General features: G+C 37.5%; 1 protein-coding gene across 2 annotated transcripts; it reads right to left on the bottom strand.

The window, feature by feature from the left end:
• Positions 1-37,519: 37,519 nt before the first annotated feature.
• On the bottom strand, positions 37,520-60,349 carry LOC104211317 (DEAD-box ATP-dependent RNA helicase 15-like). Of its 2 annotated transcripts, XM_009760361.2 has the most exons (12): positions 60,070-60,349; positions 59,819-59,967; positions 57,845-57,945; positions 52,044-52,216; positions 51,703-51,934; positions 51,343-51,461; positions 50,766-50,822; positions 50,501-50,685; positions 39,710-39,854; positions 39,531-39,614; positions 38,243-38,306; positions 37,520-37,823 (listed from the first exon to the last, which is right to left on the bottom strand). In XM_009760361.2, exons 2-12 carry the CDS (start codon positions 59,932-59,934, stop codon positions 37,813-37,815), a joined length of 1,287 nt encoding a protein of 428 aa, XP_009758663.1. In that variant the 5' UTR covers positions 59,935-59,967; positions 60,070-60,349; the 3' UTR covers positions 37,520-37,812. The 2 variants fall into 2 exon arrangements, 1 of the variants encoding a protein (XP_009758663.1); XR_011405560.1 differs by lacking the exons at positions 37,520-37,823; positions 38,243-38,306; positions 39,531-39,614 and adding an exon at positions 40,921-41,628 and having other exon boundaries at positions 39,727-39,854; positions 60,070-60,248.
• Between the last annotated feature and the right edge of the window lie 11,740 nt (positions 60,350-72,089).

Raw genomic sequence — 72,089 nt, 5'->3', positions numbered from 1 at the left:
TTTCTTACTTGTTCCGACCAAACAGACTCATAAAGAGGAAGTAAACAAAACAAAAGGGACAGAGTAAAGGATAATGGAAAGAGATGACTCCTAACAAGGAAACTAAAAAATAGAAACCTATCAGATATGGATACCAACTCTAATGACCATGACATGCACCTGAGGCCTATTCTGTTAAGCAAGTCTGATGTTCAACTCTTATTGTATCCTTAAACCGTGAAACTGGACTTCAATGCTTCGATTATCCAATCTGACTCACAATCCGTATTCGACTTGTAGTGCCTGAAGGGTTTTCACCATCAAGCCTCTCTCATTTTGTTCTTTCTCTCAACTTACCGCCACCTCAAGGTGACCGTGAAGGTTTTCACCCATAAGACTCTCTCATTTTAATTTTTCTCAGCTTCCATCGCCTTGCGGTACCCGTGAGGGTTTTCATCAATAAGACCCTCTCATTTTTCATTTCCCTTGTTTGGATCGGAGTGTTTCCCCTGATATGATTCACCTCTACTTGCTCGCCTTGGCATCTCTCTAAGACTGATCGGAAGGTCTTTCTTTGGACCGTAACGTGGGCTTTTGGATGGGGTTAGAAAGAAAGGGTATCAAAAGGCTCAAAACAACTCATTTGGGTTCAAGATTACAACTTTCGGAATCAGATTTCTTACAAGAACCACAACTTCTGCCCCAGTTTCTTGCTTGGGGACTTTTGGATTTTTATTTTTGATGGGACCGAACCGTGAGGCTGCCTACGTATCCTTAAAAGGAACCAGGTCAAACGTGGTTTATGTCATAGGAATTACTTTGTTGTTGTGATTTTTCTTTCCTTTTTCTTCCTCTTTCTCCTCTTTTCTTTTCTTTCTTCTTTTCTCATTTTGTTGTTTTGTTGTTTTTTTCTTTTTCTTTTTCTTCTCTTTTTCTTCTTTTTCTTCCTTTTCTTCTTCTTTTTCTCTTTTTTTCTTCTCTTTTTTTCCTTTACTTATCTTTCACGCTTGCGTTTCTGATCTTTGCTACTGATTCTGAAAGAGGGGTATGAAAGAAAACAAATAAGGCTCAAAGGGGTAACAAAGGATAAAGTGTTTTGATAGCATAACAAAATGCCTTCGTCATTCCAATCTCCAAAATATGCCAAGTGCAAACTGCACAATTAAACAAACTAAGGAAAACATTTGTAACATCTTTTGATTGTACCAGATTTGATAACCATATCCACACATTCGCCTTCTACATCTTTTAACTACAAAGCACCTTTAGACAATACCCTCACTCTCATTACCACAAACGGCCTCTGTCAATTTGGGCAAACTTGCCTTTAGCTTCAACCTGATACAGCATGATGCATTTTAATAAGGTTTCTTTATGTTCTATCTGCCCAGTTTCACACTATTTGGGCTTGAAATGATCTCAAAATGCCTTTACTTATTTCCCTCAAATGTCCCTACATCTTCAACATTGTTTTATTGCTTCATGATTAAACCGACTTTTAAAACCAGGCTGAGAATTACGCGTGCATGTCATGTCACTAGAATCAACAGGAATAGAACTATAAAAAGACCGGAAAACTAAACGAAAATGACTAGAAATCACATAAAACAAAAAATTGCATTAGATAGATGGTGAAGGGGTTTGGACAATAAAACAAACAAACTAAACTGGGGTTACAAACCTAGAACAAACCTAGACACTAAACGGGCTACTATGACTAAACAAACTAGGCAAAATAAAAGGATAGAAGGGTTTGAGTCACAAGACAATATCCGGATTACAACCCTGAAATAACCCGGACAGCAGAAATGACAACAAAATAAACCACCAAAACTCCTCCTTGGCTAACCAAGAAAAGAGTGTCTTTCCAATCATCAAACTCAACTTCTTAGCCACTGACTTCTGCATCAACAATACTAGGACCTACACAAGTCTCCATCACATTGTTCTTAACAGATTGTCTTTGGGTTCCCTTTGCCTGCTCGTTCTTAGGATCAACCTCTGATAGAGCTGAAAGCTTCGTAGCACGTAGACCTCCGAGGATCCCAGAATAATTCTCACATTCCTTTTCAAAATAAATCATACCCACCATATGCGTCTCATTATGCACAGGTGACGGACTTTGGCTAGTGTCTGTTGCATCTAGATTTTGCACGACAATGTCGCCTGTATCAATAAGCTTCTGAATCGCATTCTTCAGATTCCAACAATTCTCTATGTCATGCCCTAGGGCATCTTAGAAATATGCGCACCTTTGAGAAAAATCAAACTTCTTTGGAAGGGGGTTTGGCATTTTTATCTGGATCGGCTTCAACATGTCCAATTTCCTTAGCCTCTAGAACAGACTGGCATATGACTCTCCCAATGGAGTTAAGGTTTTCTTCTTCTGCAACCTCTCGTTCTAAAATGCTTGATTGGGCCGGAAACCTGATCCAGGCGGGTTTCGGTAGGCTCATGGGGGTGGATAGGTATTTTGTGGAGTTGGGTACTAGGAAAGTGATGTACGACTTTGGGAGTTCTGTGGAGAGAAGTAGCATTGGGGAGGGTCATCTGGTACACAAGGATATCCACAGGGACGATGTCGAGGCTGGAAGTGTTGAGCAAGAAGGCCCATCGGATCATCTTTTTTGTTTCTCTTTCTTCCACCCAAGCTTACTGGGATGTTTTGAGTGTTTTTCGAACAACTCCTGATTTTGCCTGACTTGATTCCCTCTTCTACTAGTTCCCCAATTTTTAACACATCATTGAAAGGCTTTCCCAAGGCTGGGATTAAATGATTGAAGTAGGTGGGCTCCTGGGCCTATCGGAAAAGCTCAACCATTTCTTCTTCACCAATCGGGGTACTGACGCGAGCAGCTTGCTACCTCCATCTGAGCCCAAACTCCCTAAAGTTTTCCTCCGGCTTCTTTTCCATTTTAGATAGGGAGGAGTGGTCTGGGGTAATGCCTGATTTGTATTGAAAATATCGAACAAAATCTTGAGCCATGTCACCTAGTGTAGGCCATTTACCGACATCTTGACGATTATGCCATTCCAAAGCTGCCCCAGTCAAGCTCTCACTGAAATACGCCATCAACAAATCATCTTTCTCGCCAACACTTCTCATTTCACTGCAATAATCCCTCAAATGGGCTACCGGATTTCCACACCCATCATACAAGTTAAATTGTGGCACTTTAAATCCCGCGGGCAGGCGAACGTCAGGGGACACAGATAGCTCTTTGCAAGCCATGCTACCCTGGTCTCCCATTCCTTGCTTGTTTCTTATGGACTGTTCTATGCCTTTCAGCCTCGTGAGATTGCCTTTAGGTTCCCTTTGTCTGCTCGTTCTTAGGATCAACCTCTGATAGCACTGAAATCTTCGTAGCACGTGGACCTCCGAGGATCCCAGAAGAATTCTCACATTCCTTTTCAAAATAAATCATACCCACCATATGCGTCTCATTATGCACAGGTGATGGACTTTGGCTAGTGTCTGTTGTATCTGGATTTTACACGACAATGTCGCCTGTATCAATAAGCTTCTGGATCGCGTTCTTCAGATTCCAACACTTCTCTATGTCATGCCCCGGGGCATCTGAGCAATATGCGCACCTTTGAGAATAATCAAACTTCCTTGCAAGAGGGTTTGGCATTTTTATCTGGATCGGCTTCAACATACTGGCATATGAATCTCCCAATGGAGTGAAGGTTTTCTTCTTCCGCAACCTCTCGTTCTTAAATGCTTGATTGGGACGGAAACCTGATCCAGGGGGGTTTCGGTAGGCTCGTGGGGGTGTATAAGCATTTTGTAGAGCTGGGTACTGGGAAAGTGATGTATGACATGGGAGTTCTGTGGAGAGAAGTAGAATTAGGGAGGGTCATCTGGTACACAAGGATATCCACGGGGACGATGTCAAGGCTGGAAATGTTGAGCAGGAAGGCCCATCAGATTATCTTTTCTGTTCCTCTTTCTTCTACCCAAGCGTACTGGTATGTTCTGAATGTCTTCCGAACAACTCATGATTTTGCCTAACTTAATTCCCTTTTCTACTAGTTCCCCTATTTTTAACACATCATTGAAAGGCTTTCCCAAGGCCGGGATTAAATGACTGAAGTAGGTGGGCTCCTGGGCCTGTTGGAAAAGCTCAACCATTTCTTCTTCACTAATCGGGGTACTGACTCGAGCAGCTTGCTCCCTCCATCTAAGCCCAAACTCCCTAAAGCTTTTCTGTGGCTTCTTTTCCATTTTAGATAGGGAGGAGCGGTCTGGGGTAACGCCTGATTTGTATTGAAAGTATCGAACAAAATCTTGAGCCATGTCACCCAATGTAGGCCATTTACCGACATCTTGACGATTATGTCATTCCAAAGCTGCCGCAGTCAAGCTCTCACTGAAATACGCCATCAACAAATCATCTTTCTCGCCAACACTTCTCATTTCACTGCAATAATCCCTCAAATGGGCTACCGTATCTCCACACCCATCATACAAGTTAAATTGTGGCACTTTAAATCCCGCGGGCAGGCGAACATCAGGGGACACAGATAGCTCTTTGCAAGCCATGCTACCCTGGTCTCCCATTCCTTGCTTGTTCCTTATGGACAGTTCTATGTCTTTCAGCCTCCTGGGTATCCCATCTCGCCCTTCTCTTCCTGTGACTTTCTCATGTTCAGCATGAAGCTCATCTCGAGGGCTCTTCTTGTATGAGTCAAGAACCTTGCGGGCAACCTCTACGGGGTAGTATTGGTCATCATGAGCTTTGAGTGGATATTCATTGTTGGGAATAGTGGATATGATAGGAGGGCAATTTTGAGGAGAGGTAATTGGAGGAAGAGTGATGGAGCTACTACGGTGGTTGGGAAAGCTGTGATAAATGGGTGGATCTGGAGAGTATGGGGAATCATCCGGCACTACGATCGGAGTTTGGGTAAAAGCAGCATCTAAGAAGCTAGGTAGTGGCGGGGGTGGTGCCTTCCTAGTAATCCAGGCCTGATACATGTCCGTCATGTGTTGTCTCAACATCCTTACCTCATCATCCAAACCAGTGTCTTGTTCAACTAACTGCTTTCGGGCATCGGTATCAACCAACCCAGTTCTGTTGTTGTCCGCCATTGCCTTTTATGTTGTAGAGAGGAGTTACTACTTCGAGAACCACAAATCAACCACATTTTTGCTATGAAGATATCAAAAGGAACAAAATGGGGTCATCCCGTTAGCGTTAGGGCATTAACAACTAAAATATCACATTGCGTGCAATGCACCTAGTCACAGTTATCGGTTCTAGAATGACTTCGAGGGTCATAAGGTCACTTGGCATCATCCCAATTTGTCCATTTGAATCTTCTCTTTTCTTTTCTTTCCTCGCACTTCTTAGCTCGCTCATTTTCTTTCCCCTTTTTCTTTCTAATTATCGCACTTTTCTTTCACCTCTTTTTTTCCTTTTTTCTCTCTCTTTTTTCCTTTTTTTCTTTTCTTTTTTCTTTTAATAAATAAAAAATGATTCGATCGAACCTTATGTAGGTTGCCTACGTATCATGAAGCTGCATGAATCAGATCTTTGCGTAGTTCTGGAAGATCGAGAGTAAAGCACATAAACTAACGTTTCCTTTTTCATTTTCTTCTTCTTTTTTTTTCCTTTTTTACCTTAGTGACTACTCCGATGAGAAAAGAGAAATAAAAAAAGCAAAATTTTTCTTTTGAATTTCCTAGACTGAATGCTCTATAACCTATTCTAAACTCCAGCTTAACGAGCATGTTTTTTTTCTTTTTTTCTTTTTGAAACAAATACTCTATTAAGGAAAATTCTAGAAGAGAAAAACCCCTTTTTTTTATTCTTTTTTTAGGAATAAAATCTAAAGAATAAACCACAGCAAAGTATTTGAATTTTTATTTGATATCTTGACGCAAGATTTCGAAAAAAGCAATAAACAAAATATAACAAAATGTTTTTGGATTTCAATTTTGATTGCCTAAAGGAAAATTCTAATGATAAACAAAAGACAAAGTATTTTTTTTTATGTACAATATCCTAATGTTCTAATGAAAATAATAAAAAATTTCTATTTTTCACTAATTTCCCAAAGAAACGCCTCAAAAGAAAATCTTTTGGATTTTAAAATTAATACCTTAAAGAAAACTTTTAAAGAGGTACTAAAAGAAAATTCTCTTTTTATCTTTTGAATTTTGGTCCCAATATAGTAAAGGAAATATAAAAATAATTTTTATTTTTATATTAATTGCCTAAAGGAAAAACAATCTCAAAGATATATATTTTTCATTTCTAGAACATTCTAAAGAAAACTTATAACGAAAATATAAAACACAAAATTTCTTTCTTTTTTTGGATTTTTGACTTGTAACGCATTTCCAAATGCAAAAATAAAAGACTAGGCAAACTTAACTAGACAATACAAACTCTAACACGTTCCTACTAGGGATCCGGCATGAGGTTTTGTTATACTAGGTTTAAAAACCTGGGTTTATTTGTTCTAGACCTTGCTTACCCGAGCGGACAGCTCGAGCCGGAGGGGGCAGCATACCGGAAATACAGAAGCTTCACCGACTTTGCAACTTGTCCGAACCTCGTTCTAAAATTTGGGATATGGCTCTAACAGAAGATAAGTCACACGAAGTGCACACTTCTCCATGATTTAGAAGACTCAGAGAGTGGAAGGGTTTCATAGCAGTTTATATACAGTTCACAGAATATCAAAGCGATAAAAGCAATAATTAGCCCATTAGGCCCAAACATGTAACAAAATCAGAAAATAGATAAATCCAACTATAACAATTCATCTAAGCTCGAATTCTTGAACCCTGAACCAGAGATTTTGGGTTCGATCCCTAGCAGAGTCGTCAGAGCTGTCACACCTCCTTTTTCACTACATCCCCAAGTAAGGGGGTATAAGGGAGTTTTTTTACAACTTTAAGTGACAATCGAAACGGGATTATTTTATTTAAAATTCAGAGTCGCCACTTGGGATAATTTATGGTGTCCCAAGTCACCGATTTATATCCCGAATCGAGGAAAAGATTGACTCTGCATTACAGTCCGCGAACAAGAAATCCAGGTAAGGAATTCTGTTAACCGGGAGAAGGTGTTAGGCATTCTCGAGTTTTATGGTTCTAGCACGGTTGCTCAACTGTTATTATTGGCCTATTATCTAATTTTAATACATGTTTTAGCCTATGGTTCATTTTAACTTTAAACTCGCTTTTAATTATTTTAAGGAAGATTTCAACGTCATCTAAAATACGTCTTTGGACCGCGCCACATAAAATGCACCCGCAATCCGAGACATATTCTATTTAACGTTGTCAAGATTGGGATTTGGGTCACATGAAATGCACACCCAAGTTCAAGGAAATTAATTATTCAAATAATGCGCCTACAGCAACTACGCATTTTTAACTTTGCGAGGGCCATGGAAAATTCACTAAATAGCGCGCCTTGAATTCTAAGGATTAAAATACTAATTAAGTGAGGGCCATGCATTTTAAGATTTTATTTGGCACGGTGCACCTCAAATCCAATTTTTAAAGGAAATTCAAAATCAAACTCTTAAGGGCCATAACTATATTTGCTAAGTATGGCACACCTCAACTTATTCGAGGTATTGGGACAAGTGGCTAATCAAGTTGTTTACTTAAGCCCAACTCAATTATTAATAAAGTCCAACTAACAACATTAGGTGAATTGAGAATCTACCCCCTCTTGTTAAATCCCACGTTCAGTACATCTTTACCGAAAGAAACTTTGCATTGAAAATGGAAACAAGTTTAGATATATAAAAAATGAATGGTTCGTGTCAAAATCAAATAATCTGAAAGCTGAAAGCAACAGGCCCAACAACGGGGTTAGCATTGAGCCCAGCCAACAACCAATAAAGCATACAATCATCAAGCCATCAAGCTTGGTCCCGAACGAGCCCAAGTCTTAGTGAAGAATGGAATTTCAGAGGCTCAAGCTCACAAACGAGTAGTGAGAAGGCACACTCTTCATCTGGGCCAGTCTATAGCCCAAGCTTTCAGACCCAATTGAGGACACAAAATCAATACAAATTGCAATCCTATCAAAACTATACAAGACATGACATTATATTACTAAACATACCTTTGCCTTTTTCATTAATTAAATCCCAAATCAGATACTGGGTATTCCTAAACTCAGCTGCCATTTCTACTTTGGAAGAAATTCACACGTTTTCCAAAGGAAAATTAACGCAGGTATTTAACCTTCAAAGCAACATAAGCCAATTCCCCTTCTCTTAGCATGATTTTACACAATCCAGACTCAAAAAGCATTCAACTATTTAATTGTGTGAATCATAGCAACAAGCATATTATAATAACATGAGAAATTAGATCTATGACTTATTACTGATCCCACCATATGTGTTATCCTTCAAACCCCCTTAACCATTCAGAGACAAAATTAAAAATAAGAGCTCAATAATTGAAATGTCACACAGCTACAAAATTTAACAGAACACTACATTCTATGCTAAATATAAATAGAATGCAACTCCTTAGAGGAAGTTGTCAATAGCCAACACCATATGCATTAAAGGTAAATCAGAAAAATAGCAAGCATAAAGGAAAATAAACTTAAGATCATGCTTCAACATTCTATTTCTCATTTGGACTTCACATTGAGATGAGATTAAAGTACATTTACCTGGAAATGGAAAGGGAAAAGAGGTGAAGGAGCCGTAGCTACAGCAGAACAGAAACCAGCAAACAACCAATGTGAAACAGGCAATGAAACAATGACTCCCAGCACCTAACTTGAAACCAGTTCAGCTACTTAAACCATTTCTCTATTTCAGCAAAAAGACTATCAATTTCCAAGAGTTCTTTGCCATAAAGAATCAGAAATACCAAACCAGAAGAAAAAAAATTTAGTTTTTAATAATGCAAAAATTCAGAATTTTTATAAGAAAGCTCAGCCGTTTCAGTTTTTGGGATCAATCTCTCTTGAAAATCTCCTTCTATGCCAAATAAAGGTGCCTTTTAAGGCAAGGCATTAGGGCAGCCTCAAAGTATTCCGTTTTTGCACCTTACCCCTTCTGAAATTCTCATTTCTGTTTAGACCTCCTTAGTGTAAAATTCAGACTTTCATATAAGCCCCCACCCCAGCTTCTAGGAAGCTTCTTTAGGCAGTTACATCAAGATTCCCTAAGTCAATTACCCAGAATACCCCCTTAAACCCCTGCTTTTTACTTTCAAACAACCAAGGTCATGGGTCAATTTGACCCAACGGTTTAAACCACAAATGAACAGGCCAGAATTGAACTTAAGGCCCGAACAAAACTCAGAAACCCATTTAGCTAAATCAATGAGAAGCAGAAAAGAGAAACAATTAAATGACTTCAAACATCAAAATCTAACAAAGCAATTGATTTCTTTTAGAACTAAATACTGAGTCGGAGTTAACCAAATTACCGAATCAACAAAGCCTAAATTAAGCTAATTATCAAAAATGTCATAAATAACAAAACAAGCAAAGAACAGTATTTAAAACCTGAAAAGAAATGACTGAAAATCTAATGGAGCAAGTACGAACACTAAATTATTCAAAAAGGAAAAACTAGGTCTGAACTTCTATCTACTTTCCAAACATCCACAAAAACGGGAAGACAAAGAAGGAAGGAGTAGGAACATGAAACGGCATATAAGGGCAAGAAAAATGAAGAACACTTACCGATTAACATCCGAACCCAATATTGGACCTTCAATTTAACACAATCAGTGTTATCCGCTTGTTCTTCGTTAAGAACAAACGACCAACACTTCTTATGCCAAACTAGACTTCGAAAATCTTGAAAACTCGGATGCTTGTGGTCATGCAGCCATGGAATCAAAGGCAGAACACTTTTGGCTTTTTGGGGCTTCGAACTCTGACTTTAGATTTAAGATTCGACGAGATTGAGGGGGATTCGAGGGGAGCTATGTTGATATTTGGAAAGAGGAAGGTGAGGGGGTTCGATAGTGTTACATTGGGGGTGGTTGGAGGTGGCGCCGCCAGTGGGTGGTGGTGGGATTTAGGGCGGCTCTAGGGTTCCACAGTTGGTCTCTGAGATGAGAATGAGAGAGATGAGAGATGGTGAGTGGGCTTAATTCGGACAGATATGTACCAACCCCAACCCATTTCACATCCATTGGATTAGAAAACATAGACAGCTCAGATCAAATGACTAATCTAAACGGGGTCATTTAATTTAGTGGGGGGACAGACCGGGTCAGGTGTGTTTGGGGCCGGGTGTGGTCGGGTTTTGGGAGGGGAAATTCATTTGGGCTTGGGGATTTTAATTAAAACAAGCCCAAAACTTTATCTCTTCAAATCCTTTTTCTTTTTTCCAAATTAATTCATTTATTTTCAAACTCTCTCTCTCTTTTTCTTTTTTTAATTAATCTTTCCAAAATAAAACTCAAATAAAACCCAAACTAAATCCTAGATTAAATCAATCCTAACACATTAAGTTAATTAACTCTAATTAAAACCAAATTAAGCGGAGAAACCACCAAAATTCAAAGATTAAAAAATAAAAGTGCAAAAATACCATTTTTGTGAATTTCCCAATTCTTATGAAATAAATAATTTACTACTTAATTCAAAAACACCAAGTTAAATCCTAAATGCAAATGCATCATATTTGTTTTGTATTTTTCATTAATTAAATAAAATAAACACGCACAGACAAATGCAAACAATTAACGGAAAATGCCACAAAAATCCACAAAATTGCAAACAACAAGAAAAATTATTTTGTCTTGAATTTATGGGAATAATTCATGTAGGGCAAAAATCACGTGCTCACAGCTGCCCCTCTTTGCTCGAAAACACGAAGAGTTTTCGTGCAAAGATAAAGTGAGCGGATACGAGCGATTTTTTGCCCGTTTGAATACTCCGTGGGAAGCATTTTTTGAAATATTTGACCGCACCCTACTTCCGAGGTTGCCACATATCCTTGGCTAAAAAGGAATCAGGTCAGTGTAGTTCGGGAAGTTTTGGTAGCTGGGACTACCACGAAGCTGTGATTTCACTGTTGTTGCTGCTGCTACTGCTTATTGACGCCCTTATTACACCATTGACAAAATAAAAAGAAGCTAGACTAAACTATGATCTATGAATTACAAAAGCCCTATCTATATCTTCAAACTTGATCTTGTGGCTTTTGTTGCCTTGTTGACTTGTATTCTCCCGGTGAAATCCCTTTGTTGCCGACTTGAATTGTAATCTGAGATGTTTTCCCTTTTCTCTAGGTGGACGCCTGATTGCTGAACTCGAATTGTACTCTGAGATGATTTACCTTGCTCCAGGTGGACGCCTGACTGCTGAACTTGAACTGTATTCCCGTGCTCTCTAGGTGGGCTCTTGACTGCTGAACTTAAATTGTATTCCCGTGCTCTCCAGGTGGGTGCCTGACTGCTGAACTTGAATTGTATTCCCGTGCTCTCCAGGTGGGCGCCTGAATGCTGAACTTGAATTGTATTCCCGTGCTCTCCAGGTGGGCGCCTGACTTCTGAACTTGAATTGTATTCCCGTGCTCTCCAGGTGGGCGCCTGACTGCTGAACTTGAAATGTATTCCCGTGCTCTCCAGGTGGGCGCCTGATTTCTGAACTTGAAATGTATTCCCATGCTCTCCAGGTGGGTGCCTGATTGCCAAACTTGAAATGCTTCTCCCTGTTCTTCAAGTGGGTACCTGATTTCAACAAAAATAGACAAAACAAAGAAATTTTTCTGCCCCGGTTTGGTAGCTGGGCACATATGTGAGTGTTAAACTGAATCATATTACCAAATATTACTAAGAATTTGAAAGCTAGGTCCCATTATCCCGGGAGGTCCTGACAACTCTTAATTAAACGGCAATTTTAAATCTAAGTTATATCTTCTAAAGGTGTGACATCTGCTAAATCTTGTTATATAAGAGGGTCTTAAACTACTCCCCATTATCCAGGAGGGTCCTGAAAATCACAAGTCAAGTTTTATCTTAAGAGTGACAATTTTACGGCTAAATTATATTACCCTACACCAGAACTTACGCTAAATTTTTTTATCCAATGGAAATTTTAAAGTTATGTCCCATTATTCAGGAGGGTCCTGACAACTCTTAATTAAACGACAATTTTAAATATAAGTGATATCTTCTAAAGGTATTAGTTCTGCTATATCTTGTGATCTAACAGCAATCTTAAAGCTAGGTCCCATTATTCAGGAGCGTCCCGAAAACTCCTAATTGAATCCTATCTTAAACATGCAAACTTTGAAACCAACTTATATTCCTTGGGTTACATTTATGCTAGATTTTGCTACTTATGATTGTTTCGATTTTTAAACTAGGTTCCATTTTCCAGGAGGGTCCTGAAAATTTATAGTCAAACCTGTCTGGCGCTTGCCTTTCCTTACGGTGGGTTTCTCCGAAACAAACAAAATTTTCTACCCCTGTTTCAATAAAAGAAAAATCTTATCAGTTTAAAATGTGGTGGTTGGTTTGTGGCCTTGACTTTGAGGGCGATTTCTCCTTCACTTCCCATGATAATTGATTTCCACTTGAGGACCATGCTTGTTTATGGGCTAACCACTTTCTCTGTCGTCCTTATCACAGAAAATACCCCTTCTCCGTTCAGACCCAATTCCCTTCATTTGTTGCATTGCTCATGAACTGACATTTACCAACCTTTGTGTTTCACCGAAAATACCTTTGATATGTCTACCTAACACTCTCCATCTGTTGCATCGTGATCTTGTGTTGACATGTACTACACCTTTGTGTTTCTCATGAATTCCAAAGCACGTTAATTGACATCCACTTAGTGCGCATGTTGTTCTTTCCTGACTTAAATCACTGGCCCTTGAAGTCTATTGTTCCCTCACTTGTCACGATAACTTTGATTTCTGCTTGGAAGACCTTGCTTGTCACTGGTTAACCACTTTCTTTATTGATCTCATCACAGAGAATACCTTTGATCCGTTCACCCAACATCCTCTATCTGTTGCATTATTCACAAATTGAAATATACCAGACCTTTGTATTTCTCATGGACCCCAAAGCATGTTGATCGTTACCAACTCAGTGCGCTTGTTGTTCTTTCCTGACTTATGACACTGTGACGTGCTAGCCAGATCTCATTTTGTGCAATTGGAAAGCTGGTGGCAGATTTGAAAGTCATTTCTTACTTGTTCCGACCAAACAGACTCATGAAGAGGAAGTAAACAAGACAAAAGGGACAGAGTAAAGGATAATGGAAAGAGATGATTCCTAACAAAAAAACTACAAAATAGAAACCTATCAGATGTGGATACCAACTCTAATGACCATGACATGCACCTGAGGCCTATTCTGTTAAGAAAGTCTAATATTCAACTCTTGTTGTATCCTTAAACCGTGAAACTGGGCTTCAATGCTTCGATTATCGAATCTGACTCACAATCCTTATTCAACTTGTAGTGCCTGAAGGGTTTTCACCATCAAGCCTCTTTCATTTTGTTTTTTCTCTCAACTTACCATCACCTCAAGGTGCCCGTGAAAGTTTTCACCCATAAGACTCTCTCATTTTGATTTTTCTTAGTATTCATCGCCTTGCGGTACCCGTGAGGGTTTTCATCAATAAGACTCTCTCGTTTTTCATTTCCCTTGTTTGGATTAGAGTGTTGCCCCTGATATGATTCACCTCTACTTGCTCGCCTTGGCATCTCTCGAATACTGATCGGAAGGTCTTTCTTTGGTCCGTAACGTGGGCTTTTGGATGGGGTTAGAAAGAAAGGGTATCAAAAGGCTCAAAGCAACTCATTTGGATTCAAGATTACAACTTTCAGAATCAGATTCTTACAAGAACCACAACTTTTGCCCCAGTTTCTTGCTTGGGGACTTTTGGATTTTTATTTTTGATGGGACCGAACCGTGAGGCTGCCTACGTATCCTTAAAAGGAACCAGGTCGAACGTGGTTTATGTCATAGGAATTACTTTGTTGTTGTGATTTTTCTTTCCTTTTCCTTCCTCTTTCTCCTCTTTTCTTTTCTTTCTTCTTTTCTCATTTTATTGTTTTGTTGTTTTTTTTCTTTTTCTTTTTCTTTTTCTTCTCTTTTTCTTCTTTTTTTTTCCTTTTCTTCTTCTTTTTCTCTCTTTTTATTCTTTTTCTTCTCTCTTTTTCCTTTACTTATCTTTCACGCTTGCATTTCTGATCTTTGCTACTGATTCCGAAAGAGGGGTATGAAAGAAAATAAATAAGGCTCAAAGGGGTAACGAAGGATAAAGTGTTTAGATAGCAGAACAAAATGCCTTCGTCATTCCAATCTCCAAATCATGTCAAGTGCAATCCATACAATTAAACAAACCAGGGAAAACATTTGTAACATCTTTAGATTGTACCAGATTTGATAACCATATCCACACATTCGTCTTCTGCATCTGTTAACTACAAAGCACCTTTGGACAACACCCTCACTCTCATTACCACGAATGACCTCTGTCAATTTGGGCAAACTTGCCTTTAGCTTTAACCTAATGCGGCATGATGCATTTTAATAAGGTTTCTTTAAGTTTTATCTGCCCCAGTTTCACACTATTTGGGCTTGAAATGATCTCAAAATGTCTTTACTTATTTCCCTCAAATGTCCCTAAATCTTCAACATTATTTCATTGCTTCGTGATTAAACTGACTTTTAAAACCAGGCTGAGAATTACGCGTGCATGTCATGTCACTAGAGTCAACAGGAAAAGAACTATAAAAAGAAAGGAAAACTAAACGAAAATGACTAAAAATCACATAAAACAGAAAATTGCATTAGATAGATGGTGAAAGGGTTTGGACAACAAAACAAACAAACTAAATTGGGGTTACAACCCTAGAACAAACCTAGACAACACTAAATGGGCTACTATGACAAAACAAACTAGGCAAAATAAAAGGACTGAAGGGTTTGAGTCACAAGACAATATCCGGATTACAACCCTGAAATAATCCGGACAGCAGATATGACAACAAAATAGACCACCAAAACTCCTCCCTGTCTAACCAAGAAAAGAGCATCTTTCCAATCATCAAACTCAACATCTTAGCCACTGACTTCTGCATCAATAATACTAGGACCTACACAAGTCTCCATCACATTATTCTTAACAGATTGCCTTAGGGTTCCCTTTGCCTGCTCGTTCTTAGGATCAACCTCTGATAGCGCTGAAAGCTTCGTAGCACGTGGACCTCCAAGGATCCTAGAAGAATTCTCACATTCCTTTCCAAAATAAATCATACCCACCATATGCGTCTCATTATGCACAAGTGACGGACTTTGGCTAGTGTCTGCTGCATCTGGATTTTGCACGATAATGTCACTTGTATCAATAAGATTCTGAATCGTGTTCTTCAGATTCCAACACTTCTCTATGTCATGCCCCGGGGCATATGAGCAATATGCGCACCTTTGAGAAAAATCAAACTTCTTTGGAAGAGGGTTTGGCATTTTTATCTGGATCGGCTTCAACATGTCCAATTTCCTTAGCCTCTGGAACAGACTAGTATATGACTCTCCCAATGGAGTGAAGGTTTTCTTCTTCAGCAACCTCTCGTTCTTAAATGCTTGATTGGGCCGGAAACCTGATCCAGGGGGGTTTCGGTAGGCTCGTGGGGGTGGATAGGCATTTTGTGCAGTTGGGTACTGGGAAAGTGATGTATAACTTTGGGAGTTCTGTGGAGAGAGGTAGCATTGGGGAGGGTCATCTGGTACACAAGGATATCCACGGGGAAGATGTCGAGGCTGGAAATGTTGAGCAGGAAGGCCCATCGGATCATCTTTCCTGTTCCTCTTTCTTCCACCCAAGCTTACTAGGATGTTCTGAATGTCTTTAGAACAACTCATGATTTTGCCTGACTTGATTCCCTATTCTATTAGTTCCCCTATTTTTAACACATCATTGAAAGGCTTTCCCAAGGCCGGGATTAAATGACTGAAGTAGCTGGGCCCCTGGGCCTGTAGGAAAAGCTCAACCATTTCTTCTTCACTAATCGAGGTACTGACTCGAGCAGCTTGCTCCCTCCATCTAAGCCCAAACTCCCTAAAGCTTTCCTTCGTCTTCTTTTCCATTTTAGATAGGGAGGAGCGGTCTGGGGTAACGCCTGGTTTGTATTGAAAGTATCGAACAAAATCTTGAGCCATGTCACCCAATGTAGGCCATTTACCGACATCTTGACGATTATGCCATTCCAAAGCTGCCCCAGTCAAGCTCTCACTGAAATACGCCATCAACAAATCATCTTTCTCGCCAACACTTCTCATTTCACTGCAATAATCCCTCAAATGGGCTACCGGATTTCCACACCCATCATACATGTTAAATTGTGGCACTTTAAATCCCGCGGGCAGGCGAACGTCAGGGGACACAGATAGCTCTTTGCAAGCCATGCTACCCTGGTCTCTCATTCCTTGCTTGTTCCTTATGGGTTGTTCTATGCCTTTCAGCCTCCTGGGTATCCCATCTCGCCCTTCTCTTCCTGTGACTTTCTCATGTTCAGCATGAAGCTCATCTCGAGGGCTCTTCTTGTATGAGTCAGGAACCTTGCGGGCAACCTCTACGGGGTAGTATTGGTCATCATGAGCTTTGAGTAGATATTCATTATTGGAAATAGTGGATATGACAGGAAGGCAATTTTGAGGAGAGGTAATTGGAGGAAGAGTGATGGAGCTACTACGGTGGTTGGGAAAGCTGTGATAAACGGGTGGATCTAGAGAGTATGGGGAATCGTCCGATACTACGACCGGAGTTTGGGTAAAGGAAGCATCTAAGAAGCTAGGTGGTGGCGGGGGTGGTGCCTTCCCAGTCATCCAGGCCTGATACATGTATGTCATGTGTTGTCTCAAAATCCTTACCTCATCAGCCAAACTAGTGTCCTGTTCAACCAACTGCTTTCGGGCACCGGTATCAACCAACCCAGTTCTGTTGTTGTCCGCCATTGCCTTTTATGTTGTAGAGAGGAGTTACTACTTCGAGAACCACAAACCAACCACCTTTCTGCTATGAAGATATCAAAAGGAACAAAATGGGATCATCCTGTTAGCATTAGGGCATTAACATCTAAAATATCATAAGGTCACTTGGCATCATCCCAATTTGTCCATTTGAATCTTCTCTTTTATTTTCTTTCTTGGCACTTCTTAGCTCGCTCATTTTCTTCCACTTTTTCTTTCTGAATATCGCTCTTTTCTTTCACCTTTTTTTTCCTTTTTTCTATCTCTTTTTTTTCCTTTTTTTCCTTTTATTTTTTCTTTTAATAAATAAAAAATGATTCGATCGAACCTTATGTAGGTTTCCTACGTATCATGACGCCGCATGAATCAGATCTTTGCGTAGTTCTGGAAGATCTAGAGTAAAGCACATAAACTAACGTTTCCTTTTTCATTTTCTTCTTTTTTTTTCCTTTTTACCTTAGTGACTACTCCGATGAGAAAAGAGAAATGAAAGAAGCAAAAAAAAATTTGAATTTCCTAGACTGAATGCTCTATAACCTATTCTAAACTCAAGCTTAACGAGCATGTTTTTTTTTTAATTTTTTTTCTTTTTGAAACAAATACTTTATTAAGGAAAATCCTAGAAGAGAAAAATCCCTTTTTTTTTATTCTTTTTTTAGGAACAAAATCTAAAGAATAAATCACAGCAAAGTATTTGAATTTTCATTTGATATTCTGACACAAGATTTCGAAACAAGCAATAAACAAAATAAAACAAAATATTTTTGGATTTCAATTTTGATTGCCTAAAGGAAAATTCTAATGATAAATAAAAGACAAAGTATATTTTTTTTTATGTACAATATCCTAATGTTCTAATGAAAATAAAAAGAAATTTTTTTTTCCTATTTTTCACTAATTTTCCAAAGAAACGCCTCAAAAGAAAATCTTTTGGATTTTAAAATTAATACCTTAAAGAAAACTTTTAAAGAGGTACTAAAAGAAAATTCACTTTTTTTCTTTTGAATTTTAGTCCCAATATAGTAAAGAAAATATAAAAATAATTTTTATTTTGATATTAATTGCCTAAAGGAAAAACAATCTCAAAGGAATTTCTTTTTCCATTTCTAGAATTAGTATTCTAAAGAAAACTTATAACGAAAATATAAAACGCAAAAATTCTTTCTTTTTTTTTTGGATTTTTGACTTGTAACACATTTCCAAATGCAAAAACAAAAGATTAGGCAAACTTAACTAGAAAATACAAACTCTAACATCACCTAAAAGACTGAATACTACTATACAGGACTAGAAAATAAAACAAAAATAATTGACTCAAAAACATAAAATGGCTCCTCAAGCAGCTCCTGAATGCAGTGATCCTGGGGTATTTGTCATGATCAAACTCCGATAAGTAGCTCCACACCTGTATGAGAAAACTTAAACCAACACTATGTGAGACAATAACATTCCCTAAGACACATGCAAGACATGATTGGGGCTATTTTTGCAAAATGGCTTATTTGGCCAAGAGGTAGCTAGAAGTGCAAAATTTGGCTAAGACCTCGCAAAGACAAGAACTTAAGATTTACTAGGAAGACCGGACCCTATGTGGGTTGCCTACGTATCACGCCCCGAAAGATGAGAATCAGGTTTGCGTAGTTCAGGCAAATTGGATACGGACAAGAATGAAAAAACAACTAATTTTAGAGAAAATATTTTTTTGTCTTTATTTTTTTTGAAAAATGATGAAATATGCAAAATCTTTTTGGATTTTCTTTTTCCTTTTTTTTGATTTTTGATTTTTCAGAAATGATGAAAAAGTGCAAAATCTTTTTTTTTTTGAATATTCAAGCTCTTTTTTTTTTCTTAACAAAAATGTGACAGAAAACATAATTAGGTCACACTCGCTTTATCTTCACACTTCACCCTCTATTTTTCTTTTTTTTTTCATTTGCACTCAACTATCATTGGTCCGCCAAATGACCCTTTTACCCTTGAATAAATGCAACATATAGCACATAGGATGCATCAAGATGGTTTGTTATTTTGGGTACACTTGTCCTAGATAGACCCAACCCCTGTGTTGAGTCCCCTAAGTCAAGTGCACGTGATACAAACAAACGTTCCTACTAGGGATCCGGCATGAGGTTTTGTTATACTAGGTTTAAAAACCTGGGTTTATTTGTTCTAGACCTGGCTTACCCGAGCGGACAGCTCGAGCCGAAGGGGGGCAGCGTACCGGGAACACAGAAGCTTCACCGGCTTTGCAACTTTTCCGAACCTCGTTCAAAAATTTGGGATATGACTCTAACAGAAGAGAAGTCACACGAAGTGCACACTTCTCCATGATTTAGAAGACTTAGAGATAGGAAGGGTTTCATAGCAGTTTATATAACATCAAAGCGATAAAAGCAACAATTAGCCCATTAGGCCCAAACATGTAACAAAAGCAGATAATGGATAAATCCAACTATAACAATTCATCTAAGCTCGAATTCTTGAACCTTGAACCAGAGATTCTGGGTTCGATCCCCAGCAGAGTCGCCAGAGCTGTCACACCTCCTTTTTCACTACACCCCCGGGTAAGGGTGTATAAGGGAGTTTTTTTCCAACTTAAAGTGACGATCGAAACGGGATTATTTTATTTAAAATTCAGAGTCGCCACTTGGGATAATTTATGATGTTCCAAGTCACCGGTTTAGATCCCGAATCGAGGAAAAGATTGACTCTGTATTACAGTCCACGAACCAGAAATCCAGGTAAGGAATTTTGTTAACCCGGGAGAAGGTGTTAGACATTCCCGAGTTCCGTGGTTCTAGCACGGTCGCTCAACTATTATTATTGGCCTATTATCTGATTTTAATACATGTTTTAGCCTATGATTCATTTCAACTTTAAAACCGCTTTTAATTATTTTAATGCACACGTAGTCCGAGACATACTCTATTTAACGTTGTCAAGATTGGTATTTGGGTCACATTAAATGCACACCCAAGTTCAATCAAATTAATTATTCAAATAACGCGCCTACAACAACTACGCATTTTTAATTTTGCGAGGGCCATGAAAAATTCGCTAAATGGCGCGCCTCGAATTCTAAGGATTAAAATACTAATTAAGTGAGGTCCATGCATGTTAAGATTTTGTTCAGCACGGCGTACCTCAAATCCAATTTTTAAAGGAAATTCAAAATCAAACTCTTAAGGGCCATAACTATATTTGCTAACTATGGCACACCTCAACTTATTCGAGGTATTGGGACCAGTGGCTAATCAAGTTGTTTACTGAAGCCTAACTCAATTATTAACAAAGTCCAACTAACAACATTAGGTGAATTGAGAATCTGCCACCTCTTGTTTTTATATCCTACGTTCAGTACAGCTTTACCGAAAGAAACATTGCATTGAAAATAGAAACAAGTTTAGATACATAAAAAATGAATGGTTCATGTCAAAATCGAATAATCTGAAGGCTGAAAGGAATAGGCCTAACACAAGAGGCATGCGTCTTTGCTCTAGACAGCCTCCTGGCCCAAATTAATTAAGAGTTAATAAGAGAACAAGGGGGAGACTCGAGTTCGAGTCTCTTGGCATGCATTCCGTATCAGCAATGTTGAAGAACGGGGTTAGCATCGAGCCCAGCCAACTACCAATAAAGCATACAATCATCATGCCTTCAAGCTTAGGCCTGAACGAGCCCAAGTCTTAGTGAAGAATGGAAGTTCAGAGGCTCAAGCTCACAAACGAGTAGTGAGAAGGCACACTCTTCATCTGGGCCAGTCTATAGTCCAAGCTTTCAGACCCAATTGAGGAAAAAAAATCAATACAAACTGCAATCCTATCAAAACTATACAAGACATGACATTACATTACTAAAAATACCTTTGCCTTTTTCATTAATTAAATCCCAAATCAGATACTGGGTATTCCTAAACTCGGCTACCATTTCTACTTTGGAACAAATTCACATGTTTTCCAAAAAAAAATTAATGCAGGTATTTATCCTTCAAAGCAACATAAGCCAATCCCCCTTCTCTTAGCATGATTTTACACAATCCAGACTCAAAAAGCATTCAACTATTTAATTGTGTGAATCATAGCAACAAGCATATTATAATAACATGAGAAATAAGATCTATGACTTATTACTGATCTCACCATATGTGTTATCCTTCAAACCTCCTTAACCATTCAGAGACAAAATTAAAAATAAGAGATCAATAATTGAAATGTCACCCAGCTATAAAATTTAACATAACACTATATTCTATGCTAAATATAAATAGAATGCAACTCCTTAGAGGAAGTTTTCAACAGCCAACACCATATGCATTAAAGGTAAATCAGAAAAATAGCAAGCATAAAGGAAAATAAACGTAAGATCATGCTTCAACATTTTGTTTCTCATTTCATCTTCTCATTTGGACTTCACAATGAGATGAGATTCAAGTACATTTACCTGGAAATGGAACGGGAAAAGAGGTGAAGGAGCCGTAGCTACAGCAGAATAGAAACCAGCAAACAACCAATGTGAAACAGGCAATGAAACAGTGACTCCCAGCACCTAACTTGAAACCAGTTCAGCTACTTAAACCATTTCTCTATTTCAGCAATAAGACTATCAATTTCCAAGAGTTCTTTGCCATAAAGAATCAGAAATACCAAACCAGAAGCAAAATTTTTAGTTTTTAATAATGCAGAAATTAAGAATTTTTATAAGAAAGCTCAACCGTTTTAGTTTTTGGGATCTATCTCTCTTGAAAATCTCCTTCTATGCCAAGTAAAGGTGCCTTTTAAGGAAAGGCATTAGGGCAACCTCAAAGTATTCTGTTTTTGCACCTTACCGCTTTTGAAATTCTCATTTTTGCTTAGACCTCCTTAGTGTAAAATTTAGACTTTCATATAAGCCCCCACCCCAGCTTCTAGGAAGCTTCCTTAGGCAGTTACATCAAGATTTCCTAAGCCAATTACCCAGAATACCCCCTTAAACCCCTACTTTTTACTTTCAAACAACCAAATGGGTCATGGGTCAATTTGACCCAATGGTTTAAACCCCAAATAAACAGGCCAGAATTGAACTTAAGGCCCGAACAAAACTCAAAAACCCATTTAGCTAAATCAATGTGAAGCAAAAAAGAGAAACAATTAAATGACTTCAAACATCAAAATCTAACCAAGCAATTGATTTCTTTTAGAACTAAGTACTGAGTCAGAGTTAACCAAATTACCGAATCAACAAAGCCTAAATTAAGCTAATTATAAAAAATGTCATAAATAACAAAACAAACAAAGAACAGTATTTAAAACTTGAAAAGAAATGACTGAAAATCTAATGGAGCAAGTACGAACACTAAATTATTCAAAAAGGGAAAACTAGGTCTGAACATCTATCAACTTTCCAGACATCCACAGAAATGGGAAGACAAAGAAGAAAGGAGTAGGAAGATGAAACGGCATATAAGGGTAAGAAAAATGAAGAACACTTATCGATTCACATTCGAACCCAATATTGGACCTTCAATTTAACACAATCGGTGTTAACCGCTTGTTCTTTATTAAGAACAAACGACCAACACTGCTTATGCCAAACTAGACTTTGAAAATCTTGAAAACTCGGACGCTTGTGGTCATGCAGCCATGGAATCAAAGGCAGAACAATTTTGGCTTTTTGGGGCTTCGAACTCTGACTTTAGAATTAAGATTCGACGAGATTGAGGGGGATTCGAGGGGAGCTATGTTGATATTTGGAAAGAGGAAGGTGAGGGGGTTCGATGGTGTTACTTTGGGGGTGGTTGGAGGTGGCTCCGCCAGTGGGTGGTGGTGGGATTTAGGGCGGCTCTAGGGTTCCACGGTTGGTCTCTGAGATGAGAATGAGAGAGATGAGAGATAGGGGTTGGGCTTAATTCGGATAGATATATACCAACCCCAACCCACTTCATAGCCGTTGAGAAAACATAGACGCCTCAGATCAAATGACTAATCTAAACGGGGTCATTTAATTTAGTGGGGGGACGGACCGGGTCAGGTGTGTTTGGGGTCGGGTGTGGTCGGGTTTTGGGAGGGGAAATTCATTTGGGCTTGGGGATTTTAATTAAAACAAGCCCAAAACTTTATCTCTTCAAATCCTTTTTCATTTTTCCAAATTAATTCATTTATTTTCAAACTCTCTCTTCTTCTTTTTTAATTAATCTTTCCAAAATAAAACTCAAATAAAACCCAAACTAAATCCTAGATTAAATCTATCTTAACACATTAAGTTAATTAACTCTAATTAAAACCAAATTAAGCGGAGAAACCACCAAAATTCAAAGATTAAAAAATAAAAGTGCAAAAATACCATTTTTGTGATTTTTTCAATTCTTATGAAATAAATAATTTACTACTTAATTCAAAAACATCAAGTTAAATCCAAAATGCAAATGCAACATATATTTTTTGTATTTTTCATTAATTAAATAAAATAAATACGCACAGACAAATGCAAACAATTAACGGAAAATGCCACAAAATCCATAAAATTGCAAACGGTAAAAATTATTTTGTCTTGAATTTATGGGAATAATTCATGTAGGGAAAAAATCAAATGCTCACAATTTGTTTGATCAACTTCAGGGTGCCAAGGTATTTTCGAAGATTGACTTGAGATCTGGCTACCATCAGTTGAGGATTAGGGCATCCTATGTCCCTAAGACAGCTTTCCGCACTCGGTACGGGCATTATGAGTTCTTGGTGATGTCATTTGGGTTGACAAATGCTCCAGCAGCTTTTATGCATTTGATGAACCGAGTGTTCAAGACTTACTTGGATTCATTCATGATAGTCTTCATTGATGATATTTTGATCTATTCCCGCAACCGGGAGGAGCACGAGCAGCATCTTCGAGTCGTTCTTCATGCTCTGAGGGATAGTCAGTTGTATGCCAAGTTTTTGAAGTGTGAGTTTTGGTTGAGTTCGGTTGCATTCTTAGGTCATGTTGTATCAGCAGAGGGTATTCAGGTGGATCCTAAGAAGATTGCAGCAGTCAAGGACTGTCCTAGACCCACATCAGCTACAGAGATCCGGAGTTTCTTAGGTTTAGAGGGTTATTATCGTCGGTTTGTGGAGAGGTTTTCATCTATTGTAGCCCGATGAGTAGGTTGACCCAGAAGGGTTCCCAGTTCAGGTGGTCGGATGAGTGTGAGGCGAGCTTTCAGAAGCTCAAGACAGCTTTGACTACGGCACCAGTGTTGGTTTTGCCCATGGGTTCAGGGCCATATACAATGTATTGTGATGCATCACGTATTGGACTTGGTGCATTGTTGATGTAGAATGGCAAGGTTATTGCATATGCTTTGCGACAGTTGAAGATCCACGAGAAGAATTATCCAGTTCATGACTTGGAGTTAGCAGCCATTGTTCATGCGCTGAAGTTTTGGAGGCATTATTTGTATGGCATGTCATGTGAGGTGTTCACGGATCACAAGAGTTTGCAATACTTGTTCAAGCAGAAGGAGCTAAATTTAAGGCAGGGGAGGTGGTTGGAGCTATTGAAAGACTATGATATCACCATCTTGTATCATCCGGGAAAGGCCAATGTAGTGGCCGATGCATTAAGTAGGAAGTAAGCCAGTATGGGCAGCCTTATGTATATTCTAGTCGGTGAGAGGCTGCTTGATTTGGATGTTCAGGCTTTGGCTAATCAGTTCGTGAGGTTGGATGTTTCTGAGCCCAGTCATGTTCTAGCTTGCACAATCACTCGTTCTTCATTATTTGAGCGTATTCGAGATCGGCAGTGTGATGACCCTCATTTGCTTGTCCTTAGAGACACAGTGCAGCATGGAAGTGGCTAGCAGGTTACAGTTGGAGATGATGGAGTTCTGAGGATGCAAGGTTGTATTTGTGTGCCTAATGTGGATGGACTTCGTGAGTTGATTCTAGAAGAGGCCTATAGTTCCCTTCGAGCGCCGCAAAAATGTATCAGGATTTGTGGCAGAATTATTGGTGGAGAAGGATGAAGAAGGACATTGTTGCCTATGTAGCTCGGTGTTTGAATTGTCAGCAGGTAAAGTACAAGCATCAGAGACCTGGTGGTTTGTTTCAGAGGATTGAGCTTCCTGAGTGGAAGTGGGAGTGTATCACTATGGACTTTGTTGTTGGACTCCCACGGACTGAGAGGAAGTTCAATGCAGTGTGGGTTATTATTGATAAGCTAACTAAGTCAGCGCATTTCATTCCTGTGGCAGTCTCCTATTCTTCCGAGAGGTTGGCTGAGATCTATATCCGGGAGATTGTTCGTCTTCATGGTATGCCCGTGTCTATCATTTCTGATCGAGGTACGCAGTTTACCTTGTATTTCTAGAGGGCAGTGCAGCATGAGTTGGGCACACGGGTCGAGTTGAGCATAACATTTCATCCATAGACGAACGGACAGTCCGAGCATACTATTTAGATTTTGGAGGATATGCTCCGAGCTTGTGTTATGGACTTTGGAGGTTCGTAGGATCAGTTATTGCCTTTAGCAGAGTTTGCCTACAATAACAGCTACTAGTCGAGCATTCAGATGGCTCCCTATAAGGCATTATATGGTAGGCGATGTCGGTCGCCAGTTGGATGGTTTGAGCCGGGAGAGACTCAGTTGTTGGGTACAGATTTAGTCCAGGATGCCTTGGATAAGGTGAAGATTATTCAGGACAGACTTCGTACAGCTCAGTCCAGGTAGAAGAGTTATGCCGACAGTAAGGTTCGTGACATGCCATTTATGGTCGGAGAGCAGGTGTTGCTCCGGGTGTCGCCCATGAAGGGCGTGATGAGATTTGGGAAGAAGGGCAAGCTAAGCCCTAGGTTTATTGGTTCTTTTAAGATTCTTGATCGAGTGGGAGAGGTGGCTTACAGACTTGCGTTGCCGCAGAGTTTATCAGTTGTGCACCCAGTGTTTCATGTGTCCATGCTTCGAAAGTATCACGGTGATCTATCCCACGTGTTATACTTCAGCACTTTCCAATTGGACAAGGACTTGACCTATGAGGAGGAGCCGGTAGCTAGTCTAGACCGGCAGGTTTGTTAGTTGAGATCGAAGAAGTTCCCTACTGTTCGTGTTCGGTGGAGAGGTCAGCCTACCGAGGTAGCTACCTGGGAGTTCGAGTCCGATATGCGGAGCCATTATCCCCATCTTTTCCCTGACTCAGGTACTTCTTTTCTATGTCCGTTCGAGGACGAACGGTTGTTTTTAGAGGTGGAGGATGTGATGATCCAAAAGGTCATCACTTGATTTCCAAGTAAATTCTATATTTCAAGGTCTTAAAAGAATCCTTTTATCTTACCTCGATTTGTGTGCGTAGTCTGGGCGTATATCCGGAACGCTTTTATGTAAAATTTGATGAAAATACTAATTTGGCCTTTAAAATTAAATTTAAGTTGACTTTGGTCAACATTTTGGGTAAACGAACCCGGACCCGTGATTTGACGGCCCCGGAGGGTCAGTAGAAAAATATAGAACTTGGGCGTATGCCCGGAATTGAATTCTAAGTTCCAAGCCTGAGAAATAAATTTTTGAAGAAAATTATTTAACTGAAATTTTAAGAGTTTTTGAAAATTTGAATGTATTTGAAATTGACGGTATCGGGCCCGTATCTTAGTTTTGGAGCCCGTTATAGGTCTTATATGGTATTTAGGTTGAGCCTGTAAAATTTGGTAAGAAACGGACTTGAAATAACGTGAATTAGACCCTCGATTGTTAAATTTTGAACTTAAGAGTTCTTGAGATTTTTCTTTAATTTTAATGCTAAATTCGTTGTTAAAGGTGTTAATTTGGCAATTTGATCGCACGAGTAAGTCCATATGATGTTTTTGAGTTAGTATGCATGTTTGGTTTGGAGTCCCGAGGGCTCGGGTGAGTTTCGGATAGGTTTCGGGATGTTTTTACACTTAAAAAAGTTGCAGGTTTTGTTGTCTCAGGTGCTCAGTGATTTTGTTCTTCGCGTTCGTGTGGCTTCTCTCGCGAACGTGTAAGGCAAGTTCCTCAGGTGTCAGATTTGTTCATCACGAACGCGAAGCTCAGGACGCGAATGCGAAGCTTGGGGGGTTACCCTTCGCGAACGGACCTGTTGTCGCGAACGCGAAAGCCTTTTTGGCCGGGGACTGGGGGAAGGGATTTTTGTTCTACGCGAATGCAACCACTTGACCGCGAATGCGAAGGCCATATGGGCCTAACCCATCACGAATGTGACAGGCCCATCGCGAACGCAATGAAGGCCTGCCAATCATTTTAAAATAGACTCCAATGCGGACAGAACTCATTTTTCTTCATATTTTCGAACTTCCAAGGCATAGAGGCGATTTTCTTCACACAATTTCATTCCCAAAGTGTTGGTAATCAATTCTAATCTTTACTCTTTCAATTACCCAATGTTTTTCATCACTTTTTAATCAAAAATCAAGAGTTTTCATGGTAGAAATTAGGAATGTGGGTAGAGTTAGAGCTTTTTGAATAATTAGGATTTAGACCTCGTTTTGGGGCCGAATTTTGAAACTAATTGCATATTTGGGCTCGTGGGTGATTGGGTGATCGGGTATTGGTCCGAACCTCGAGTTTTGACCAAGTGGACTCGGGGTCGATTTTTGACTTTTGGGGAAAATGATAGAAAATATATAATTTAGCATTGGGTATGAATTTCTTAGCATTTATTGATGTTTTTAAATTAATTTGGACTAGATACAAGTAATTTGGAGGCGAATTCTAAAGGAAAGCGGTGATTGAGGCTTGAGTTGGTCGTGGAAATTCGAGGTAAGTGTTTAGCCTAACCTTAGCTTGAGGGAATAGGTATCGTGCTTTATTTGCTATGTGTTAGTGTAGTGTACGACGTATAGGTGTGGTGACAAGTATCTATACGTCGTTGTCAAGCATGCCCGTGAGTCTTAAAATTGAAATCGTTGTGTTCTTAATAAGTACTACAAAAGCCTAAGTTGTTGATTCTCGGTGTTGGGTAAGAATTATAATTATTCTCGGGGTATTTGTTTATGATTGAGTATTGTGACGACCCGGCCAGTCGTCTTAAGAATTAACGCCCCAATTTCCCTATTAACTGCTTTCCCCGAGTTTATTTCTGCTATTTTGATTTGTCGGGATGTTCGTTTTTAAGTTTCGGAGAGTTTTGGGACACTTAGTCCCTAAATGAGAGCTTAAGTGTTGGAAAGTTGACCTTAGTCGGAACAGTGTGAAGACATCGTCGGAATGGAAATCTGATGGTTCCGTTAGCTCCGTTAGGTGATTTTGAGGTTAGGAGCGTGTTCGGATTGTGTTTTAGAGGTCTGTAGCTAAGGCTTGAAATGCTGAAAGTTGAATTTTGGAAGTTTCCGATTTGATAGCGAGATTTTGATCCGAGGGTCGGAATGGAATTTCGAGAGTTGCAATAGTTCTGTTATCTCATTTGGGATGTGTGTGCAAAATTTAAGGTCATTCAGACGTGTTTTGGTTGGGTTTTTGATCGAAAGCGGAATTCGGAAGATTTTAGAAACTTAGGCTTGAATCCGATGGGTTTTGGTTTTTGGATGTTGTTTGAAGTGTTTTGAAGATTTGTACAAGTTTGAATAAGGTTTTAGGATATGTTGATGCCTTTGGTTGAGGTCCCGGGGGCCTGGGGATGAATTCGGATGGTTGACGGAGGAAATTTTGGAGTGAAACTGCTGCAGCAGCTGTTCTTCTAGTATTTTCGCATCTGCGGTTTGGGGACCGTAGATGCAGAGCCGCAGAAGCGGCATAGAGGACCGCATAAGCGAAATTTGGGATTTTCCTTAGGAACTGCAGATACGGTGAGATGTCCGCAGAAGCGGAACCGCTCCTGCGGTTAGAGTTCCGCAGATGCGAAAGCTGGGTCCTTAAGTGAAAGTCATAGATACGACACTTGTTCCAGAGAAGCAGGATCGTAGATGCGGTCCCAGGGTCGCAAATGCGGAAATCGCTGGGCAGAACATATAAATAGTTGCCTTCGCGAATTTGAGCTACTCTTTCACCATTTTCATCCGGGTTTGAAGCTTTTGAGAGAGATTTTTGAGGAAAACAAAGGGGAATCGCTTAGGTAACGTCCTTGATTTTATAACTCGTTTTTATGTGATTAAAGGCCTAATTAGTGGTAAGAAATTTGGGAAAAATGGGTAATTAGGGCTTGAGTTTAAGAGGCCTTTAAATGAGGATTTGAGGGGTCATTTGGACTCCAATTTCAGTGTTCTTGTTATGTATAGACTCGTGAGAGTACGAGGTTTCTGAAAATGTAAATTTCACCCGATTTCGAGATGTGGGCCCGAGGGGCATTTTTGGTCATTTTACATAATTTCGCGTATTAGCTTCGAATTTAATTATAGAATCAGTTACTTGAAGTGTTATTTATATTATACGATTGAATTGAATAAATTTGGGCCATTTGGAGTCGAGTACTCGTGGCAAGAGCGTGGGTACGGGTTGACTTTGAGCCGGTTCGAGGTAAGTAGCTTGTCTAACCTTGTGTGGGGGACTTTCCCCTTAGGATATGATATATTTGATAATTGAAATGCCTTGTACATGAGGTGACGAGCGCGTACTTGAGCTAATTGTTGAAAATTCGGTTTTTCCTTAAGTATTTCAATTGAGTTCTTTTTCCTATTTTATTCTACTTGTGAATTTAGCCTATTGCTAGTTTAGAAAAGCATGTTTAGTTGACTTAATTGCCTATTTGCTTAAATTGCCTTAATTGCATTACGTGAAGCATGTTAGGCTAGAATAAACTGTTTACTTGGTACGAAATTTAGCTTAATTGGGTATTCTTGTATTGTTGCTGTGTGTTTTTACTTTGGGACTACGGGACGGCATCCCGAGAGATCCCATGTACGTATTTATGATCTAAACTGAGGTACGGGATACCAAGAGATCCATGGCACGTATATTGAAGATACCAAGAGATCCTTAGGATACCAAGAGATCCCTAGCATATATTGAGGATACCAACAGATCCTCGGGGTACCGAGAGATCCCTAGCATATATTGAGGATACCAAGAGATCCTCGGGATACCGAGAGATCCCCGGTTATCATCCTTGTTATGAGTGGTACTTCCTTGTGGTTTGCCTTCATCTCTGTTTCTGTTATTGGACTCTTATTATCCTGTGTATATTCTTACTGTAGACTTTCAATTGTACTGCTTATCTTATCCTGTCATCTTTATATTTATTTAATCTCAGTAGGGCCCTGACATTCCTCGTCACTACCCAACCGAGGTTAGGCTTGGCACTTACTAAGTACCGCTGTGGTGTACTCATGCCTCTTCTGTGCATGTTTTTCATGTGCAAATCTAGGTACTTCTACTCAGGCCTACCATCCTTGAGGGAGGCGACTACTTAGAGACTTCGAGATACATCAGCCGCGTCCGCAGCCCGAGGAGTCCCTTTCTATTCCTGCCTTTTAGTATTTAGCCTTTCTGTACTTTCTGTTCTTATTAGACAAATTCCGGAGTTATAGCTATGTAGTATTTCCTTTTCTTAGCTTGTTATTCGTGGGTTTTCGGATCTTAGATTTGGATATTGGTTTTGAGATTTATATATGGTGTATGCCGAGTGGCACATTTAAACACTGTTATTGCCTTATTTCTATTTTTAAATTGTTTACTTCCGCAAGTTTGGTTATCTTCCGCAAATTTATGCTTACCTAGTCGTAGAGACTAGGTGCCGTCACGATGGTTCACGGAGGGCGAACCGGGGTCGTGACAAGTATTGGTTCTAGTTGAGGTTACTTTTGTGAAGTTAAATGTTGGAACAAGTTTGGTTATAGCTGATTCCCTTGCTGGGACGTATTTACTTCTTACTGTTGATTCCCTTGCCGGGACGTATTTACTTCTTACTGTTGATTCCCTTGCCGGGATATTATTGTTTCCTTATTTTTCCCTTGCTGGGATTCATTTGTGATTGGTGTTGAATTGTATATTGGGATCGGGTTGCATGCCGCAGCAACATTACATGGGATCGGATTGCACGCCACAACATGGAGTAATAAAGGAGGACAAGAGGGGTCGGGTTGCACGCCGCAACAGTCAGGTTGCACGCCGCAACAATGATATATGATTGGCTCGGGTTGCATACCGCAATAATGTTATATGATTGGGATCGGGTTGCGCGCCGCAACAATAAATAATAAAAGTGGATATTGATTTTTATTGCCTACTTATTCTTAATGATGCAAACCTTAAAATGCTCTTTATGTTTTTCTCCTTGAGTTATTGTTGCTACTTGATATTCTCCCGCAGCATGTTCTCCTTCCCATCTTTAACTGCTAGTTTCCGTTATTATTGCTTGTCGTATATGCTTTAACTGCACAGGTTTATTTGGTAGTCTCATCATAGCCTCGTCACTACTTCGCCGAGGTTAGGCTCGACACTTACCAGCACATGGGGTCGGTTGTGTTGATACTACACTCTGCACTGTGTGCAGATCTCGGTACTGGAGCATACGGACCTTAGCTAGGGGTTGCTGCCTTCAGTCCATCAGGAGACTCAAGGTAGACTTGCAGGCTTCCGCAGGCCTTGGCGTCCCCTCCCTATCTAGTTTCTTTCTGTTCTTTTATACTCCAAAGAAAGACATGTACTTTCTTGTTCAGACTTTATTTGTAGTTTTCTTAGATAGTCCGTGAGATTGTGACACCAGTTCTGGGTGGTTTATGTTATAGATTTGTATCGGTATTAGCTTAAAATGTTACATTTCATTCTTCTGCTTTAATATTTCCGCTGTTTATAAAATGTTAAATTACAACTGTTAAGGGATTAAAAATGAAAAGGGTAAAGCAATTGAAATCATTGGTTTGCCTAGCTTTTACTAGTAGACGTCATCACGATTCCCGAGGGTGGGAAATCCGAGTCGTGACAGCAAGTGAATCCTTTATACCTTGTTGTGTTTTTATGTTGAATTTTTAACATGCTACTTTATGCCTTTGTTATTTTTTTATGACTTGAGTGTCAAGATTGATTTACCTATGTTGAATTGATATCTCTTAATTTGTGAAGTTGATGATTTTGCATTTCGTTATATTCTCGTTGCAAGTTATTGTATATATTACACAAGTTCTTTATTTAATGAGTATCACCTGACTTAAACCTCGTCACTACTTTACCGAGGTTAGTCTTGATACTTATTGATCCGAGCATTGGCAACAGCGGACCCAGGGAGCGAGTACTTTTGTTGATTGAGAGGATTCAAGGTAGTGTTGCATGACCGTCACAAACTGTTGAAGTCCCCTTCCCTTATATTATATTGTTATTTTACATTCAAACAGTATTGTACTATTGAGACACATTATATATTCAGTTATAGAGCTCATAACTCTGTACTACCTGATTTAAAGAGTTGGTATTATGTATCACTATTTTGGCTGTTGTTGGAGATTTATTCCACTATTTATGTTATAAGGAATTATTATATCTCGTTTTGTTTTATTGAATCCTTATTGTATGTTGGCTTACCTAACCTTGGGTGTTAGGTGTCATCATGACCCTCAGTGAATTTTGGATCGTGACACTATATTCTATATTGACTAAAAAATTTATATATATTTTAAATTTATATTTTATAAATTCCATTATCTTCTACAAATATTACTAATTATAATTTGGACATTTACTATTTTTTCGTAATTTGATACTAAAAGTACTTTTTAGAAAGATCAGCCAAACACAATTTACTTATCAAATATTGCAAAAAGCACTTCTAAAATGAATTGGTAAAACACAAACAACTATTCTCCAAAAGGTACCTTTTCTGGGAAGTACTTTTGAACAAAAACACTTTTTAAAATAAGTAATTTTTGGTTGTTTGGCTAAACAAGCTCTTAATATTTTTGAAAGCGATAACAATATTATATATCTTTAGCACAAAGGTTGTACTAAATCCAACATTACAATTGACAAAACAACTACATGGATTCTATGATATCTAACAGTGAAACAACATCCTGTACAAAATCTCCTTACACCAAAAGTAAAATAAAAAAAAGGCAGTTCATCTTAATTTTTTGTAAAGAATTGTTGTTCCCTTCAAAACACCTATTGTTTCTTTCCTTCCAAATGATCCACCATATGTATCATGGGATAAGTCTTCCACCACTGTTTATGTCTATTTGCCCCAGCAAAACAGTTCCAGCAAGCAAGCAGCTCCCATGTAGTCCTAGACATGGTCCATGACAATCGTTTCATACTCAAAAATAGTTGCCAGGGAACTCAAGCCACCATGCAATATATAAATAGGTGACTACTATTTTCATCCTCATTCCCACATAGATAATACCTTGAGCACAATGACCTTCCCCTTCTCTTTAAATTGTCTTGAGTTTGCAAGCATCTCTGACAACTAGCCATCCAAAACAAGCTATTTTAGGTGGTATTCTCACTTCAGATACTGCTTTCCAACTCCACAACTGAACTTACTGACCAGGGTGATAAGCAAGGTATATGCTAAATTCACTGAAAATTGGCCCTTACCGTGTCTTTTTCATTTAATTTTATCCTCCTCTTCTGTTATCCCCTTGAAATGACCAAGTGCTCTCAACAATTAAATGAATCTGGGAAATTCCCAGTCATTAAGTTGTCTCCTACAGTTGAAGTTCCATCCTTGCTAGTCCCAACTAGGGATGGGTATAAAATCCGAAAAATTAAAAAACCGGACCGAACCGAACCGAATTAGTTCGGTATTTCGGTATCGATTTTTCGGTTACTACTAATTCAGTATCAATATTTCAATAGTTCGGTACTTCGGTACGATTCTCGGTATTGAACTTTCAATACTTCGATAAACGAAATCCCAAAATATCTCAGTAAGCCAAGCCCAACATTTCCCAACCCAAGTCCAACTGCACATTTCCCAACCCAACTCCAATTCCCATTTGCCGAACGTATGCCGACATATAATCCGTCAATTTAACATTTAACATGCCACTATATTTTTGTCGTTCAGTTATGTCCTATTTGAATGCTAAACTAGAATGCAATACAAATAATTAGAGAGAAAGGAAACCATGAAAATTTTATACTAACTGATTCTTGATGCCTCTTGCAGCTGCATTTCCCTTTATCTCCAAATGATGAAATATTCATCCACACTAGAACTATATATACATATAATATGTAGTTAAATTTTATCAAAAGTTTTAGACATTTGTATATAAACTCTGTCAGCACTCACAAGTATTCAAATCCTGGTATTATTGAACCTACTCAATCTTATTGTAGTGAGGTGTCAACCTGAGAATATAGGCCAAGACAAATTGGGCAGGGTACGTGGATATATTATATCCCATTGATGATTGTAAATTAAAACTGCCACAATAGAGGGCTCGCTGGAAGATATATACTGCTATTGAGAATTACTGCTTAACATATATGTGAAGAAACTATTTTTCTATGAAAATTGTCTAAAGAAAACTAACAGCTATCTCACCTGACCGTGCTGAAACCGTACTGAACCAAATTAAGAAATACCGAACCGAACTACTTTGATACGTTATTTGGTATAAAACATTGATATCCCGAATACTAAAGTACCGAACCGAAGTTCTTCAATACCGTACCAAAATACCAAACGCCCACCCCTAGTACTCCCAACAGTCCTCCACTGTGGTTTCTGGATTCAAACTAAAAACATTCATATTATTGAACAAGTTTTTCACAGATCCATGTCCCAACTAAGTGTCATTCCAGAAGGATGCTTTCCTTCCAATTCCTACTAAGATGTCAATATTTGGGACCAAAAGAGGCCAATAAGCCCTGATAGACCTCCATAACTGACCCCATAAGGTTTAGTAATTGCCGTTGAAACCCATTGTCCCGCAAGACCATACTTTTCAGTGATTACTTCTTTCCATAAGGTTTGCTCCTCCATAATAAATCTCGAAAGCCATTTCATAAGTAGACTTTTATTGGTGGTCTTAAATTTCTTACGCCTAGGGCCCCATATTTCTTGTTGAGTATATGGTTCATCCACTTAATTAAATGGAAAACTTTCTTCCTTGTTAATGAACTTCCTTCAGATGGCATCAATCCCTTTTTTCTATCATAGGTATAGGAAAAAAAGACATCATGTATGTTGGGAGTGCATCCAGGATGCTATTGACCAGTGTCACTCTGCCCCCAAAGATAAATATTGACTTTTTCACCTCACCAGTCTTTTCTCGCATCTTTCTAGTTCGTCACTCCAGATGTTAAGGCTTTATTTTAAAATCAAGTGGCATGCCTAAGTATGTTGTTGGAAGAGCTCCCACTATGTACCGAAGAACACCTGCCAACCTTTGTATATATATTACCTCATTAACTGGGAAAAGAAAACTCTTCCTCCAGCTTACATGAAGACCGGAAGTTGCCTCAAAGAGAGTTAAGATTGCTCTTATGTGTCTTAATGGATCATTTTTTTGCCTCGCAAAACCAAAGTATCATCTGAATATGGCAGATGAGTTATTTCCAGTCCCCCTCCCCTGCTTGCCACCTTAAACCCACACATCCAACCATTGTTATTGACTAACTTCATGTTATTTAAACCTTTCATTGCAATTAAGAACAGAAAAAGGGAGAGAGGGTCTTCCTATCTCAGCCCTCTACGTGAAGGAAAACAACTTTCAGGAGAGCCATTGATCAAAACAGAAAATTTGACTAAGCGAATGCAAATTAGAATCCATTTGATCCTTTTTCTACCAAAACCCATATCCCTCAACATTTTGAGGAAAGAAATTCAGTTCATGTGATCACAAGTTTTCTTTATATCAGACTTGCATAATATCCCAGGTGTCATCCTCTTTAATATGGAGTCAACACATTCATTAGCCACCAGAGCTGCATCCATCATCTGTCTCCCTTTTATGAAGGTCATCTGTTGTTTGTCCACCAACTTGAAAATTACTATTTTTAGTCTCTTGGTCAGTACCTTGGAGATTATATTATACACAGACCCTATTAGGCTAATAGGCCTAAAGTCTCTTAGTACTCTGCCACCAATCTTCTTTGATATAAGAGCTATATATGATGCATTGAAACTCTTCTCAAAATATTCCAGGGTTTGAAAAAATTTCATTGTTCTCATAATGTCATCCTTTACAACATCTCAACAGGAATGAAAGAAAATAGTGTATCCATCAGGGCCAGGTGATTGGTCTAACGCACATAGCTTAATCCCTGTCCACACCAAACGGGCTCTTAATGAACCTTAAAGTTCTAATTATTGGTGCCAAAACGCTCTTGAACCCTTCGAGATCTGAATCACTTACATTTGTAAGTACCAAAATATTAAATGAACTTATAGGAGGTATCAAATCAGAAAAAGTGATGCTAAAACAACGACAGTTGGGCCGTTGCAGTACCAAACCCTGAGTTAAACTCAAATGAATAATTAAGGTGAATAGTTGATATTTGCTCAATCTCCAAGCTAGTTGCCAACTTCCCTCCCAATTCCCAAATAATTGATAGCAAATTGAATAATTCTATACTTAATACTCTTTCCGTTTCAATTTATACGTCTTAGCTATTGGGGAGTTTACAAGGTTCATCTTTGACCACAGTTTTCTTAAATTTTGATAAGTATTTTGAAATTTAAATTATTATGACTTATAATAATTTATATGTAGCTTCTAAATATGTAATTTTATTTTTAAAAAAATAAAAAATCTATGTCTAAAATTCATGGTCAAAGTTAAGAATTTTGATCCTCGTACTCCGAATCAAGCCACATATAATGAAACATATGGAGTAGCAATTTTAGTGAGAGAGAGAGAGATCTTATTAAAATTTGTGTGAAAAATGAAGAAGGAGAATGGGTTAATTTTATAAACTTAGGAGTCGTTTGTTGCTGGTTAGAGTTATGCATGTATTAGTAACGCAGGAATTAGTTATGTTGAGATTAGCTTTGCAGGATTTAGTTATACATGAATCAGTTATACAGAGTTTAGTTATGCATGGATTAGTTATGAAGGGATTAATCATGCAAGAATTAGTGATTCAAGAATTGTAATATAGAGATTATTATTTGTTGAACGTTTAATTTGTTTTTATTATTCAATGTATAATTTTAAATATCCTTGCCTTTTAAAGAAAATAAAATTTATGTAACTATTTACCCTTGACCATCTTAACTTTGTATATTTTACTAAGCATGTAAAAAGAAGGAAGAACCATACTTCTAAAATAGAAGGAAAAATACAAGTTTAATATTGTAGTACACCTTGTTTCCTTAGTATGGGCTGTGAGATTCACAGTATATTTATCGTTTTAGTTTTAGGCTTTTATCTAGTTTGTTTGCCATTACAATGAAGAGGAGCTCCGTAAAATGCTTTATGCTACAAATTAAATATGAGGATTTTTTGGTCTTATCCATGTATTAGTATTGTTATTTAATATTCAACCACAGATAGCTGTATAAACTTATCCATATACTCGTACCAAAAGGGAAAAAGGAACCAAACATAACATAAGTTGTGCTCTTCCACGTGGCAATTCAGCTTCATCTGCTGGGGCAACGATATGAGAAATTTTTTGTATGCCGAATATCTTAGGGAAGCTTGGCATGATTCTCAGCAGAAAATAATTCTCGAAACTTGAACTAAGCAAATAAGGTTCAGGTAATATTAACTACAGTACAGGTTCTAGAAACTGACATGAATTGATCTAGCAACTAGGCAGCAGAAGGGTCACATAAATTACATACTTAAAAAGATAACATACATGACATTTGAAGTTCTCTAACTGACTAGAACAAGTACGGGTTCCATTAGCTACAGCAATCTAAAAGGCATAGAGGCAGCTACCAGTTCTTCAAATGAATTGGTTCAAATTACGACGCTGTTGTTGAACGAAAGCAAGCATAACCACCTCATTGTTAATTCCGTTGTCTTCATGGACATAAACGTGAATATTTTCCAGGAAGGCCTCATCATCTATGATGGCACTGCACACACAAGACAACAGTTTTTGAGCACCCTAAAGCAATCAGAAGCAGTAAAAGATATTGCAAATTGGAGAGAAATAAATCCAGCAAAAGCGAAAGCAATTCAGATGACACTTTAGTTTTGATCTTTCACAACATCAGCCCAAGCAGAGATCTACTTTCATACAACCCAAGCAGTTCGCATAATGGACTATTTTCATCTCTACTTTATAACTCCCAATTTATACTCAACCTCTAAGCAGAGAAAGACTCAAATTTTCACAGGCTTCTTAAATTAATAGCTCCTAAGGCCTATATATACCAAAAGACATTCTGCACTTGCTTCCATAATATAATGAGAGTAAAGCAGCAAACATCCCAAGAAATAAAAGCAAACACTAATGCTATAATGCTTAAGCAAGCATCAAGTAATGTCATACTGTATGTAGAAGTATCAATCTGCTCAGGAAGCTCTTTTATATCCACTTCGAACCTCTCCTGAACCTATAATTCGTAAAACACAAGAACTCAGAATAATAGAAACACAAGAACACAATATCATCATACTATATTACAAGTGGGAAGCTTTAAAGTTGAAGTTGAATTACCAAAATATCCATCAAAAACTGAAAGACGATATTACCTTTTATTCATATAATATTCTTTTAATTTATGATAATAATAATATGCAAATAAACATTGTTAAGTTTTATGGTGGATAAATATTCAATTAATTCTTAAGTTACAAAATGTAAGATAGAAAGACACCCGTTTCCAACAGTTTTCAGGATCTTCAATATTAAAAAAAAAAAAAACTGTTCACTTTAATTCCTACGGGTTAGTAATAAATATAATGTAAAACTCTTTCTCAATTCCTTATTTTGGTCGACAAGTACTTATAATATAAATTAACGACAACTTACTTTACTTTGTTATTCTTTGCCTACAGATCCATTTAAATAACATTGCTCTGTGTGGTTGCGGTTGTCAGTGATGTTCTTGCATCTTTTCCGGTTGCTCTTTTTCATTTGCAGCAAGTGAAATTTGATTGCAACAAATGTGGAGTAAACTCATACTCAGAAGTATAAGATTGATTCTTGGCCAGAGTTATCACAATGTGAAAACATACATCTCCACTTTCTTTGATTCTTGACTATGAATATGTCACTAATGGGGATATTCTCTAGAGGCAAGTTACTTTTTACTGACAGTAATATTTTTGCTTTCAATTCTTTGAAATTGGCCAACTATCTTTTGAAGATGGCAATTGTCACCGTTGCTTTTATTTAATCTTTCCTTTGTTGTTAGTTTTCTTTTTGTTCTTCTTACATAGTTTTATTTGGAGCAATCCAACGTTTAATGGACTGGCATCTTTGTATTTAAGGAGAGCCCGGAGCAAAATTTGTCCTTCATGACTTTCGATCAAATAAAAGTTAAGATGCTAAACGAGGAAGCACAAAGAACATGTGTTTATAGTAGTAGTTTCATTATCCATCTTTGAAGGAGTAATTATTTTCCCCATAACTATCAAGTTATTAAGTGAGTGATAACCGTATTCATATGTCAATTGGAAGAATGTGTATCTTATTCTTTAATTTAATTGTTACACAAAAATAGATCTTAATAATATTATGTGATTATTTATATCTTATACTAAATAACTCGAAATTCACGTGCAACGCACATGTCAAGAAACTAGTAAGAGGATAAATATCAAAGGTCTCTAACCTGGTTAAGAACATCAGAATCTGATGCAGATGACACAAATGTGATGGCAAGACCTTTAGTTCCAAACCTACCAGCTCTACCAACCTATACATTTATAAATTTAAGATAATTATGAGTACCTGCATAAGATGTAGAAATTAAAACACCAAAAACCAAAGAACCCAAAAGATAGGAATTACTCTGTGAAGATAAGTATCTGCGGAATCTGGCATGTCATAGTTAATAACGATGTTAACCCTTTCAATGTCAATGCCCCTGCCAACCAAATCAGTTGCAACAAGAATTCTCTTGTGCCCCTCCTTGAAATTCTTGTAGCGAGTCAATCTACTCAACAGAGACAAGTTATGTATTAAACTTGCATCATGTACAAATTAATAAGAAAATTAAGTGCGGCACAATATGCTTGTTGCAGCCTTCTGATTCAACTCAACTTCGATAAAAGCAATAGTGATGAAAAATTAAACACGATATGTGCAAGTATTAATCACTTCACAAGGGAAGAGTTAGAAAAAAGTAGAACACTGATAAAGCAGGCCATCAGATATTTAATCCTGTGTTGTCAAAGGCGTGCTTAAGCCCTGAAGCGAGGCTCAAAACACGTTGAGCACTTCACCTCGCTTTGTGGGCGCTTTAGAGTCGCATCAAAGCTCTACGGCATATTTTTCCTTCCCAATGAGTGTAATCCAAAAAAGGCGACCTTAAACAATTGATATTTCATTTTATCGTGCATTTTTTTCAATTTCTTTGTCTATATAGTTGTTATTCATGCTTATAATAGTTGTAGCCCGTTTGGCCAAGCTTCTAAAATCAGCTTATTTTGAGAAGTGCTTTTCTCAAAAGTACTTTTAAAAAAAGTGCTTTTGGTGAGAAGTAATTTGTGTTTGGCTAATTAATTAAAAAAAGCACTTTTGAGTAGTAATTAGTGTTTAGCCAAGCTTTTGAAAACTGCTTCTAAGTGTATTTTTCTCAAAAGTGTTTCTCGAAAAGTGCTTTTGGAGAGAAGCTACTTTTTTATGCTTCTCCTCAAAAGCACTTTTTTTCCTTCCAAAAGTTTGGCCAAACACCTCAATTTTTGGCCAAAAGTGATTTTTGCCAAAAAAAAAAAAAACACTTTTGGCCCCAAAAAAAGCTTGGCCAAACAGGCTATTAGTCTGGGACTATGATAGTAGCCTATATTATGCGATGTAGGTGCTATTTATGCTCGAAGTTAACCATACTTTAATTATGTTTTAAGTGCTAAATGATAACAAAATGCTCTAACTGAGGTTTTTTGTGCTTTGCAGGAGCAAGTGTTGATTATGAGGACATTGAACAACTTTTGGAGCTAATTTAGAGCAAGGAAAGCCACTCGGAGGTGAATGCTCGTGAAAGAAGGAGAAAACAATGGAACCTCACTAGTGCGGGCGCGCTTCAGCCGCGCTAGTCCAGGCAGAATAGAACGTTGTGACCATTTATAAAGCACCAAATTAATGCAGCTCAAGGAGCATTCACTTCCGTGGTGTTGGAGGACGGGAGTAGGCGGTTGTTGATGACATACAGCCAGCACTTCCCTTCAAAGGTGAGTGCCGCTGAATGGAATTTACACCCATATTTCATCCACACAATCTCCTTGCCTGGCACACAAATTGTCTCAAAGAATAACTCCCACTGAGTGTATTTCCTGCCATAGGCTTCATAAAAATCCTCCATTTCCGCCACAGGTGCGGGCAACCGGTATATTCCCCGAATAGCCTCAACAGAGGCATCCACAGCCTTCTTGCGCACTGTTACTACACCATTCACATGTTCTTTAACGTTGGCATAGAACTCGCGCACAACCATCAAATTCCCATCATCCGGTTCTTCAAAGAAAATTTCTAGCCCACGCCTGACCAGCTCATTGTACAAGTTGGTACAGCCATGGTGGAGCGACCCTATATCCATGCCCCTCTCCGGTATTGGTTTCTTGGATGCCTTATCAGCAAAACGGTTCTGAGCTGCGGCGGAGATAAACCTGTTACTATCATAAAGACGAGCATGAGCTGAGGCTCTGGAGGATCCAGCGGTCAGCTGGATGAAGCACCGGTGGTTCGGCGTTTCTTGGAAGGTGTCATAGTACCTGGAAGAAGAATATTATTAGCACAACACAAAAGATGTGACTCAACTGCGGTTACTCAGACTTCACCCGCACAATTGGTCACAATTACCATTGACACTCACTGTGTCATTTTAACAAACACTTTGTGGGCATCATTCACCAGAACACCTAATTAACCATGTTATAAACCAATGTTCATCACAATTGCCCCAATATTACCCACCTAAGTTAAGATATGCATCTACACAAACACCACAATCCACAAGCAACTATGTATACACTACAACTTACTTCTAAGAGAAAAAGAAGAAAAACTACTACATAATCAAGAATTCAAAAGAAAACCCAACAAAAATTGGCAAAAAGAAAACCTTACCTGAAGTGGGAGGAGATTGTGAGAGGTGAAGAAGAGTGGTGGGGATGGGATTGGCGTTGAACCTTGGGGGAATTAGGGCTGGGATTATTTGGGAATGGAAAAAGAGGCGTGTTTGAGAGGAGAGGGAGGGGCCTTAGTCGTAGGGGGAGAAGAGGGGTTTGAGGTGCGACAGGAGAAGAGGGGGGATTAGGGTTGGGGTAAACAAATTAATACAAGTAAAATAACAAAACAAGAAAATTAAAAAAAAAATGTTAACTTATACAAAGTGGCAAGCGGAACGGTACTAGCGTGGTCCGAGGGCGCCGTGCTAGTGAAACAGAATACTTTTGCCATATGCGCGTCACTAGCACAGTCTAAGCGCGGCCGCGCTCCTGGGTGGAAATCTGAGGCAGAATACTTTGCCATATGCGCGGTCACTTGCGCGGTCTGAGCCTTGCCGCGCTCCTGGGCCACGAGATTTTTCAATTTTTTACCTATTCCTTCAGCGTCTGATGGACTTATCACTTGCCCAAGCGCACCTGCACTGGTTAGTACTTATTAAAATCAAAAAGAACAATTCTAACTACATTAAAGTCACTACACATTGGGTTGCCTCCCAACCAGCGCCTTAGCTCATGTCGTGGCACGACAGTTACAACAAGTCAATGGGTTGCCTCCCATGCAGCGCCTGATTTAACATCACAGCACGACGCAAGCTCATGTCATCGCTCCTCATTTCAACGTTATCAACACACTGTCCCCTTTTTCTTCAGTTATTCCAAGGTAATGTTTCAACCTCTGCCCATTCACTGTGAATTTGTTCGTCCCATCTTCAGATTCGATCTCCACAGCTCCAATGTAGAAGATGCTTCAGCTGGGGGTGCATTTCTGAGCAAAGTCATTCACAGAGTGTAAAATCCTTCTTGACAAGATGTCCCGGAATTCGGGTGGATGACGAGAGGTACGACCCTGACACCAATAGTGCATTCAGTTCCTCTTGACCTAAATAATTCACATGCAGAGAGCATAGCCACACTCCTGACTCAGATGAGTATACTGACGAAGAAGATTGATGAGATGGGTACAAAGCAAGTGCATATCGTTGACACAACAAATGGAGGACTGTGTACACCTTGCATTAATCAATCTTATGTGTGTTCATGGAGTGGAGAAGGTGACAACCAAGGGTTAAGAGAGGATATGAATTATGTCAACAATTTTGGGGGCCAGAGTACAACAATGGAAACCAGCACCCAACCAGCAGTACAGACCGAACATGCCACAACCTGGAGGAATGCAGCCCCAAGGCCAAATGGTGTCGTATCAGAGACAACAAGGCTTTCAACAGCAGCACCAGCAACAGTTGACATATCAGCTACCTCATCAGCAACAGGACGGCAACATGGTAGAAATCAAGGGTATGCTACAACAAATCATTGGAACAACTGGTAAGATGCAGGAAAAGTTGGCAACGCAATTAAGGGTATTGAAACTCAACTGGGGCAGCTGTCCATGGCCTTAAATAACCGCCCCCAGGAAACATTGCCAGCTGACACGAACATTAACCCCAAGGAGCAAAACCCAAATCAGCTAATGGCAGTAAGTCTCCAGAATTGGAGAGATTTAGACAGGGAGCAAGAAGTTGCTCAATCCAGAAGAGAGACTACACCAGCCACTCCAGTTCCATTGGAGATAGATGAATCAGCAGAACTCACTGAAGGGGTGGTTGAACAGGCGCATGGTGAAAAGGGTAAGGCTAAAGAAAGTGAACAAGTTGCAGAACAGGTGGTACCTCTTATGCCACAAAATTCCAACAAAAAACAGCCAGCAAGCAATGGACAAAGAGTGATGCCTTGCAACATTCCCTCAGAGACTAGCTAAACAAAAGAAAGAAGATCAATACAGGAAATTCATGGAGATGCTTCATCAGATTCAATTGAATATCCCTCTGATGGATGCTTTGAGGGAAATGTCAGGCTATGCAAAAATGATGAAGGACCTGAAATCACGGAAATTTGACTTTCAGGACCTGTCCACAGTAACTCTGACACAGACATGCAGCACAATAGTGACAAGACTCATGGCTCAAAAGATATCTGATCCAGGTAGCTTCACTATTCTGTGTACTATTGGGAGTTATGCCTTTGCAAAAGCATTGTGTGACTTAGGAGATACAAAATTGGGCATTAGCAGAGCTAGACCGACTTCGATGTTGTTGCAACTGGCTGACCGCACGGTTAAAAGGACGACGGGAATTCTTAATGATGTGCTAGTACAAGTGGGAAAGTTTGTATTCCCCGTAAACTTTGTTATTCTGGATTGCCAGGTAAATGAGGAGATACCCATCATTCTGGGGTGACCCCCAAAATTGTTGACATAATTCATATCCTCTCTTAACCCTTGGTTGTCACCTTCCCCACTCCATGAACACACATAAGACTCATTAATGCAAGGTGTATTCAACAATATGCACTTGTTTTGTACCCATCTCATCAATCTTCTTCGTCAGTATACTCATCTGAGTCATGAGTGTGGCTATGTTCTCTGCATGTGAATTATTTAGGTCAAGAGGAACTGAATGCACTATTGGTGTCAGGGTCGTACCTCTCGTCATCCACCCCGAATTCCGAGACATCTTGTCAAGAAGGACTTTACACTCTGTGAATGTCTTGCTCAGAAATGCACCCTCAGCTGAAGCATCTACATTGGAGCTGTGGAGATCGAATCTGAAGATGGAACTAACAAATTCACAGTGAATGGGCAAAGGTTGAAACATTACCTTGGAATGACCGAAGAAAAAGGGGACAACGTGGTGATAACATTGGAGGAGCCCCAATACACAAATGAGGAGTGATGACATGAGTCTGCGTCGTGCCGCAACGTTAAATCAGGCGCTGCATGGGAGGCAACCCATTGACTTGTTGTTACTGTCGTGCCACGACATTAACTAAGGCGTTGGTTGGGAGGCAACCCAATGCGTAGTGACTTTAGTGTAGTTAGAATTGTTCTTTTTGATTTTAGTAAGTACTAACCAGTGCAGGTGCGCGTGGGCGAGTGATAAGTCCATCAAGACGCTAAAGGAATAGGTCAAAAATTGAAAAATCTCGAGGCCCAGGAGCGCGGCCGCACTCAGACCGTGCATATAGCGAAGTATTCTGCCTCAGATTTCCGCCCAGGAGCGCGGTTGCGCTCATACCGCACTAGTGACCGCGCATATGGCAAAGTATTTTGTTTCACTAGTGCGGCCTCGCTCGGACCGCGCTAGTACCGTTCTGCTTGCCAATTTGTATAAACATTTTTTTTTATTTTCTTATTTTGTTATTTTACTTGTATTAATTTGTTTATCCCAACCCTAACCCCCCTCTTCTCATATCACACCTCAAACCCCTCTTCTCCCCCCAAGACTAAGGCCCCTCCCTCTCCTCTCAAACACGCCCCTTTTTCCATTCCCAAATAATCCTAGCCCTAATTCCCCCCAAGGTTCAACGCCAATCCCACCCCCACCACTCTTCTTCACTTCTCACAATCTCCTCCCACTTCAGGTAAGGTTTTCTTTTTGCCAATTTTTGTTGGGTTTTCTTTTGAATTCTTGATTATGTAGTAGTTTTTCTTCTTTTTCTCTTAGAAGTAAGTTGTAGTGTATACATAGTTGCTTGTGGATTGTGGTGTTTGTGTAGATGCATATTTTAACTTATGTGGGTAATGTTGGGGCAATTGTGATGAACATTGGTTTATAACATGGTTAATTGGGGTTTCTGGTGAATGATGCCCACAAAGTGTTTGTTAAAATGACACAGTGAGTGTGAATGGTAATTGTGACCAATTGTGCAGGTGAAGTCTGAGTAACCGCAGTTGAGTCACATCTTTTGTGTTGTGCTAATAATATTCTTCTTCCAAGTACTATGGCACCTTCCAAGAAACGCCGAACCACCGGTGCTTTATCCAGCGGTCACGCTGGATCCTCCAGAGCGCACGCCTCAGCTCCTGCTCGTCCTTATGATAGTAACAGGTTCGTCTCCGCCGCAACTCAGGACCGTTTTGCTGACAAGGCATCCAAGAAACCAATACCGGAGAGGGGCATAGATATAGGGTCGCCACCATGGTTGTACCATGGTTCTTTGAAGAACCGGATGATGGGAATTTGATGGTTGTGCGCGAGTTCTATGCCAACGTTAAAGAACATGTGAATGGTGTAGTAACAGTGCGCAAAAAGGCTGTGGATGCCTCTGTTGAGGCTATTCGGGGAATATACCGGTTGCCCGCACCTGTGGCAGAAATGGAGGATTTTTATGAAGCCTATGGCAGGAAATACACTCAGTGGGAGTTATTCTTTGAGACAATTTGTGTGCCAGGCAAAGAGATTTTGTGGATGAAATATGGGCGTAAATTCCATTCAGCGGTACTCACCTTTGAAGGGAAGTGCTGGTTGCATGTCATCAGCAACTGCCTACTCCCGTCCTCCAACACCACAGAAATGAATGCTCCTCGAGCTGCATTAATTTGGTGCTTTATAAATGGTCACAATTTTGACGTGGCCAAGCTTATTCACGAGGAGATGTTTACACGTTGTCTGGTGAAGAGGTATGGTTTCTTCTTCCCTTCCCTAGACACTAGGCTTTGCCGGGCAGCTCGGGTGCCGGAAAATTTGATTGCGGATGAAAGCGCCGAGAGAGGCAAAGTTTCGAGCAGATAAGGTGACTACTAGGAAGGAGCCTATGGCACCTGGTGGTGATGATAGTGATGACTCTGATGCATCAGAGGAGGGAGAGGATGAGAAGGAGGAAGTAAGAGCTGAGTCACCCGCCGATGATCAGGTTGCAGAAGTTGCAGGACCATCTGGGGTTGGTCGGGTTACCCGGTTAGCAGCCTTAGAGCAGGAGATGGTAGGGATGCGTACCACTATTGTAGACTTGGGGATACGAGTTGATGCTTTGGCCACCCAAAATGCTAAGTCGAAAAAGAAAATCATAGGCTGGCTACGTGCTTTGGGTCGAGCGTCACCTTGGCCCTGGCACTGTCTCCAATAAGGACTGAACACCAGGGAAGTCCCCTTACCTTACTCTGCTTTAATTTCTTTGACATGAGGACATGCCAAATATTTAAGTGTGGGGTGGGGAATGATTGTTATTGTTGTACAATTGTATAAATTTGTTTGGTGTTTTTGTTGTTCGGTGTTTTTGGTTGTTGTTAATTAACTTCGACTTGGCCCGAAGACGGACACTTCTAGACGGGTCTCTTGAGGGACTTAAGTCGAACAAAAAAAAAGTTTTCTTCTGTTAGGTAGTGTATCAACTCCCCTTTGGTTTTTCTTTAAACCACGGTTCTTTTCCAAGGGTTTCCATTTGAACCGGGTGTAGTTAGTTTTTCTTTTTTTTTTTTAGTTTGAGAATTTTTGGGCGAAGAAGAATAGAGATTGCTTTAATGTGACACTTAGGCTCATTAGTTGACTCTAGCAATAAAGCCTTAAAATGTGTGTTCTTGAGTTGGCTTAAGCACTTTGAGCAAAGTGTCTGATGGTCCTAACTGAATTGAGTCATGTGCCATGTGTGAGTGAGGCTTTGTGTATTCTATGCTAACACTCAATGCCTAAAACTTGCCCTGTGTGTGTACGAAGCGAAATGGTAGTCTTAATTGGTCTGGAAAGTGATATAGGTGTTTCCTTGTTAAACGTATCTATATATGTTTTCACCCACCTGATTGTATATATCTTAGTTAACCCCTTTGAGCCTGTAATCATGTTTCTTTAGCAACCACATTACAAGCCTTGCCCAGGTTGTGAATTGTCTATCTTTTTGAACCTTGTCACCTCTTAGAAGCACTTGAATTGTAATGAATATGGAAAAGTTAAAGTGTGGGGTGTTTGGTTGGGCTTTTGAGTAGAGCTAATGAAATAAGAGAAAGTTGCACGGTGTTGAGAAAAAAAATAAGAGTCACTTGAATTGAAAAAAAAATATAATATATATATATTCCTTGCTAAGTGGTGGCTTTTGATATAAGTATGCTTAAAGAAGTAGGGGGTTTAACTCAATGATGTAAAGGTGGAATAAAGGTTTGACAAAGGTATGGGCTTAAAAGTGAAAGATGTATTGAAGTGCTTAGGGAGGTATAGTCACTATACCCATATGCATCATACTTGTCCTGCAGCCAACATTACAACCAAATAAAGTCCTACTTGATTCACGATCAAATGAGCTCGATTAGTCGAGTATTACACTACGGGCAAGCTTATGGTGTGTTGTTTGTGGCATAAGAATTTCTTACTGATGGTGAGTGGAATCTTACGTATTTGAATTCCTCAGTGTATGAATTACAATGACCATGACGCAAGTCTCTTTTGTGGTGAGTAGGCACTTGATTCATGAAGGGAAGGTAAGTCTGGACCTCTGACTGAGAGTATGAAAGCCGGTTAGGGATATTACGTGGCTAGACAGAAAGTCCACTCTTGAGGTTAGGATGTTACGATAAGGTAGTTTATCTATGGGAATTATTCCTAAGGAGTAGGAAAGTGACATTGTGATGATTAGGCCTATAGAGTGTAGTGTTGCTGTTAGAGGACTAGCAACGGTTTAAGTGTGGGGTGTTGATAGTAGCCTATATTATGCGATGTAGGTGTTATTTATGCTCGAAGTTAACCATACTTTATTGAGGTTTTAAGTGCTAAATGATAACAAAATGCTCTAATTGAGGCTTTTTGTGCTTTGCAGGAGCAAGTGTTGATTATGAGGACATTGAACAGCTTTTGGAGCTAATTTGGAGCAAGGAAAGCCACTCGGAGGTGAATGCGCGTGAAAGAAGGAGAAAAGGAGAAAAGGAGAAAACAGCGGAACCTCACTAGCGCGGGCTAAGCGCAGGCACGCTAGTCCAGGCAGAATGGAACGCAATATGCGCGGTCACGCTCGTCAATTCGCTGAACCTATTTCCAGGGGTAATTTCGAAAGTTCGGGGCAACTCTCCTTGACATATAAGAAGCCCAAGTCGCCCAAAGAAAGGGTATCAAGGTTTTTATAGTTTTGTGGAGGCAAGAACAAGTGTGAGAAGATCAAGACACCATTAGAGTTTTCATTCTTCTTCTTGTTATCATTATTCTGTGAATTATGACTGATTTTATGGTTTTATCTTGTTTTATCATGAGTAGCTAAACATTTAATCTAGGGTTGATGGAACCAATTGTTAGATGAAGTTTTGACTCAGTTTTGTTATAATCGAGCCGGGTTTATTATATGATTGTTCAACTATATTTTGTATGGTGATTAATTGAATGGGCCCTTGATTAATCGTATCTAATTGCCTTGTGTTGCTTGAGAAAGAATACTAGGTTAGATTGTTGTTGAACAACACTTTTGGGTAATTGAAAAGATTCATTACTTGCATTTAAAAGTGGGGTTAGAGATAACGAAACTTTGGTGGGATAATTCAGAGCTGCATAAATTATCAGCTAGAGTTGATCGAGAAATAATTGCGGTAACCTGTAGCTCATAATCCTCATAGAGTATCACAGCGAGATTATAGCAAAAGAGTTAAGAATTAAACTAGCAATTGGGGAAATCAATACCCTAGATCTTTTTACCATTGAATTATCTTTAATTTAGACTATTGTTAGTTTTAATACCATTTTATTTTAGTTAAATAAATCCCAATATTTATTGATAAAAATCTTGCATCCGGAAATTGTTTGAGCTTGTACTAGCATCGCTAAGAGTTGTAATAGAGGATTCGACTCCGGACTTGAAAACCAGATTATATTTGCAACGACCGCTTTGTCTTTTATACGGCATAGTTGGGCGTGATTAGACTACATGCATATTTTTACTTTTTCTCCCATTGCGCCCTTTTTCATTAAAGCCCACACTTTATTTGCGCTTTGCGCTTAAAGCCCTAACGGACCTTAGAGCTTTTTTGCGCTTTTCGCCTTTGATAACACATTTTAATCACATACATCTTGTTGGACAGGTATCAAGATACATCTTAACTTCCCCATATAATCTTTATTAGCAATTTAGCATTGTTAATAAACTGAACCTTGGGAATAGCTCTGATAGGTATTATTTATTTAGCAACTTCCTTCTTTCTTTTCAACTCTATGTACGAGGCTTGCTCATATTTCTATCTTTTTTGAAGAAATTCATATCATTCTCTTAGATGTGCAGATTAGGGTTAATGGTCCCAAGGTTCAAGTACTCAGTTTTTACTTTTTTTTCTATCTCTTCCACGGTTCCACCTGTGAAGCTGGAGTTTAGCAGTTCAACCAAAAGAAATTTTTTTAGGAAAGATTTTGAGGATGTGTGTGCTTTTATATACTACTGCTTTTTATTTTTCGGCTAAATGTGGAAGTTACATGATATGTTGCAAGTCTATGATGACTGAGATTTTCTCGTCTTAACTAGGTTTACATGAAAGGGATTATGATGTTTCTCAATGTAGAGAATGCTTTATATGCAATTAAGTACAGGGATCTTTTGGGTTTAACGAAAATTAAGTACATCTCTAAGTGCATAAGCAGATAAAGTGGAGAGTTCTTCAAATAATAGCTATACAGACCTCTCTTCCTGAGTCATGCCAGAGTGGATGCAGATAGATGGAAAATTGCACTCAACAAGCAACTTGTTCAGCTGTGCTGCTCTGCTCACGCTCTTGACAAATATAACAACTTGATTGAAATCCAAAGCATCCAGCAGGTCATTCAGCTTCCGGTTCTTCTCCGTTTCGCTCAATTTGATGTAGTGCTGTCATGAAATAGAAACAAGGTAAGAAGACAGACTAATTTTAAGAAATGGTGTACCATGTCCAGGTCCCAAAGATGTACCTGTACAAGTCCATGAAGGGTCAACTTGGCCTCGTCGTCAACATAAATTTCCATTGGCTGAAAGGAATAAATGTCATACCAAAGCATATTAGGAGCTCCGTGAAGCTAATGGTATCCAGTACGAAATGAATAGGATGAAGATCCCCCTGAATCAAGATTCCAGTCCATTTTTCTGAATGTTCTCCTTGCAGATAGTGTAAAAGCACACCAATGATTTCCCAACGTTGCTAAACATGTATTCTTACAGTGCTGAGAGAAAACCACCGTAAAGCTGCAACCATCAACCCCACCCATTTTACTCCATTTCCACTATAGATCTTCCCCAAACCTCGATCTTTTCGACTATCTCACAAGCAAAACGAAAAATGGAAAGATAAATAGGGACAAAAACAAGCGAACTAAAAGCTTAGTGCAGCTATCAGATTTCCCGCTCAACTACTCGACTCTAATAATCCCTCATCTTTGAGCTCCCTTATAAACTATGCTTTGACCAGATACAACTTATCTCCAGCAGAAAGCTGAAATTATGGAAAAATTGGTACACTTCTAAATTGTAGAACTTGGCACAGGACATTACATCTTGCATAAATTTCTTGCAAACAGGGCGAATCTCTTTGCTGAGTGTTGCTGAAAACATCATTACTTGCTTGTCATGAGGAGTCATCTTGAAGATTGTCTGCACATCTCTTCTCATATCTGAACAAAACACAGGTAAATCAGTAAAAGAGCTACTGAAAGAAAACATGTCAGGTTAGCAACAGGAATCATGAATTACAGTATCCAGCTAATACATACTATATGTTGCGCGGACTCTCCAAAATGCTGCCACCCGTGTCGGATCCTCCAAAAATACACTACTTTTGGAGGATCAGACACTCACCCTGAGATATTTTCAGAGAGTCCGAGCAACATATAAATATTATTTATTTATACATACCAAGTGATTCAAGCATTTTGTCGCATTCATCCAGTATAAAATGCCTCACGTTCCTCAAAGACAGGTCCTTGTCTCTAGCCAATGCAAGCATTCTTCCGGGAGTTCCAACAACTATATGAGGGCATTCATTCTTCAGAAGCTCCTTGTGAAGTTTGATATTGACACCACCATAGAAAACAGCAACTTTGATATCAGGCAAATAAGTGCTGAACCTCTCAAATTCATGACAGATCTGCAGCAACCAAATAACCCCACACAAAAATATCGTTAGCTTAGCATAGATTCGCAAGCAGAAGAAATTCCAAAACAAAAATTGCATATTTCATAATTTCAATACATACCTGATAAGCTAATTCCCTTGTGTGACATAGAACCATGGCAGCAACTTGACCAGCAACAGGTTCAATCTGTTGCAGAGTTGAAAGGACAAAAACAGCAGTTTTGCCCATTCCAGATTTAGCTTGACAAATAACATCCATGCCTAGGATTGCTTGTGGAATACACTCATGTTGCACTGATGAAGAACCAAATAAATTGGAGCCAAGGAGACCTCAGTTTCAGTTCAAAAAAGTTTTATCATTGTACACCTCCAAAATAGTAGTGATTTACCTGAAAACAGAAGATAGAAAGAAATCATCATTAACTACCTAAAAGACAAGGAACAGCATAACAACAAAAATGAAAAGCGAATCGAGAATATATAAGAAAAAGATAGAACTAAAATCCCCACATTCTGCAATATCTAAAAGGATATGTATACTGATCAAAAAATAAATAACACCACATTCCAGAACTTCCGAATGGAATTTCTTTCACACCCACCAAGCTTGCTTTGGTAAAAGCTATATGCTTCAATGCAAAGGATGGCATAACATGACTGCATTCACAGCTTTAAAATTAGAGGATTCAACTCAAGACTGTAACCTACTAAAAATTCATTAAGTTGAATGCAGGCCCAACACGGAGCCTTTATATTGCTCGGCAGGGTTTGAAATCGCATAAATGAATTCATATTTTTATCAGTTCCAGAATACTATTACAATTCCCGATCTTTTCTCGCTAATGGTGGTTCTTCGGAAGATCATGTCCAAAATGTTGTTAACTCCAGTACATTTGTAGGTATAAATAAGTAGATACATCAACTTCGTAAATGAAGAAGCTGAGTATAAGAGACTTGTTCCAGTGGAAGCTAGTCGTATATAATTTTCACCATACTTGCACAATGATAAATAACTAAATAAATAACTCAAAATCGCATGTACTTTCTACCAGCGACTTGCATAAGCACCTTAACATCCAAATCTATGGCATGTAAAAGGCAACACTATAAGAAAAAATAAGAATAGCAGTGGATGCACCCCTGTTATGATCAAAGAAAGGATTATCAGCCAAAGAGTCTTTGCAAATTAAGTTTTGAGTTATAAGTTATCAAAGTCTTTGCTCACACATTAGGGTAAAGTTATTTTGTTCAGAGTCAAACGAAAGTAAGCATAAAATATCACTTTAACTCGAACGATTACATTTGTCAATCTTATAGAAGGTTGGCTTGTTAGATCTATATGAACTAGGAGCCAGGTTAGTCTGTTTCCCTATTGTTAGACCAACTTGTCTGAAGTTTCTTGCTCTTGTAAGCTCATCTTGACCTATCTATGCTCACTAATTCGGTGTTTGATAAGCAATTTCCCTCATATTTCTTTTTAGAAGAACCTACTTTAGCTATATTTACAAGCACTAATAACGGCACCCTGAAACTGACACCATCGGTATGACGGTATCTAAAGCCATTAACATGGGCTTGGTCCGTTGGCTGGCCCAGCCCAACCCATGATTTAGAATGGTTAGGCTAAGATTTTTGGAGCCCATTTAAAATCGAGGCTTTTAAGCCCGCAACCCGTGAGGCTGGGCCGCTGGCCCGAGCCAGCCTGTGGGCCTAAAAGATACTCAATTAGAAGTATAAAATTGAAGGAAAATAGGGAACTAAAAACAATAAAAAGAGTAGCCCAAACTTAAAAGTTTATTAATCTCATCATATTAAAAGATTAAAAGTCCTAAGATTTATTCATATTACTATAGTAGCATTGGAAGCAACATTCTACATTGGTGGGCGTGTTCTCACCAAGTATATAAGTTGCATCCTTCTTGGAAATGTCCAACACATGTTACTACTCGAAATGGGTTGCACTGCTTTTCCCAAACTCAAACTGGTAAAAATTTTAATGCGATTTTAAATACTATTAGTTCTTAAAAAAAGTATTTCTAAAGTTTAATTAATTAACATTGCACATGGAATTTTAGATGTAGATGAAAATAAAGATGACGTGATGGTGTTAGATATGTCATAAGTCCCCATGGAAGTTTTTTGAGTAGTTTATTTTGAGTTTTGACGTTTAATGAATAGAATATTATCCTCTCTCAGTGTTTTATTGTAATCTATTGAAACAATATTAAAAGTTATTAAGTTTTGCAGAAACTTTCTGTACAACATATTTTTTTCATTTATATATACATATGTTGCATTATTTAGGGTAGAACCTACATTTTATCTATTTGAAACTTTATTACCCTTAATGTCCATGTTTAGTTAATTACCCCGCATAAATAAGTTTTGTTTACAAATATATACAATTCACCTTAAAAGGCTCTCAATTCATTATTTGTGCCTTCAATCAAGGGATGTAGTTACACCCATTTCTTTTTTTTCTCTCCTCTTTTCCCTTTTCTCTCCTGATCTTCCACCCACACTCCAAATAATTTTTTGCGTGACTTTTAATGAATATATCTTCAATATGTTTTCCTTATCAAAATGAAACAGATCACTCCCTGAGCTATTTTAGAAAGTTATTATTCCTCCTTCAAGTTTTAATCATTCATAAGTTTCTAATTCTTTGCTTTATAATATATATATATATATATATATATATATATATATATATATATATTAAGCATGAATACAGTGTTGGTTGACCAAAAATAGCCCTAAAATATATAAAATTAGAGGTTATTTTGGGTTAAATATAATAGAAATAGAGTTCTAATTAAATACTACATTTGAATTTTGGTACCTAAAAATCAGCTACTAATTATCTACTTGAATTAGAGAATACATAAACCAAACTCATTCCTAATTATACTAGATTTATAGTTTCACATTTCTTTAGTTCCATTTAAAATGCCAAATTTTTTTCTTTTTTGTAAATCCTTCATGTGAAATTAAAAAATAATAGGAGAAAAGGAACCCAACATAGATTTGTTCATCACTCAATGTAAATTTTTTCTACTTCTTAAGTATAATAATTTATTTTAATAAATCTATCACAATTTGTTTCAAAATTCAAATCGAATTGAAATAGTTGTGAAAATTAAGAGTTGAAATAGGAAAATTGTGTCTCTGGACTTGCGCTTAAGTTGTAAATTACAGCTGTGAACTAATTAAAGACCATGAACTTAACGTGTGTTGTTGCATGTCATACAAGATGATCTAATACCATTAACTATCTACAATATACCGAGAGTATTAACTTAATTAAGAGAGAAGAAAATCACGGAAGACTCAAAGGACATTCCTGTCAATTAACATTGGAAGCCTAATAAATTTTTGAAGTTGAGTCTAAGAGTCCGTTGAATTGAAACTTTTGAGTACTCAATTATAAAATAATTATTCTTACACACACTTAAAAGAGTTTATAAGGACATCCAGCTTTAGTATGATGAATAAATTAACGTAATGAAAATTTCAACATACCAGTTGAGCCGCTAAGCATGTGACACAAACTTCTAAGAATTAAAATTGGCTCCTAATAAAAAAATACAAATTGTCTAACAAAATTGTTAACTCTAGGAATTAATCAAGCATGCGATTTTGTAATTGGGGTTGGGACTTTCATGTAGCTACAATGTTGCTTCAATTGAATTGAAAATATATGCCATTACTTAAATGTACATATGAGAATAATTAGAATTTAGCTTTTAAAAGAAAATAGATGTATGAAAAGAACCAGTTTAAACTAGGAATACAAATTCATTTTTCTTACTTTACTTTTGTTTTCATCTTTCTTTTCTTAGCAGGATATTTTTTACGTGTGAAACACGTACATAGAAACTAGTATATATATAAGGCCATGAGATCAGCAGAATTGAACAGACTTATTGCTATAGAGGACCTTTAATTCGCTTGTGTTTTACACTATAAACCCCAAAATTGAGTTTTTACGTTGTCTGGTAATTAAACTGGACAAATCATGAATCCAGCTTAGCGGATATTAGGCAGCACTAAGAAAACAAAACCATCAGCCTATTGTTTAAAGTTCTATATATCATTTTGTCCTTCAAAATTAACTGCATTTTTGGATGAAAAATTAGCACCCCCACCAATTATTTGGAAATTATCACAACAAGTATGTGTTTTTTGAGTTACAGAAAATAGTTCAAACAAACATTTCTTTTGATTGATGTTTAGTTGCATTATTTTTCAAAACGCGATGTGTCGGGACAACCCCACATCCCCATGGCTTGAGAAAATTGATGGCTGGAGTAGATAGAAAGGTGATTACAAAACCAAAATTATCTGTAATTTTATTGTTCCCATAAGTTGTATATTTTGTATTTGATTTGTACACAATAAAAATAAATTTCATACAACTATTTATATATTATACAACTTATCTACAATTTTCACACATTATTTCTACCCAGTTAAATACAACTACAATAACATACAACTTAAATACAAATTTTATACAAAATTTATACAATATGTCTTTTGTATATTTTGTATCTAATTTATACATAGTAAAAACAAATTTCATACAACTAATTATATGTTATACAATTTATCTACAACTTATCTACAATTTTCATACATTATTTCTACTCAGTTATATACAACTACAATATCGTACAACTTAAATATAAATTTTGTACAATATTGTTTAACTTTCATACAATAGTTAAATAAAATATATATATATATATATATATATAAACAACATAATACAATTTTTCCACAATATTTTTACAATTTTACTACAATTTCGTAAATATAATGTATATCATGTCTTCTTCTTCTTCGAGTTTCAATCTGAAATTCAGCCAAAATCAAGTCTAATCTTCACCAAAACACCCTCAAAATTGAGATATAAACTCCAAACCATGTTCCCAATTGTTTGCAACAACACCCAATCCAAACAAATAATGGTTTTTGAAAACCCAAATTCGAATTCAAAGCTTCAAATCTTTTTAATGGCTGTCAATGGTGGAATTGCTGTTATCTTTTCCTTTGCTTTACATTACTGAAATTAGGGATTGAGAAATAGAGAGAGACGTAGAGAGAATCCCAATTCTTTGCAACACTCAATTCAAACAAATAATGTTTTTCGAAAACCCAAATTCGAATTAAAGGGAAACAAACGAAACAAAAAGCTAAAAATTTTCCCTGACTTCGAATGTGTAGGTGACCAGCTAGATTGTGCAAAATATTGCAGTGAACTTTCAAAACTTTGAACAACTAATAAATATTTTTGTTGACGGATCTTCGAACCATCACTTATTGAACCATCAGTTTTGTTTAAATTGCTTCAAATTAATGATTATCAATGGCGGAATTGTTGTTCTATTGTGCAAGATATGTGGGTGAGGAGGGTGGGATGTGGAGAGAGAAACGTGGGGGGAGTGGGAATATACGGTAGAGTTATTTTAGGACACTAATTAATATCACTAATTCCCTTAAAATGTACATAAATAGTAATTAGGTATATAAAATGTAATTATAGTAAAACTTGAGGAGGGAGGGTAATATAGTTTCATATAGTGTATAGGAATGTAAAAATTCCAAAATATATTTTAAAAATGACGAGCCAGCCCGTGGAGCCCACAACCCACATAGGACTGGGTCGGGCTGACCATCTTAAGATCCATGAAAATGTTGGATCGGCCCAGCCTGGCCCGTCATATGCCAAAGCCCATGTGGGCCCATATTGACAGCTCAACTGGTATCTACTTGTATATCTTCTTATCTATTTAGGGTAAAGATGGTAAAACAGGAGGAAAATGTTCTCACAAGCAGTAACCTAGATTAACAATAAAACCAACAAACTAAGGAAAACATTTTCTGTAAAATAAAGTGCCCACATATGAGATGACTTGCCTTCAGACGGATGCTCAAACCCTGAATCTACAATAGCCCGCAATAGCTCTGGCTTTAGCAGAAAGTCTCTGAATCCAGAACTGTGAATGCCAACGTAACCCCTACATTGAGAAAATAAAGCATTCCAAACTTAGCCAAGAGTGTAACTACAATAGCTACACTACTAAACTAACATATCCTTTTATCTTTCTTGAGTCAAAGGTTAACCGAAAACAGCATCTCTACTTTCTTAGAGTAGGATAAGGTCTGCGTACAGACTACCCTCCCCGACCCCACATATGGGATTACAAAGGGTTTATTGTTGTTGTTGCACTACTAAACCAAAACTATGCATCAATACAAACTAGTTCAGATCAGCTATATAAATACTAACATTCCTACACATTTACCCATTATATTCCATAGAACACAATCCAAGCTCGGGAAAAAAATATCCAAAAAAATGGTCAAGCAGAAATATAAGCATACTTACAGAAATGTCAAAACTGATGAATCATTATACATATATGTGTGCGTGGGCGGGGGCGTGTAACTATTGTAGTTACACTACAATAGCTACACTACTAAACTAACATATCCTTTTATCTTTCTTGAGTCAAAGGTTAACCGAAAACAACCTCTCTACTTTCTTAGAGTAGGGTAAGGTCTGCGTACAGACTACCCTCCCCGACCCCACATATGGGATTACAAAGGGTTTATTGTTGTTGTTGCACTACTAAACCAAAACTATGTATCAATACAAACTAGTTCAGATCAGCTATATAAATACTAACATTCCTACACATTTACCCATTATATTCCATAGAACACAATCCAAGCTCGGGAAAAAAATATCCAAAAAAATGGTCAAGCAGTAATATAAGCATACTTACAGAAATGTCAAAACTGATGAATCATTATACATATATGTGTGTGTGGGCGGGGGCGGGGGTCTAGCTAACGTATTACCTTTTCATGTAGTATTTTAGCAAGGTACCCATTTTTATTTTTCCAAAAAGGCCATTGCATTTTCATTAATAGCATGGGAAATTTTTGTCTTTTCACAAAAAAGAACACCTAATCCCCCCCCCCTCTTTGTGCCCTTTCCTTCTTTCCATTGTTCAGGGAGAAATCAAAGCAAAAATAGATAAACGATTGAATCAAAGGCCAAAACCCAGAATAGCTCTTCTAATTTTTATTCCATCCGCAGCAATTTGACCATGGGCTTTCAATTGCAGAAGTCATTGCTAAAAGAAAATTCTCTGCATAAAGAGAAACCATCTCCCAGAATGCAAATTACTAAAAGGTTGTTTTGTTTTTCCGCTAAAATGGGAGTAGAGATTGAAGAAGAGCACGGGAGTTAATTTTATGAGATAAAACGATGACAAAGAGTTAGAGATTGATGAAAAAGAAGGAGATTGGAGACTTATTATGTGTGAAAAGACAAAAATTACCCCACCTATTATAGGAAAAGTAGTGGAATTTTTGGTAAAGCAAAAAACGGAATCTTGCAAACATACTACCTTCATGTAGTATGTTAGCAAGACCTCATATATATATACACTCACTATGTCCTATTTTATGTAGCAAACTTTTCCTTTATAGTCTTTCCAAAAAGGATAGACATCTATCTTTCTATATTGGAAACAATTTAACTTTAAGCTTCTTAGTTTACCAAGATTTGGTCTATTGGAAACAGCTATCCTAACAAGATAGGGGTAAGGTCTGTGTACACACTACCCTCCCCAGACCCACGGTGTGAGATAATACTGGGTATATTGTTGTTGTAGTTTAACAAGATTTGTTTTAGACAACATGTTTCAATGTCTGCATGCTACGTGCGTGCTATAAACACCAAAAACAGGTGTTTTTTCCTGTTGGGATGGAGGGAGTAATATATATAATACGTGTATGTATATATGAACACCAGAAACAGCACACATGTAAGAACAACCAACGGTAACAGAAAATTCAGAAGTGAAGAGTAAAGCTCACTTCTTGGCGGACTCGCCATTAACTTTAGCGGAGATGGAATCAGGGGCTTTTTCGTCATCTTCTTCGTAGTCGAGAAGCTCCTCCTCGTAAGCATCGTTCTCCTTTGTGTCTCCCATTATTCCCTACTGCTCTACCTGAAACGCACAGATCTAACCCACAAAAGCAGGAGGAAATTTCAATTCAGTACGCAAAAAAATTAAGATAAAATTAAAAAAAAAAAAATCATTCTTCTTGAAGAAAGTACCGATTACCTTTTTGGATCTTTAAAGATGGTTGAGCTCCTTGGGGGATTAGGGTTAGGTATGGAGCGTCTGCAAAGAAAAACGTTAGGAGAAAATAGCAAAACCAAAATTGTGTTGAGAGAGAGAGAGTGGGGGCAGTGATAGGGTTTAGCACTGGAGAGGACAGCCTAAAAATTATTTTTGTGTTTGTTATGGTTACGGATTTCAAGATGTTATCCTTTCATTTGTCCAAAGAGAGAAATACAGAAACAGACCACAAATATCTCTATCTCTCTCTATGAAAAACACCAGTAAAATTGGGAATGATATTTTTATAAATTTATAACCTGTTTGGCCAAGCTTCTTTTTGGCTAAAGTGCTAAATTGAGGTGTTTGGCCAAACTTTTGAAAGGAAAAAAAGTGCTTTTGAGAAGAAGCAGAAACAGTTTTGGAGAAGTAGAAAAAAGTAATTTATCTCTAAAAGCACTTTTTTGAGAAGCACTTTTGAGAAAAATACACTTAGAAACAGTTTTTTAAAACTTGGTCAAACACTAATTGCTGCTCAGAAGTGTTTTTCAAACTAATTAGCCAAACACAAATTGTTTATCACCGAAAGTACTTTTGAGAAAAATACTTTTGAAAAAAGCACTTCTCAAAAGAAGCTGATTTTTGCAGCTTGGCCAAACGGGCTATTAGTCGAGATAGAAGACAACTATAATAAGAAAGTTAAATTTATTTTTTATAAAATCAAAATCTAAATATTTTTAATAGAAATAAAGCTTATATGAACTACATTTTTATTATCAAATATTCTTTAAAATGAAAACAAAATTAAGAAAAAGTTTCTATGTTCTGTGTGTATTTGGGAGAGGTTAATATACGATTCTCTTAGTCTAATTTTATATATATATATATACATATATATATATATATATTATAAAAGCACGAATATTGGAAAGCTAAATATTGAACGACAAAAATATCCCTGAAATATTAACTGGCTTTTATACCCTTCAAAATTAGATTAACTCTTCAAACAAAACAATAGAATATGTGATAAAATTGTAATATTCAGCGCCTGACATATAGGAGTTTGAAACTAACTAATACTAGAAATTTTAAAACCATAAAGCAACATGAATCAAATTATAGTGCCTAAAATATAGGAGTTTGTTATCAATTAATAGTAGAATTTCTTAATGCCACTGATCATTGGGAAGAAAACAAAGAACGTAAATTTCCAATTTAAATATTGAAGAATTCCTTGCAAAATTGGAGGAGAATGCAGAAGAATAAAGACAATAAAGGAAAAGCCAAGACATGAAGGCCCCATAAGATAAATTATTGGGGTAATGAAGACAATTTTAATAAAGTAACGGACCCCTCCATTATTGAAGAGAATCTACTTTTATAAAGTAGTTTGTCCGGTTATAATAATATAGAATTTTCTTTTTATTTTGTCAGCCATAATGTAATTATTTTGTCGGTCATTTTACTATTAAATTTTGTTTGTTTTTGGCAGAGATCCATTATATAAGGATCCTCATTTTCTTTTGAGAGGGAGCATTAGCCAACGTTCTTCCTTCTCTCTAACTTCTCTCTACTCTTGTAAAGAACCCCTCTGTACTCTTTTAAATTAAAAAATAAAAATCAAAAATGGCCACTTGGCCAAAAACCCAGCGGTCCCAGTTATTAAATTTTGTTTTGTTTATTTATATACTTGTTCTTTTTACTGTTTAGACAAAATGATAGGTTAAAACCTTAAGGGGTCGTTTGGTAGGGCGTATAAGAATAATGCTAAATAAGGTGCAATAGTAATGCAGGAGTTAGTAATGCATGAGTTAGTAATGCAAGCATTAGTTATACAGAGATTATTTCTTATGTATTATTTGGTGTGGTATATTAAAAATTAAAATGCATTGCATAATTTTTAACAAATTTAATTGTTTACAAAAATGCCCTCTATATCCATTAACTTAAGGGACTGTAAGGATAATTTTGTCTTTAACCATGCTAATGCATGCATTAATAGTTTTTGTGTAGCTAATGCATAGGATAATACCAAATAGAGGGTATAATTAATGTTTGTATTAGTTATACATAGGTTGAAAAAGTGTACCAAACAAAGCATTACTAATACACAAAGTTAATGCATGCATTATTTTCTCTAACACACTCTACCAAACAACCTCTAAGTGTTAAACTTAGTATCCATAGGCTATTTACAACACATGCTTTGCTATTAAGCTATAACTGAGTCACCCCAATGGTGCTGAAGGTTGGAACTATATAGCCCAGGCAGTTATTAGTAAACCTTGGTTGAGGCAACTTAACCGGTGGTCCTCGGTTAACCCGTTAAAGCGTGGATAGGCATGAAAGGGTTGTGAGGAGGACTGTGGTTTAAAGTTTACTATCAACTAGGCCAGGACTAAAGTTCTTGTAATTTATCTCCTAAAGCACATTGGAAACGATCCGGTCCACGTTGATATTAGAGCCATGTGAGTAAATCGTACTAAGTGCTAAGTTTAACACTTACATTCTTAATGAATATTATTAGGAAGAAAACTTTAACAGTAGGAAGGAAGACTATGAATTTCCCCAACAATTAGATCTTCTAAATAAGTGGACTATATTATTAGTCAAACCTAAGGTAATATACCAGTTAAGAACCTTCGAAAAGATAGAATTTTAAATAAAAAGTTAAAACTACTGAAGAAACTATCACCGTAGATAGTGACCATGCCACTTTCAAATTATTATCAGAAAGTGATTTAGCCCCTTATAGGGAATCACATAGATTCATACATATAGGTTTAATACAAGTTGCTTTTAAGCCACTTACTCTAAGAGGCTTAAGGTTTAATACAAGTTGCTTTTAAGCCACTTACTCTAAGAGGCTTACCTGAAGGTTTCATAGCAGCTCTCAGAGATGGCGGGGACTAGAATTGGAAAAAGTCTCTTATGGGGACTGTTCAAACTAGTTTGGCTTATGGCCCAGTTTATTTTAATGCCTATCCAAATTTGCAGATTTCTATGAATGATGAAAACTCTTTAAATGCTTTAATACTTAGCATCAAATTATATGGTTATGATTATTTACCTGGTACAGAAGTAATATGCATTTGTTATAGGATTTATTATAAGCCTTTATATACTTTGAATCCTATGTGCAAAATTATGGATTTCAAAAATGATACTATTCTTATAGAAACTAATTTTGGTATATCCAAAGTTACTACCAGGAGACCTATAAAATGGGATGAAATAGATTTTCCCAAAGAATGGGTCATAGAGGAAGCGATGGCTCCTCAAAACACTGGTAATACTAAGGTAACAGAAATAGAACAAACCTCGGATGGGACTGTTAAGATCAGGTTCAATGAACCCGTTCAAACTGATAATATCATTTTATCATCTAGATTAATTAGATCAAACTCTTCTTATATTTCTCCAATTGATTATGTGGTAGTTTTTCCATCAAGAGTATCCACACCACAATTAGAGAATATAATAGAATTGATAATATAAGAATTAATCAAGATAATATAGTCAAGGTTAATTCAGACCCTGACCCACCTGCATCCGAAATGAATTTCTCAAATGGTGCAGATGATGGTTGAAAACCAAATAGATTTTAGTCCGGGTTCACCGGCAAGAAAAATGATTCTTGAAGAATTTTTAAAATCTAGATGGGATATTTTCAGAAAATGGTTTTTTGAAAATTTTAATGATGAATTAATATAATTCTTTAGACATGATTTCTATGAGGACATAAGCAAGAAAAATAAGATTATTGCTTTTGTTCCTTGGTTTATGTCTAAGCATGTTTATAACTATATTTCGGTTTTAGAAAGAGATTATACGCTCACTAATGGAAAAATAACCAAATCAGTTTTTCCACCACAACAATCGTTTCAAATAGGAGAAAAGGATAAAATAGTATATTTTACTACTTTTTCAAAATTATTTGAAAATGATGTAGCTACTATTATAGCTAAGAATTTGAATACTATGATCACACAAAATAATTATACTAATATGAATGTTAGTATTCTGGGTGAGCAGATTATTACAATATAGGAAAAATTGGACAAGCTTATAGCTGAAGTCCAAAAAATCCAACAAAAGGATACTAAAGATAAAGAACAAATTGCTACTACAAGTATCCAACCTCCTCCTGAGGTAAAAGACTTTAAATTAAAAAGTCTTGATGACATTGAAGAACTTCTCAATAAGAAGTTTGGTGAATTTAGAGTTAATCCTTTAAGTTTAGAGCATATGTCTGATAAAAGTCTAAAAGTAGATGACGAGATTAATAAAATCTCCGAGAAATATGCTGGCAAACCATACCAAAGGATGTTTTATTATCCAAGATCAACCCCACAAGATGTTCTAATAGAAGAACAAGACAATGACCACTACCACCAAAGTTATAGTGGATCAGACATCTACGAATGGAACATAGATGGCCTTGCTGATAGGCAAATTTATACGGTAGTACATAGAATGCTTATGTACAGTACTATCTGTAAAGTTAATAAAAATACGGATAGGGCTATTGCTGAAATGATCATAGCCGGATTTAATGGTCAATTAAAGGGTTGGTGGGATAATTATCTCACCCACGACCAGCGTTTTCAGATTATGAACACGACAAAGACAGAAGATGATAAGGTTGTTCAAAATTCTGTGTTATGAATATTATAAAACATTTTTCTGGAAGATGGTTTGATAATAGTGAGACTATTAGGACTATGCTCCAAAATCTACGGTGTAAAACCTTAACATCTTTTAGATGGTATAAAGATGTTTTCCTGTCCAGAGTAATGAAATTACCAGAGAGTAATAGTACTCATTGGAAGCCTAAATTTATAGATGGACTCCCTCCTTTATTTGCTGAAAGGGCAGAAAAACCCTTAGAGGCACAACAATGATTATTGATTATAGTAATTACTTATATGGAAAACTGTTTAGTGTATGCACTCAAGAAGGTTTAGCTTTATGCAATGAGATTAAACTAAATCAACAGATAAAGAAGCATCGTCTCACTGAGAGACAACAATTAGGGGAATTTTGTGAACAATTTGCTATTGATATCCCTACTAGTAGGAAAAAATTGCATAAGAAAAAGGATTTTCTTAATAAGAAAAAGGGTTCTCCTGAAAAACGGTATGCAAAATCTCATAGGAGAAAAGCTTTTCATAAGGCTAGAAAAGGGTTCATAAAATCAAAAAACCCTCAGGCCTGTTACAAATGTGGTAGAGTAGGTCATTTTGCTAAAGATTATAAAATCAAGGATAAGATTAAAGAACTTGATTTAGATGATAATATCAAAGATTCTTTATATAAGATTCTTTTAAATTCCTCACCAGAAGTATCTGATAGTGATGGAAATGATTCATCAACTAGTGAAGACTTACGAGTCCTCCAAGAAGAAGATTATATTTCATCTTCTGAAGATGAGCAAGAATCCTGTAATAAAGGACAATGCTCAAAACAGTGTTGTAATACTGATAGTGATCTTTATAATATTTATTCTCAGTTGAAAGACTTGAATATCAATGTCTTAACCAATGATAGCGTACTAGAACTATTAAGGGTTATTAAAGACCCTAAATTAAGGTCTCAAATCATTGATAAATTTCCTACAAGTTAAGAGGTAGGAACAAAGGTGGAAGAAACTTCATCTCAAAAAGTGCCTTACACTATGTCTGAAATCAGAAGACTTATTAAGAATAAGTCTCAGCCTGATAGACTGACTACTATTTAGTATTGAGATTAATTATCTCAAGAAAGAAGTCTCAGAGTTAAAAACTTCTAATATAGTCTTGGATGAAAGAATTTTCAAACTAGAAAATTCTGACACTATGATTGACAAAGAATTCAGTATTAATATTACTCAAAACAAATATTGGTGCAGGTACATCTGAAGGCAAAACTGTTAGTAAATTACTAGGAGCCATTGATTATGCCGAGGATGAATTTTTACAGAAACTCCAATATTTTACTACCCAAAATTTTTTAATAAAAATAACTCTTTTAATTGATTATACTTTTAAAAGAGAATTTACTGATTTATTTGATAGTGGAGCAGATTTAAGTTGTATAAAAGAAGGAGTAATACCTTCTAGATATTTTCATATAACCACTCATCGATTAAAACAAGCTAGTGATGGTCAAATGGGTATTTCTTATAAATTACCCAGGGCTTATATTTGCCAACATGATGTTTGTATACCAGAAAGTTTTGTTTTGGTAAAAAATATAGCTCAAGACGTAATACTAGGTGTCCCATTTTTTCATAAAATAATTCCTTTCACAAATTGGGATACAAAAAGTTTTACTGGAACTTACAATGAAAAAAGAATTACTTTTGAGTTTATAACTCAGCCGATTCAAAGATATTTAAATGAAATTATTTCTAATAATATTTCTTCAAAAATCAAACAAATTGATTTTTTGAAAAATGAAATTTGTTCTCTTACGATTGAGCATAATTTAAAAAATCCTAAATTAATAGAAAAAATTAATTTTCTAAAAAAATAATTTTCTACTCATATTTGTGGTGACCATCCAAACCAGTTTTGGAATAGGAAGAAGCATATCATAAGTCTTCCTTATGAAGAAGATTTTTCTGAGGATAATATTCCAACCAAGGCCCGACCTTGTCAAATAAACTCTGAATATTTGGAGTTATGCAAGAAGAAAATTGATTCCCTACAGCAAAAGGGTTTAATAAGACCCTCTAAGTCCAAATGGTCTTGTACTGCTTTTTATGTTAATAAACATGCTGAACAGGAAATGAGAAGTTCCTAGATTGGTTATTAATTATAAGCCTCTTAACAAAGTGAAATGGATTAAATATCCTATTCCCAATAAAAAGGATTTACTGGATAGATTACATGGTGCCATAATATTTTCAAAATTTGATTTAAAATCAGGTTATTGGCAAATTCAGATATCTGAAAATGATAAATATAAAACGGCTTTTAACGTTCCAATGAGCCAATATGAATGGAATGTTATGCCTTTTGGTTTGAAAAATGCCCCATCTGAATTTCAGAAAATTATGAATGATATTTTTTTTTACCATATACAGACTTTATAATAGTCTATATTGATGAATCTTAGTATTTTCAAAGACTATTGAGATACATTTCAAACACTTGGATTTATTTTAAAAAAATTATTATCCAAAATGGTTTAGTAATATCCAAACCAAAAATGATGATTTTTCAGAATAATATCAGATTTCTTGGTCATAACATAGAAAAAGGAAGGATTATTCCTATTAACAGAAGTATTGAATTTACTTCTAAATTTCCTGATACTATTACTAACAAGACCCCAGTTTCAAAGATTTTTAGGAAGCCTGAATTATATATCTCCTTTTATAAAGGATTTAGCCAAAGATACTGCTCTTCTTTATGATAGATTGAAGAAGAATCCGAAAGCATGGACTGATAGTCATACAAAATCAGTCAAAAGAATTAAACAGAAGGTTAATAACCTTCCATGTTTAACTCTTGCTAATACTACCTGGGCAAAGGTTGTTGAAACTGATGCCTCCGATATTGGGTATGGTGGAATACTAAAACAGTGCTCCACAATAGATAAACAAGAATATCTTGTTCAATTTTATTCGGGAAAATGGAATAATTCCCAAAAAAATTATGCTACTGTAGCTAAAGAAATCCTTGCTATAGTAAAATGTATTATGAAATTCCAGACTGATTTATATAATCAGAAGTTTTTAATAAACACGGATTGCCAAACAACAAGATTTATCTTTAATAAAGATTTATCTTTAATAAAGATTTCAAAGATGATGTTTTCAAACAAATGTTTGCAAGGTGGCAAGCATTATTAGCCCATTTTGATTTTGAAATAGTCTACAAAAAAGGGTGAGATAATACTCTCCCTGATTTTCTTACTAGAGAATATTTGAACTCATAGTTCTTTGTCTATTACAGATTATGAGGCCTGCATACAGACCTCCTCGAAATAGAGGAAAAGGAAGGACATCTTCCTATGGTAGAGGGAATAATATTCTCGCTCAAATGGGTAACCAGCAATTGATAGCTTCTAATATAGCAGGTATTCCAGGTGGTATGTCACGACCCGGTTTTTTCACCCTCGGGAGTTGTGATGGCACATACTCGTGAAAGCTAGGCAAGCCGAGTATTATTGATTCACTAACTCTTTTATTTACCTCTTTTTAACAGTTTAAATCAACATGCGATCAATAATGAAATATTAACAATAATTAAATACATGCGGAAGACATAAATCTGATAACTTAGCCAAAAAACAAGTATGACAATATCAAGTACATCTCTACCCGGAACCGGTGTCACAATGCCACAGACCATCTACGAATACTACAAACAATTATCTGGAAAGAAAGATACAATCTGTCTCTAAAGTAAATGAAAAAGAATATAAAGATAGAAGAGAACACCGGGGCCTGCGAACGCCTGCAAGACTACCTCGGGATCTCTGACTGGACTGAAGGCAGCCACCCAAAGCTATGGTCCAAAAGCTGCCGCTCCGAGATCTGCACACAGTGGAGAGTGTAGTATCAACACAACCGACCCCATGTACTAGTAAGTATCTGGCCTAACCCCGACGAAGTAGTGACGAGGCTAGGACCAGACTACCAAATAAACCTGTGTAGTTATATAATATACAGCGGAAAATAAAACAGAAATAAACAAGTAAAGATGGGAGGGGGACATGTTGCGAGGAAATATCATTTACCAACAGCAATTTAAGAGAAAACATAAAGAACAATTTAGAATTCACAGCAAAAGAATAAGGAACTCGTAACCAACCAATACACACTTTTATTATCTATTGTTGTGGCGCGCAACCCGATCCGAATCATAAAAACACTATTGCGGCGTGAAACCCGATCCATATCATTTATCACTATTGCGACGTGCAACCTAATCCAATCATATTATTGTTGCGGCGTGCAACCTGATCCAAATATAATATTGTTGCGGCATGCAACCCGATCCAAATATAGTATTGTTGCAGCGTGCAACCCGATACAATTTCAACACCAATCACAAAGGGAGTCCCTACAAGGGATCAATAAAGAAACAACACTATCCTGGCAAGGGAATCGACAATATAAGTAAATACGTCCCAACAAGGGAAAATCAGCTATAACTAAACTTGTTCCAACATCTAACTTCCTCAACTAGCACCAATACTCAGTCATAAGTAATTTCCACGAGAATAATCATAATCCGTGCTCAACACAAACCAACAACTTAGGCATTCGTAGTATTTGTTAAGAACACAACACAATTTAAGACTCACGGTCATGCTGGACACCAACGTATAGATACTCGTCACTATGCCTATACGTCGTACTCAACAAGTGACACGTAGCAAATAGGATACAACTCCTAATCCCTCAAGCTAAGATTATACCAAACACTTACCTCGAACTTCCACGGCCAACTCAAGCCTCAAACACTGCTTTTCCTTTTGAATTTGGCTCCAAATCAATTATATCTAGACATAATCGATTTAATAACATCAATAAACGCTAAATAATTCAATTCCAATGCTTAATTATAGATTTCCTATCATTCTTCCCCAAAAGTCAAAAATCGACCCCGGGCCAGCTTGGTCAAAACACGAGGTTTGGACCAAAACCCGTTCACCATTCACCCACGAGCCCGAATATATAATTAGTTTCGAAATTCGACCCCGAAACGAGGTCTAAATTCTAATTATACAAAAAAACCTAACTCTACCCAAATCCCTAATTTTCTACTCTTAAGAACATGGTTTAGGCCTAGAAATCTAATGGGTGTTAATGAAAATTGAAGAAAATGAGTCTAAGATTACATACCTATGTATATGTGGTGAAGTTCTCTTTCAAAAATCGCCCAATTTGGAGTTTGAAAGAAGAAGTTATGAGTTTTGGGTTAAATCTCGTTTCTGGTACTATTTTAAAATCACTGGGCAGACCTTCATCGCGTTCGCAATGGGTCAGACCCAACTGGCCATCGCGTTCGCGATCACAGGCTCGCGTTCGCGGAGCTTCATCCCCCAGAGCTTTCGCATACGCGGTCGGGTGGCCGCGTTCGCGTAGAGTAAAACCCTCTCCCCTTGCCCAGGCCCATAGGCCTTCGCGTTCACGATAGCAGGTCCGCGTTCACGAAGGGAAACACCCCCAAAGTTTTGCGTTCGCATCCTGTGTCTCGTGTTCGCGTAGAAGGAGAATTCCTTCAGCCTGACTAACCCTTCGCGTTCGCGAGAGTCCTTCTGCGAACGCGAAGAACAACACACCAGAACACAAGAAACTGAAAACTTGCAACTTTTTCTAAGTTCAAAAATCTTCTGAGACTTATCCGAAACTCACCCGAGCCCTCGGGGCTCCAAGCCAAACATGTACACTACCTCAAAAACACCCTACAAACTTACTCGTGTGATCAAATTGCTAAAATAACATCAACAACTATGAATTTAGCATCAAAATCATGAAATCACTCAAGAACTTCAAATTTTCCAATTTTCCTCAAATATGGTCCGATTCACGTCATTTTCAGTCTGTTTCTTACCAAATTTCACAAACTTGACTTAAACCACATATAAGACCTGTACTGGGCTCCGAAACCAGAATACGGGCCCGATACCATCAAATGTTAAACACATTTCATTTTAAAAAACTCATAAATATTTCAGAAAATAATTTTCTTCAAAAATTCATTTCTCGGGCTTGGGACCTCAGAATTCAATTCCGGGTATACGCCCAAGTCCCGTATTTTCCTACAGACCGTCAAATCACTGGTCCGGGTCCGTTTACCTAAAATATTGACCGAAGTCAACTTAAATTCATTTTAAAGTTAAAATTCATCATTTTTCACAGATTTTTACATAATGGCTTTCCGGCTACGCGCTCGGACTGCGCACACAAATCAAAGTGATGCTAAAAGAGGTTTTTAAGGCCTCAAAATGCAGAATTTATTTCTAAAACAAGTGATGACCTTTTGGGGCACCACATGGTAATACAAACACCCTTTATACAAAGATTTTATGGATTTTATAAAATCCAGAAAAGAAGAAGGTACATCAAATGTGCCAACATACTCCTCAGTAATAACAGAGGAAAGTCATGAGAACCTTGAGGTTATAACCAAAAGGAAAAGAAAGAATTAATAATTCTTTTAGAACAATCCGACCTTAAATGAAAGGATAATCCATGGCAGCTTATGACTCAATATCTTGATATAGTTTCATATGCTACTCCTGCTTATAAATACAAGATGCACTATGAGATAATACTCTCAACTACAGGATCAACTGAAATTCAGCATTTTTATCGTGCAAATACAAAGGAAATTTATAGATTTTCCAAGATTATTATAAAAAAGGCATTACCCTCAGATGAATGAGGTATCACTACCTTAAAGGATGGAGAATATACTCATCCTGACCAGAAAGTCGTAGTTAAATTCAATTGCTGGTACTACGTAGAAAGTTTTAATAAAACTTTTTTATACGAGAATCCTAATAGGAAACACTCGTGGTTCATTAAGATCTGTTCTAATATGAACAATCAACAAATTCCCAATTGGGTTTTTAAATGGTGGAAATCATATGGTCCATCATTAGATATTCTTCCTCCAATATTCAAGAATTTATATACTCAATGGGTAGATATATCTCCCAAAATTATTTCGTTACAAAAAGATAATATCTTTTATAATGGCATTGCATCCATGTATTTTTCATAGAATTCTCAATTCCTTGGATAATGAAATGGGATGTACAAGTTGGTTCTACTGAAGAGGAAATTCCCTGTCTTCACAGAATTTTTTATAATAAGTTTTGGAGTAAATTACTCCAGCCAAACCAGCAAGAAAAATTATTCGGTGAAGAATTAATTCAGGAAATTCAAGCAAAAATTGAAGTTTATGCCAAACAAGAGATAACAGATGTTGCAGTGGATAAAATAAGTCTATTTGAAATTGTTACTAAAAGACTTCAAATGAAGAAAGATGCGATCTCTAAAAGAGAAATTATTG

This window comes from Nicotiana sylvestris, chromosome 2, assembly GCF_000393655.2.
Source record: "Nicotiana sylvestris chromosome 2, ASM39365v2, whole genome shotgun sequence".
Taxonomy (NCBI): Eukaryota; Viridiplantae; Streptophyta; class Magnoliopsida; order Solanales; family Solanaceae; genus Nicotiana; species Nicotiana sylvestris.
This window is presented reverse-complemented; position numbering and strand designations above follow the sequence as displayed.

What these genes read in the sequence shown, in the direction of transcription:
- LOC104211317 (XM_009760361.2), bottom strand. Translation starts at nt 59,934, where the DNA reads ATGGGAGACACAAAGGAGAACGATGCTTACGAGGAGGAGCTTCTCGAC. An exon ending in AATGGCGAGTCCGCCAAGAA is followed by an intron (nt 57,946 to 59,818) that starts GTGAGCTTTACT and finishes TTCTCAATGTAG; the next exon opens with GGGTTACGTTGGCATTCACA. An exon ending in GGCATGACTCAGGAAGAGAG is followed by an intron (nt 39,855 to 50,500) that starts GTCTGTATAGCT and finishes TCTGTTGAGTAG; the next exon opens with ATTGACTCGCTACAAGAATT.